At 38.7% G+C, this 72,089-nt stretch overlaps 1 non-coding gene across 1 annotated transcript; it reads left to right on the top strand.

Annotated features, from left to right (window-relative positions):
- Nucleotides 1-34,259: 34,259 nt before the first annotated feature.
- Nucleotides 34,260-34,366, top strand: LOC127812386 (small nucleolar RNA R71). The gene has a single exon (XR_008025890.1). It is a non-coding gene; the product is annotated as a small nucleolar RNA R71 (small nucleolar RNA).
- The last annotated feature ends 37,723 nt before the right edge of the window (nucleotides 34,367-72,089 follow it).

Genomic DNA, 72,089 nt, shown 5'->3' with positions numbered 1-72,089 from the left:
TGGTTAATGTTAAAGTTAAGGTTCGATTCTAGCTTCCACATTTGATATTTATGATAATTCTCTTTCGAGATAAATGTATGGAAATTTTGTGATGGATAAAAGTAATTATATGGTTTAGTTGTAGTTTTAAATAGAAAAAAAATTATTATCCCAGAATTGTCCCAATTTATAACACGCATGAGAAAGTGCGGTGTTATAGAAAAGCTCCCGAGTAACCCATGAGAATCTCTCAAAAAGGTCTCTCAAGGACACTGAGATAAGCTTTTGAGAAAGAGCACTTGGTCTTTTAAGAATTTCTTCAAAGTGATCCCCATGAGTTTTCTGAGATAAACATAAGAAATCTATGAATGCCCACCTGAGGGTCTCCTGGAGTGTCCCTGAGAGACTTAGTCATTGGGAGACGCTCAAAGGGTCTCTCGAAGACTTTCTTCCTTCCATTAGACTTTTGAGCCTCTTTATTTGGGCCACATCTTTGGACATAACAATTGTTCTCTATTTTTTCATTCTTATATCTAGGGGAAAAAGTATTCGCTTATTCATTTTGGTACTCCTCAGGAAACTTTATCTCTTGAATTTCCAAGAAACTCATCTCTTGGGCTCTCAGGAGACCACATTCTCGCAAAATGATATTATTTTTCCTCAAGTCATTAAGTTCTAGCTAGTTTAGATTGTGTTGTTTGGATCTTTCAACCTTTCACCTCTTGTAGTGATGTACAATACATATCTTCCAACCCTCCATCTCCCGCAATCCTTCTTATAAAAATGGACCTTTAGCCAACTCATTTGTACATTTTTGTTTTCAAACTTCCTTGGCAAATTTTCCCGAGAGAACAATTTAGAACTCTCCTAAAAATCTTCAAACTAGTCACTTGCAAGGTTTATAGTCATCTGTGACCTTCTTTCTCTTCCAAGCCTTCAACAGTCTCTCATAAGACTTCAGTTTGTCGAAAAGTCCCATTATACTATCCTAGTGACTCTCAAAGTAATCTTTGGGTGACTTTCACAATACTCTCTAGAAGACTTTAAGGATTAATGGCTAGGACAAAAATCTTGAGAGAGCACATTCTCCTCAAAAGGGCTAGGATCCTTTTGGGAAGGAGCTCGAGGCTTGAGAAGAGGGATTTAGTTAAGATCCAAGCAACATTTCCTTTCTCACCTTTACCATTAGGTTACCTAGGTAGGAGAAGACATGTGCTGCCAAAGTTACCTAGAACTGCATAGGGATTCATGAGGGCTTTCTAAATTTTAAGCCTTCGTTTCCCAATTCTAGAGTTTGGCATGCAACTTCTGAGGGCCAACCACATCATCCCTACCCAACTTTATCCTAATGGCTGGGCACAACTGATTGATTTCTCCATCATATGCCATCAAAGGGATGTAGTTCCCTCAATCAAATTTTTTAGATGTTTTATCCAATTGAGGAGAGTGGACCAAGAGGCTAGCTTCTTTACTCTTCAAAGACTGGTTGGACTTAAAAAGTTATTTTTTAACTTACTTAACAAAGTCGATAATTTCGAGTCTAAATGTTTCATGGTTGAGCTTCTGCCAAATTGGAATGCCTCACTACAATGGTGTTGGGACAATGATCAAGATATCTAGGCAGATAAGCTCCCAAAACCCAAGCAAGCTCAAGTTATGTTCCATCAAGCCATTAAGATGTTGATGTCTCAAGGGGCGTGTCATCCACACAATCTGTTGACCCTTGAGAACATCTTCTCCAGGGGATGGTGTGTCCCTCTTAAGAGCGCACCTAGACCATCACATCCCCCTCTATTGTTAGGATTGAAGAGCACAGTTAACTTAAGAGGGGAGGGGTGAATTAAGTTTCACCTTTGTTGTGCCATAGATTTTTCAAAAGCGTCCACCTAGAGGTGTTTTAAATGAATAAATATAAGTGGTCATTTTTTTTTTCAAGAATAAATCATGAATAAATAGCAAAGGAATAATTAATAATGTTAATAATAATGATGTTTGAGGGTAATATAGTCCAAGGAAAAAATGGCAAGTCTCCCAATAAATCTCGCTCTAATATGAGCAGTAAGGGGACTTTTAGGGCAGTAGGAGAAGGCTAAGAAGTTATAGTAATGTTATTCCCAAAAGATGGGATTTCCTTCAACGTCTCCCAAAGACACCACCACGAGACGTCTCCGGGCCTTATGTCTCTTTGGAATCCTCCCTGAGATGCCTCCCGAGAAAGCTTATTCCCTAGAGCTTCTTCTCTCTGGAGAAAACTGCTCAAGATGCCTTCTCTTGAGAAATTCTTTCCAAACCCTCCTAAGACGTCTTCCCGAGAGCTTTTTCCTTGGCTGCTGCCTCTCCCTAGAAAGCCACATGCCCATCTTGGTTCTTCCTGGATGGCTCGCAAGGCTGCAAGCTCGCGCACCAACGTGCTCGCATGGTCCCACACCTCCAGCCGTATGTTGAGCATGTGCGCCCCGCATGCCACGTGGCACCCCCAAAATAGACATGTGGCAGCGTTAGAAAATTAATCACAAGGCAACCTTGCCTATGACTTAAACCTAAGACCTACCAGATCACTTGCGCGTATGAACACCCATCTACCAACATCCTCACTTACATATGCACATATATTAATTTTATACTAATCCAACTCTTAATTTTTTAAATTACACTTATACCCCAAAAATTCCCAAAAACTCTCAATCGCCTCCCCACTTGCACATTGCTACCCGCAAACATGCAATTCTATGTGGGCCCTCTTGGTTAAGCCACGTGGTTTCCCCTAAGCTCTCATATATTTCAATTAGGCTGCACGTGAAAGCTCTTAACGGAAAACCTGTGTATGGTTGTATGGAGAGTTTTAAAATTTTTATGCACATCAAATTCACGCAGCGGAATAAATACATATATGCCATACACATAACTTGGGTATTTAAGCAATACATATATTCATCTTATGAATATAAATACACACATACTTGTTGTCCGATGTAGATAGGTACAAAAATAATTTATGTACTAAGACCAATCCTCATCGTGATGTGGTGGTCCTAGTCAGTCCATACCTAGTATGTTGTTTAGTACCGTTCTGGTTTCCCCTTCTCAAGCTAGACACAAGGTTTCTATATCACCCATACTCGCGTCTCAAATTTATCCTTGCATGACCTTCACGTTTGTTAATTTTCTACGACCACAAAATTTATAGAAGCAGAAAACATGCAAGCAATAAGTCTTTGCTTCTCCAATTTATTTCCTCCAAATTAAGCCACCTCCTTAACCCCCAGCCTCTCCCAATTTCACACCACGTGGCATTCCAAGTTGGGCGACAGTTGGGGCTGAAAGTCGACTTCCACCACAGGAAAGTTGACTTTCCAAGCTAGCAAGTCAACATTTGACCCCACCAATTCTTAAGACACTTTGGGTACTAAATGTGGTTATCAGACGCGACACTATATGGTGTATGACTTTTTAGGTTCACTATCTGCTAGTAATCAAATAGCATTGAAACCCTTTTTGGTACCGGCCAACCCTTTGACCCATCGCCAGAATCTCTCCATATTCCGATGACGATCCGAGAGTTCTTGAATAACACTGAGCTATGGTTCAAGACAGTACAGGTGGCAGTGAAGTCTCACTTCAAGTGAACCTATTATGGGCTACAATTACCGTGTGCTATAATCTTTCCACCACCTAACGTCCCCATTGAGAGAGGGCCATAGAGTGATAAACTCACAAACTTAGTGACTATATGTCTGACCTCGTCAATGTGACTAGATGACACCTCAGAAAACTTATTTCTTGATATTCAATCTATCATGACTAAGGATTGTCCTGTCACACTAATAGTAGATTACATAGAATGATCACCCCATAAATTACTGACGAGGGCGACGATCTTATTCCCAACACCTGTCTCCATATACCGATAATACATAATGTGACGCCCTGACCCCACTACTGGGTGCCACTATAATAGACATTACAACCCCGGCCTGCTACGAATGACGGTTATGCCCCTGCTAATATAAAGCATTAAAATAATATGGGCGCCTTGGGTGGGGTCCAGGCTTTACCACCTTCGACTGGTCGAGAACTCAGGAGTAAAATGCGTAGGTAGCGAAAACTCACCCGAGTCCCGTACCTAATTAGACCCTTGGAGTATAAATCCAATTCCAAATAAACAAATACCAACTTGCACAATAAATTATCCCAACCACCAAACATATTTAAACATATCTTAGATTCTGGCCGTAGCTAACAGGTACAAGTTCCCTACACCTACTGGGTTTACTCATAGTGGGAACCTTAACTTGATTCCAGTTTACTTTTGGTTAAACCATAATCGTGACTCATGATTAACACACAGTAAATATATTACATGATTAACATAGGAGTTAACCCACACCCTCACTATCAACGGTCACTGCCAACTGGCGGCTTATCTATCAGCACCGCCTTTCCCTTCTCGGATCCCGAGCTACCTGTTGGATTTGTGAGAAAAATATAGGGGTGAGTCTCGGGGACTCAGTCAGGGTAATATGAGTTGTAGTAAATTAAAATGCATGACAATTATAGAATAATGTGAAGTGTATCATGTATGCAGGAATGTCCACCTCACCTTGAACCAGATTTTGGTGGCCCCATTGATTCCATTTAGGACCCCATCTCGAGACTCACACGGCCCAAATCTATAGCCCCATGCCTAGTCAGTTCTCTCATAGTCTAATACAAGCCATTCCAAAATAAATTCACACAAACCATATTGAACCTTACCACGCGTTAACCACTTACTTTGCGTCGGTTTCACGTCCCAATTTCCTATACAATGTATAAAATAAAATAATTTAATTAAATACACAATTAATTTTAATTACCGCCATTACATTGCTAAATAATATAGCTAAGCATGTCATTAATTTATAATTAGCACTATTAAATAAATTAAAAATATTTTTATACCTTGCGTATATCCACGAGCAGAGTTTCTGTGAGTTAAAAATTACAGCGTTTAACAGCGGTGAAAACACTGCTATTTATAAGCGAGGGGAAAGGAGAATTCGATAAGGGGGAAGTGCTGGGGCCTAAGGAAGGCCCCAGATAATGCCATGTGGCAGCAAGAGGGTGAGGGAGAGTGGCTGGGTGAGGGGACATGGCCGCGCCATGTGGCGCGGCCTAGGTACGCAGCTAGCGTGCATGGGTGCCACCTGGTGCCCCAAAATGGCGCCGTTTTGCACCTGCCTTGCTGGAAAAATTAATCCAGCTTTCCCACCGCGCGCGCAGCCAGGCAGAATCGAACTCGCGCCTCGCCCCTGGCCTCTCTCGCGCACGACCGCCCGCGCTGCCACTTACCCTCAACCATTATACTTCCTTGATTAATTTTAAGGTGATCCAAGGCTATTTTCGAAAATTGCTCCACAACCCCCAAACTTTCAGAATTCACACACACACCCCCACACCTCATTTTCTTTATTTCACCTACACCCTAAAATTTCCAAAAACTCATTAATTTTATTTATTCCTTTTTTCCACTATTTCCATAAATATCCCCATAATCACAATTCTTTAATAAACCATAATTAATTCATCTCAACCCCACGATTAATCAATAATCATACACAAATCATCGTAAACTCACTAATTAATTATTTTTCAAAGTCTAGGGTGTTACACATAACCACATAGATGAATCTCTCTACTTCCCAATTGGATGGTCCGGCTCATTAACAAATCTCGCAAACCAATATACAAAATAACCGTGCTAGTTCAAGTCCATGGATCAACACACAATCATAGCCTAATGACAATGTAACGCCCCGCTTTCTCGGGCACGTTATAACTTGGGACAATTCTGGGATAATTCTGGGATAACTTGGGCCCCATCTCTTTCGAAGCCGGGGTGTCTGGGGGCACAATTGGTAAAGTAGCGACGCCAGTTCGTACTCCCTATGGCCTCAATGCGCATGATCAATGATATCAACGTGTACATATGTATTTCATAGCATGTCATGTATGCAGTTTACATGATGGATTCATATCCGAGCATGTCAACATGATGAAAACATTTTCGAGGAACATAAATCACTTACAAACCAAACATTTTTCATAAAACTAAATTCAGCTGGGAAGTACCACTTACCTTTTCAAGCTTATCGATCTACCTCGATATTTGTGCCTTGCCTCGAAATGCGTGCATCGCCTCGATTTGTGTGCCAACCTCAAAATTTCCACAAGTCACTTCAACTTAATCCTTAAAGTATCCTAATCATCATATTTATTTAAATAAGCATTAAAACTATTTTTTCATAATTTCTTGCATTTTCTTTATTTTTCTTTCTATTTCTTCCTATTTTTCATCAATAAATCCAAACTAAATATTTCTAAAATATTTTTTCAAATATTTCACTATGAAAATTCATAAAATAATATTTCTAAATTTCTAGAATTTTCTAGAAAATTTTACTCACCTTGATTTAGCTCCTCAGGCTTCCTCAGTATGTGTGTCATATCCGTGAAACGCGTGCCCGAACTATTTTCTCACCCAAAATATCCGAACTATTACTTAATCTCCAAATCCTATTTTTCAGGAATTTTCTAAGATTTTTCTCCATTTTTTCTATTTCTTTTCCTTTTTTTTTTTTCCTTTTTTCTTTTCTTTTTCTTTTTTTTTCTTCCCTTCTTCTTCCTCCATTCTTCTTCCTTTCGCACGACCTACAACTCCTCTACTTCTTCTTTTTTTCTTTCTTCTTCTTTCTTTTCTTTCTTCTTTCTTTTCTTCTTCCTTCTCTTCTCTTCTTCTTCTTCTTCTTCTTCTTCTTCTTCTTCCACTGCAATGCATTTGCGCGCACAGTGTGCTGCGCGCATGGCTGCCTCGCGGCCCTCGCCACCTGCCGGCCTCGTCTCCGCTTGCCCGCGCGCCTCCGCTGGCTGCCCCTTGCTGCCTCGACCCTCCCCTACTCGCGTTGCCTAGCTCGCTGCTGCGGTGGTTGCTGCTCGCTTTGCCGGCTGCCTCTCTACGCCCTCTGCTGGCCTCGCCGATTGCTTAAATGACTGCTGCCACCCGCTTGCGTCGCCACCAGCAAGCTGCCTCTTGTCGCGAACCACCCCGCCAGCTTCCCCTGCCTCCCTCGGACATGCGCCCATGGCCGCTTGAGGCTTGCGGCTATGGCCGCTTGCTGTTTTGGCCGCCACTGATCGTCCTCTCCCTCTCGTAATCTCATTCTCTCTCTCTCTCTCTCTCTTGCAAACCTTCGACCTCCCTCAAGCTCTTTGCCCTAGCTCTCTCTCTCGGCTGCGCTTGTTGCCATTTCCTTCAATTCTCCACCCTATTTATAGCCGAATTCCACCCCTCACCTCACTGCTTTTGCCCATACTTCATTGCATGTAACTTTCTCCAAACTTGCAGGGCATGGTGTGGCGTTTGCCGGGCATGGGCTAAGTTGCAGAATATGGATGGATTTGCAGAGCTTCACACGCACACTGATACGCGCGTGCACACACACACATATATATATAATTATATATTACACTAATAAATTACATATTTAAACTAAAGAAAATTACATATAAATCTTAGTTTTCTTCTTAATTTCACTTGAGCAATTTCTTTATTGCAACAATACCCCTAAACATCAAATTAATTTGCATCTCAATACTGAAAACGCAAAATTAATAACTTCAAAATTACTCAATAATGACGATTTTGCCCCAGTGTCCTCACCGGGCCATCGTTTCATCTCGAAACTACTGAAGGGTTGCTCACTACGCAAAACCAGAGCCCTCCTAGGGTTTTGTTGACTTTTCGGGAGTCTCCTACAACAATTCGATTTTACAGCCTAAATGACAGCTGTATTTTAGTTGTACTGAAAACCGTTTCCGATCCGATTTCTTTCGATACCATAAATCCTATCTCGAAACGCTCAACAAGACAATGTCATTTTTCTTAGACAATTTCACTCCAAGGCATTCCCTACAGTTGATTCGGTACGTATAACTACTATCAAACCAATTTTTCAGTATTCTAAACTTATCGAAATTATGTGGCAGCCTCATACAAACATGGGGTATTACATTCTCCCCTTCTTACAAAAATTTCGTTCTCGAAATTTGCCACATGTCCTAAATCTCAAAATTTCATCCTCAAAAGTAACACCTGACTGATCAAATAACTAGAGAGGATCTTACTCGAAACTTGCTATGCCTCACCTTAAGTCATCTCAAACTTAATCATTGCTTGATCTTTACTCGAGCCAACCTATTCAAGGTTTCTTATAAACTGTTGTTTCCTCATTCTCGTAGGTATTCATCACCTGATATAACCTCAAGTTTCTAACAATTGACCACAATCATTTTTTTTAATCATGTCATGTAACTATTTTCTCATGAAATCTTTAATAGATTCTATCTGTCTCCAAAACTTCCTTCCGTAACTTACCATTTAATATCGATCGAAATCTAATGTTGTCTTCCAAGTCTAGTAATACTAATATCTTTGCATCGCTTGCTCCTTTGTTACTTAGTCCCCAAACTAATACTCATTCATCCATAACTCCTCGTACTTTTCGAAGTGATCCTCAAATAACATTTTATATCATTAGATCAATCATTTGATCCTCAAATTTGTTTGAATTAATTCTCGGGTAATAACATCTCATCTCAACTAACTCTAGTCCTGCTCGATCCTTGAGGCACCATCTCATGCCAATCATACTTTATCATACGGAAATCACCTAATTTCTTTTCTCGAGTTTGACCATCGGCTCTTTTGACTTCCAATCAATCGTAGCACAGGTTCACTTACCAACTCGCAATCTCTAGACTTGCTCATCGATTCTATTGTCTACTTATCTTGGTAGTAGCGCTATTACTTTATTCGTACTATTTTAGCCTCTTAGTCTACCCAATTGTGACATCATTATCATCCAATCAAAATCTTTAGACCATTTACCCTCAAGCATCACAATGAAGAGCGTCACACGTAACCTTAATATTACATCAAGGGTCTACTTTACTCCTCGATCATCATTAAGAAATAATCGATAAATCTTCCAAGAATATATCCTAGTATTTCCCATTTTTCTTACAGCTTTTCACTGACCGCAAGTGCCTGTACCATATCTTAGCAGGCTCCTTATTTCCATCACTTTAATGATTACCCAGCTATACATCTCCCAATTTGCCTACCAGGCTACCTAGACTAACCGTCTAGCCATACGAGGGTTTCATTATCCAAAATCGAAAATCTCGAGTTTCTAATCAATCTAGGTCTGTAGCTTTTCCTACTGCGACCTGTTATCTTGGCACATCTGCCATTACTTGATTCTCTCAATCACACCAAAGATTTGCACAATCTTCAAAATGGCAATCCATAACTATACTATCAGCTAGAGTGGGTAGGTACTTTCGTCACCTACGGTACTCCAATCATTAGGGGAATTCCTCGAAAATCCCAAATCGATTCATCTTTGAATATCGCTATTCAGATCACGCTACCTGGTTCCAATTATTTTCTAAAAATAACCGAACCTCAAACTCCCAAGGACTCTTTACCGAATGATACTTTAAACCTCAAATAACGATTCAAGTCCCCATACCAATGCACAAGGCATAACTTATTCACGAGTATTCTCTTATAGATTTTCGAATCCTCAAGTCCACTTGGCATACTGAACCGTAGTCACAACCTCTGTTAACTAGGTTTCTCATCATCATTTCTTAGGGTCAATACGACTTACAAGCAACTCTTTCTCGAACTGAGATTGCCATCTCACAACTCATCATCAAGGTTTTGGACTAGCCATGCTCCACTACCTGAAATCTCATTTACCGAGAATCCACTGACTCTCGCTTTTCATTCTTTAGATCCAGCTGACTATTAACACACGACCATTCATGATCCCATTGCAATACTAGATACCGAGGTATTCTACCCCTCGAGCCTCATAGTGCTTGTCGTGTCACCAACTCCCAAGATGATCATGAACCTATATACAATTCTTTAAATAAGACACTCAGTCCATATACAATCCATTTCACTTCGGGTTGATTCCCTAGACTTCCGACCTCGATCAATCATAGCTAGTGGCACACCTCGCATCCTAGACCATTGGGACTTAGACCTATACAAGGTATAAACTCTATTGGGTTGTCCTTGATCTTTAGCATCTGATCGTCTCCCATGTAGTCTGCTATGATGCTTCGATCGACGGGCTTCCCGTACCTTATCGTAAGCCATTCATCAGCCCTATGCACGTGGGTCCCTAGATCCAGATCTGTCACTGCGAACACCGAGTCAGTAGTGTTGTCAAGCTGCTAGGGTTTCTTATCCCCTCTCTGTGAGTCACAGCGGTTACACCACCGTCACCTCATCAATTGGCGTAACTCATATGCCACAATTTGGCTATCTTTATCCTTTTGCTTGACCTAATCCGTTGGATCCTGATCTTTACATCTCATTACCGAGACACTAAATGATCCTCTAAAATACTTATCATTTGATCCTAACTCTTTAACTAAGCCATGTCACATCAGACTAATCATCCATGATTCGATCATCCTTGATAACCACAGTTATCCTATCATTTCTCGTGATGATTTCGACTAATGACCTCAAATCAACAGTCTCTAAATCTCTCGGATCCATAATCATGGTTACCGAGTCAACGTTACACCCGAATCATATCATCGGTTCCTAACTTCAATAGCTAGATCATTGTACTAGCTTCCATTAAACTTTTACTATTCACCAAGAATAGTAATCGTATACTGGAATAGTGTCTGAACGTGAATAGTACACCAGGTAAGTTCCCAGGAAAGAGAGGTGGGTCACAAATGGACACACTTAAATACCAAGTCTTTCCTTAGCCAGAACTTTCCTAGACATGCACTTCCACTACACAACACTTAAATCCAGTAACCTTTAAGCCTTCAATCGACAATCCCCGAATCTTCCAAATAGGGATTTCATTTTACAAACTATTACTTTATTTCACCTAAACCTCCACTTGGGCATCCTACTAACTGGTTCTATCAATATCGGATCCTCTTAAGTCTCCATTTTGCTCTTCCCTAATTTCCAAATAGGGTTTAACTCTGATATCAACTACATCACAGTCACTTAAGTCTTCCATTAAACTTAAGCTCTGATACCAACTGTAACGCCCCGCTTTCTCGGGCGCGTTATAACTTGGGACAATTCTGGGATAATATTTTTTTTTCTTTTCAAATTTAATTCTAAATCACATCATTCCTCGAATCCGTCCTAGAATTCCCATTCATTTTCTTGAAAGAGAATCATTATTCACATCAAATGCAGAAGCAATGATCGAAACCTGATATCTTAACATTGATCATAAATCAATTCTTACATCTTCATTAACCATAAGGATATACATCAACATTCCTCAAAACGTTCAGAATTCAAAGTAGCAGAATTTAAATACATGGGCTACATAACATAAATTTCATTCTTCATGCACTCTGCTAAGTGCCATTTCATGCCTCATTTATCCTCGTATCTGCTACAATCTCCATCTGGAACGTTTGAATATTCTAGGGGCAAATCCCAAGTTAGATAATGAATCATCTAAGTAAGAGTACATAATACTATATCATGTGTGTATGCAATGTCTTACTCATTATAGGTGTCAACTGTACCCCTCATGCTATCTACCATTCTTACGACCACCTTTTTTGAAGCCGGAGTGTCTGGGAGCACCCTTGGTAAAGTAGTGGTGCCAGTTCGTACTCCTTACAGCCTCAATGCGCGTGATCAATGATATCAACGTATACATATGCATTTCATAGCATGTCATGTATGCAGTCTACGTGATGGATACATATCCGAGCATGTCAACATGATGAAAACATTTTCGAGGAACATAAATCACTTACAAACCAAGTATTTTCCATAAAACTAAATTCAGTTGGGAAGTACCACTAACCTTTTCAAGCTTATCGGGCTACCTTGATATTCGTGCCTTGCCTCGAAATGCGTGCATCACCTCAATTTATGTGCCAACCTCAAAATTCGTACAAGTCACTTCAACTTAATTCTCAAAGCATCCTAATCACCATATTTATTTAAATAAGTATTAAAACTATTTTTCCATAATTTCTTGCATTTTCTTTATTTTTCTTTCTATTTCTTCCTATTTTTCCTCAATAAATCCAAACTAAATATTTCTAAAATATTTTCTCAAATATTTCACTATGAAAATTCATAAAATAATATTTCTAAATTTCTAGGAAATTTTACTCACCTTGATTTAGCTCCTCAGGCTTTCTCGATATGTGTGTCATATCCTCGAAACGCATGCCTAAACTATTTTCTCACCCAAAATATCCAAATCCTATTTTTCATGAATTTTCTAAGATTTTTATCCATTTTTTCTATTTATTTTCCTTTTTTTCCTTTTTTTCAATTTTTTTCTTTTTTTTTTCTTTTCTTCCCTTCTTCTTCCTTCCGTGCGACTTGCAACTCCTCTGCTTCTTCTTTTTTTCTTTCTTCTACTTTCTTTTCTTTCTTTCTTTTCTTCTTCATTTTCTTTTCTTCTTATTCTTTTTCCTTTCCTTTCTTCTTCTTCCACTGCAACGCACCAGCGCACATAGTGCACCTGTGCGCATGGCTGCCTCGCGGCCCCCGCCACCTACCAGCCTCGTTGCCGCTTGCCCGTGCCACCGCGCATCTTCGCTGGCCGCCCCTTGCTGCCTCGACCCTCCCATACTCTCATCGCCTAGCTCGTTGTTACGGTGGTTGCTGCTCGGCTGCCATGGCTACTCGCTTCGCCAGCTGTCTCTCTACGGCCTCCGCTAGCCTCGCCGATTGCTTAAACGGCCGCTGCCACCCACTCGTGTCGCCACCAGCAAGCTACCTCTTGCCGCAAACCACCTCGCTAGCTTCTCCTACATCTCTCGGACTTGCGGCCATGGTCTCTTGAGGCTTGCGACTATGGCCGCCACTGATCGGCCTCTACCTCTCGTAATCTCCTTCCCTCTCTCTTTCTCTCTTGCGAACCTTGGCCTTCCTCAAGCTCTCTGCCCCAACTCTCTTTCTCGGCTACGCTTGCTGCCATTTCCTTTAATTCTCCACCTTATTTATAACCGAATTCCACCCCTCACCTCACCGCTTTTGCTCATTCTTCCCTGCGTGTAACTTTCTCCAAACTTGCAGGGCATGGCGTGGCGTTTGCAGGGCATGGGCTAAGTTGCAGAATATGGTTGGATTTGCAGAGCTTCACACGTGCATTGATACGCGCGGGCACACACAGATATATATATATATATGTAATTATATATTACACTAATAAATTACATATTTAGACTAAAGAAAATTACATATAAATCTTAATTTTCTTCTTAATTTCACTCGAGCAATTTCTTTATTGCAACAATGCCCCTAAACATCAAATTAATTTGCATCTCAATATTGAAAACGCAAAATTAATAAATTCAAAGTTACTCGATAATGACGATTTCGCCCCAGTGTCCTCATCGGGCCATCGTTTCATCCCAAAACTACTGAAGGGTTGCTCACTACGTAAAATCGGAGCCCCCTAGGGTTCCGTTGACTTTTCGGGAGTCTCTTACAACGATTCGATTTTGCAGCCTAAATGACAGTTGTATTTTAGCTATACTGAAAATTGTTCCCGATCCAATTTCTTTCGATACCATAAATCCTATCTCGAAACGCTCAATGAGACAATATCATTTTTCTTATACAATTTCACTCCGAGGCATTCCTTACAGTCGATTCGGTACGTATAACTGCTATCAAACCAATTTTTTGGTATTCTAAACTTATCGAAATTGTGTGGCAGCCTCATACAAACATGGGGTATTACAAACAAGACCGTTATCCACCATTCCATGTGGTATGGGTGTTCACAAAAACCGGTGCACTGTGAAAATTGGCCAGACTGAACCAAACCAGACTGAACCAAACCAGACTGAATCGGTCTATTTTTTTTTTACGATCCAAAACTATTTGAAAGCTGTACAAACCGTGCAATTTGTGATTTGAACAGTTGGCAGTTCGGTTTTAAACCAAACCGCCCAAGAAAATATAAAAAAAAATATTATTATAAAAATCACTCCAACAGCCCCTACAACCTTTATTATTATAAAAACCACCATATATTTTTATAATAATATATAACAAATTTATAATAATATATAACTAATATAATTGCCAACAGATTATAATAGTTTATAATAATATATAATTATTCTAACCAATATTTTTATAATAGATTATAAATTATAACAAGTTATAATAATATATTATATGTTACCAACAGTTAATTTCAAACCGTGGTAAACCGCACCAAGCCAGACCTCAAATGCAGTGCAGTTTGTTGCAGTTTGGCCGCACCCAAACCAGACTGCGGTTTGGTTTGGTTGGAAAACTGCACCAGCTATTTGGCATGCTGAAAATGGTTCAGACCAGCCAAACCGCACCATAACACCCTTACCATGTGGTTTGTCATCGACGTCACATTCGTTTATTGTTCCCAAACAACCACTCACAGGTCTACTAGCGACATCTCATGTCACGTGGCATGTGACACACCACCCTTCTATTAGTATCTCATACTAAACGAGGCAATAACCCCAGTGTTAGTCCATACTCGACTAATCGGAGTCTCCATCTAAAGAATCTAAGGATTAGGAATAGTTTAAGACATCTTGTTATTAGAGAATCCTGTCATACAGTGTCAACACCTTGAGAATAAGATTCCCAAACATAAAATTTAGGGACTCATAAGGGCATCATTAACTCTTAATGATTAAACCGATGCCCTCGTTAACTCTCAAAAGCATGCTTGTCAACTCTTGACAATTGCGCCGATTATTGAACTTGATCCGTTAACTCTTAACGGTGACATCATTAACTCTTAATGATGATTACAATTTTCATGGCTCAGTCAACCACTACACCTGGATATGCATGTAACCTTCTAGGCTTACTACTAAGCAGCAATCAAGACATGTTAAACTCTTTGACGTCGACCAAACACTTTAGTCTACAACGAGGATCTCTCCATCTTCTCAATGTATCCCAAAAGATCTTAAGTGACAACTAGCATTGTTTCAGGGCAATCTACCAGTAATGAAGTCTAACTTCTTTGAGAACCTATTCAGACTTTCGATTCCCATGTACCATAATTCCTCCATCGACTAACATCCTGATCTAGTGGACTGATCAAACTCACTAACTCGATAACTATGCCAAGAATCAGTGTGGTGCAATTGAGATGACATATCGAAAACCTTAGTTGTACTGTCGAATTCCACATCTCTTTTCTTATGCTAGCAACTCTTAAAGTAGGAAAATATTTCTCTAAAAAGAATCGCTTCATCTCATTCAAGGTGTTGATTGAACCTGAAGGAAGGTCATACAACCAATCCTTAGCCAAGGAAAAAAGAAAGGCTCGTAGCTTCACTTGCTCTTCTAAAATGCTTTGTGGCCTCATGCTTGAACATACCACGTGGAATTCTTTCAAATGTTCATAGGATCCTCTCCTGTAAGACCACGAAAAGTAGGCAACAAATGTATGAGTCCTGATTTTAATTCAAAAGTAACACCTAAATTAGGGTACTCAATACATAAGGGTTGTTGGTTCAAATCAGGAGCAACCAACTCCTTTAATGTCCTGTTATTTACGGCCATGACTTCCTCTTCTTCTGAATTACTACAAGGATAGGAAGAACTGATTGAAGCTAATTCAGAAGCCTGTTCTATTGAAACTTGCCTAGCTTCTCTCCTCAATCTATGGACAATTCTGTCAATTTTTGAGTCAAATCTCAATTTACCTTGATGAGAAAATCTGGTTATAAACCTGAAAACACACCAAACTCACAAACAAAGGTAAAAACACAATGGACTACTATTAAAATTCACTAAACAATATATATATATATATTAAATACCAAATTTGATGATAACTAGTCCCCGGCAATAGTGCAAAAAATTTGATGCATGCCAAATGCACCAAATAATAAAATTACTCTACTTACAATTAATAGTAATGACAAGAAAAGGTCGATCCACATAAACTAATCAATCAAATTTAATATCACAATAAATCAATGAAAATAAAAGGAAAAATGGGGGGCGGGGGGTTAATGCTATAAATTAATTGACAAAAGAATAATTTAAAAGAAATAGAATTGAGTAACAAAATTTAATTGGAGATAATATCGATTCAAGGAAAATTACTCACGGTTGCACATTAATCATTAATTTCTAATAGATATATTTTTTTATAGTAAAATATTTAACCAAAGATTGTTAACAAGGTGAGACAAGTTGTACCTTCTCTAATTTAATTAATCTGGACCCAACACTCAAATTAATCTTTATCAATAAACCAATTGGTATTAAGCAATCCTCATGAATTTACTGATAGCATTATGAACAAAAAAGGATTTAAAGATGAATAATAATTGATAAGCGTCAGATTATTTAATTCATTATATGTTTCTCTTAAGCAAGCAACAAAAACTAATATCATAATTATGCTACTTAATTGCTACTTCAATTGAATATCATAAGAATTACGAATTATGGATTTAGTTTAGTTATAGACCACATAATTCAATTAACTAATAGGCATTTTTAATTAATCAAATCATGCAGTCATTAACATATAAAACAAAAAAACACAAATATTTGAAGAGAAAAATAAATAAAGTTAAAAACAAGATTTCACAATTTTACTATCCGTTTCAAAATTTCTTGAATCGACTAAAAATTTTAGCTAAACATAATAAAAGAAAAATAATAAGAAAATCTAAAACCCTCGTCTTTAAGTTATTCAATTTTGCCACTAGTCTCTCAATTTCTCTAGTGGTGTGTTTGATAGGGGTAGAAAATGAGGGTGAAATTCGAATTCCATCTAAATTTCAAGAAATTCTATCAAACAACTTTTCAATTCCATGGAATTCAAATTCCATCTTAATTCAAAAAGTGAAGATTTTCTTTAAAATTAAGAAATTATAATTCCTAAAAATTGGGGTGATAATTAAAATTCTATAAAATTGAAATTCCACTCTCATTTTTTACTTCTATCAAACGCGCCTTAATTTTCTATCCCTTCTAATATATATATAACATCTGGCTGCACTCGAGCACTCCAATTTCTCCATAGCCCAATTGAAGTGGGCCATTCCAATTAGCTCCCCATTATTTATTATATGCACGTGGCTCATGGGCTTTCAGTTTCTTCCTTCCGGTTAGTCTTTCCACTTTATATTATAATATATAAATGGGTCTCCAATTTGGTCTTCACGACTGTTTTCCTTTGCTTTAATATATATTATAATATTATATATATAAAGCAAGCATGTCCATTAATTTCCTTTCAATTTAATAATAAGCGAACCACATCCTTTAGCCTTCAAATTTCATTTTACAATTGCAACTCCCAACTCATCTCAAATTGTGTCAATTAATTTCCTTTGTCTTTTTTATAAAAAAAAAAGATATTTAATATATAAAATCCATATAAACAGATATTTTAAATAAGAAAAATAATATAAAAAAATTAGATAAATATATATATATATATAATTTAAGCACCCTCACCCGGATATCCCAACCACCCGAACTACTTGAATTGAAGCATTTATGGAAAGAGAAAGAATGAAACGCAAGACAAGAACTACCCTGACATGCATATACAAAAATTAATACATCGAAAGTTAAGTTATACACATGCATGCACTACGGATACTCCGTTATCACAACGATCACATGACAAATAAATGAATATAGACTAATAAGAACTGAAATTAATTTAAAAGCAACTTAATTTGGATAAAATGGAGGCAATTAGGGTGTTTCGAATCCACTTAATAATCCATCTTAATTTTTAATCAATTGAGTTTCTATCAATTCAATGGGGGTGAATATCTAAATTGGTTACCTTTTTCCCCAAGATTTACTAACATAATTAAATCTCAATTTGTTAACAATCAACCTATTTTCCAATAGTTATAATAAACCGAAATTCATTGTTAAGTTTCAATTCATTATCCCTCATAAGATTCAAGTATCAAATCTTTTATCAACTATCTATCTTATGAAATTTATTACTTCAACACCTGTTACGAAAATTACCTCTCGATCTCAAATCATAATACAAGATCAATTAAATGATAGTTAAATCACTCAATTGTATTAAGAATAAGTAATAAATAATTAAAATCACAATAGAGAACCCAATAAATAAAAATCAAGAATTCATAACAACTTTCATCTCAAGCACTAGTTAAATAAAATTAATTCATAATAAAATTAATAAAATACAAACAAAACTGAACGAAGAATGGCAAAGATGAAGGTCTCTGCGCCGCTGCAATTGGTCGTGCGGCCTTCACTGTGTGTGAGGCTTGGCTTCCCATGCGCCACTCCTGCTACGTCCAAATCCCTTCTTCAATTTCCTTCACTGCCGTGCCGCCAGCCCCTGTTCCCTTCTCTTATATATATATATATATATATATATATCTATGATGCACAGCGACTCTCCCCTTCCTCCTTCTCTGATTCCTTATAATATTCCTTATATATACATAATGAAGTCCACGCTCTCCACACCCTAATCCATCTCCCCTTTGAACTTATATTATTATATTTAAAATGTAACTCAACTCCACATTCACGCTGGTTCACTTTGTAAGTAATATAATATATATATAATATGTAATATATGATATAATAAAATATAATATTTAATATACTATTAATTATATTATAATATTAATTTAAAATATTAATTTTAAAATATCTTTTTTTTTCTTTTTATGCCTGAATCTTCGAAATAACATCATTTGTTGGGTTCCTACAAAAAGAGATTAAAATGATGTAAAATCTATGTAAACACACTTTTTTTATAAGAAAAATAGCATAACCTTAAGATAAAAAGTAGATAAAAATATGCATACAATTAAACCCTATCAAATTCCCCCACACTTAACCTTTTGCTTGTCTTCTAACAAAGTAGAGAAACTTCATACTCAAGAAAACAAAATATGCATTTGGAATCATTCATCACATTCAAAGACTTTGTTATGTCCACATCTAAATTCTCAATCGAGAATGCAACAATAGCGAATAAAGAGAAATTAAGCATACTCACATTTCCTAGCTCAAGAATTCCTACAAAATTCTAGACTCAGTAATGTTTTGCCATGTACCGAGCACAATCGAATAATGCAACACTCATTCTTGTAATCATCTCTTCTCACTACTACAAACAAATGTAGCAAATTAGGGTTTTTTTTTAATATATATATATATTTAACGAGTGCATTTTAGGCTCTATCTCATTTTTTTTAACTATTGAACGAGTGCATTTTATACTCCATCTTGCTTTTCATTTTTTTTTTTGAATTGTCGAACGAGTGCATTTTATGCTTCATCTCGTTCAACATTATTCTCCCTACTTACTTAAACCCTGTTTAGGCTTAGCTCAAAGGGAACAATCACAAGAAAAGCATTGCATTTATCTTTCATGCCTAGTCACACAACTTACACGACTTCGCAAAGAACATGTATTTCAACGATCATAAAAACCCAAGTATGCTTAATCTTGCTTTATAAGATATTGTTCATTCCAAATCAAAGACTCAATGTTAAACACAATAAAGAACCCAAATGCAAATCATGATTCCAAATAACAAGTTTTGTTTATTTTATCTTTTATTTTTTTATTTTTAGGCTTGGGGTTGGCCAAATATGCACTTCCACCAAAATTTTCACATCAAAACACACATATGCAACAAAAACAGGACATAACAATCAATAATTTTAACCCCCCCAAACTTATTTAACACACTGTCCTCAATGTGAAGTAAAAGAACATAAAAGAAATACTCTCTTGAAATGCGAAAAAGAATGCCCGCAAAAATTCTTCTTGTCTCCTACTTTCAAACCTACAAAAGGAAAAAAAAAAAAAATTCAATGAGAAAAGAAATAATAACAAGAAGACAAAATCAAGAGACAAAACAAACAAACAAATAAACAAAAACAAAACATGCTTAATTTATAGTCTAAAGCTAGACTTTTGGAGCTTTGGTCTTCAAGTGAGCTAGGTGGAGGTCTTTTATGGAATTAGATTTCCATTGATGTATGGCTTCAAACGCTGCCCATTAACTTTGAAAACTTTATCACTACGTTGAACTTCAATTGCACCATGAGGAAAAATTCGAGTGACAGTAAAAGGGCCTGACCATCGTGATTTTAATTTTCCTGGAAACAATCTCAAACGAGAATTATATAATAATACCATTGACCAATTTGAAAATCACGCTTTACAATATGCTTATCATGCCATTGCTTAGTTCTCTCCTTATAAATCCTAGCATTCTCATAAGCATTCAATCTGAACTCATCCATCTCATTCAGTTGCAACAATATTTTTTTACCACAAGCATTCATATCAAAATTCAAGAATTTAATAGCCCAATATGCTTTATGCTCTAATTCTACAAGCAAGTGACATGTTTTTCCATAAACTAGACGATAAGGAGACATACCAATAGGTGTTTTAAATGCAGTCCTATATGCCCATAATGCATTATCCAATTTATGAGACCAATCTTTTCTAGAGGTATTCATTGTTTTCTCCAATATGCTCTTAATTTCTCTGTTAGAAATCTCTACCTGGCCACTAGTTTGAGGATGGTACGGTGTAGCAACCTTGTGGGTAACCCTATATTTGGTTAGTAAAGAATCTAATAAGCAATTACAAAAATGTTTACGTTCATCGCTTATAATTTCCCTAGGAACTCCAAAACGAGAGAAGATATTCTTCTTAAAAAACTTAATCACACTTTTAGAATCATTTTAAGGAAGTGCAACTACTTCTACCCATTTAGAAACATAATCAACAACGACAATAATGTATTGGTATTTAAATGATGAAAGGAAAGGTCCCATAAAGTCAATACACCAAACATCAAATAACTCAACTTCTAAAATGTTAGTTAAAGGCATTTCATTCCTACGAGACACATTACCTGTTCTTTGGCACCTATCACATGAATGAACAAATGCATATGCATCTTTAAATATGGTGGGCCAATAAAAACCCTTTGAAGCACATTACTCGCAGTTTTGGAGGGTCCAAAGTGACCTTCTGTTTCTAAAGAATGATAATGAGTAAGCACACTAACAATCTCATCTTCATTCACACATCTTCTAATAAGTTGATCAGAGCAATATTTAAACAAGTATGAATCGTCCCAAAAATAATTTTTCACTTCAGAAAAGAATTTCTTTTTCTGTTGATAAGTTAGATCATGAGGAACAATACCACTTACTAAATAATTCACATAATCAGCATACCAGGGCGATGATGAAATCAGAAGTGCATACAATTGTTTATTAGGGAAGGATTCGTTGATGGGTAGACTTTCCTCTTCATGAGCGTTCTCCCTTTCAAGTCTTGACAAATGGTCAGCTACCAAATTTTCAGCTCCCTTTTTATCTTTACTTTTCAAGTCAAATTCCTGTAATAATAAAATCCATCTAATTAACCTTGGTTTAGCATCTTTCTTTGCTAACAAATATTTAATTGCAGAATGATCAGTGTATACTATTGTTTTAGCTCCTATAAGATATGATCTAAATTTATCAAAAACGAAAACAATAGCTAAAGCTCCTTTTCAATGGTGGCATAATTCAATTGCGCATAATTTAAGGTCCTGCTGGCATAATATATGACATAAAATTTTTGGTATTTTCTCTGCCCCAATACGGCTCCAACTGCATAGTCACTAGCATCGCACATCAATTTAAAAGGAAGAGTACAATTAGGTGAAGTCATGATAGGCGCTGAAGTCAATTCTTCCTTTATCCTGTTAAAAGCAAATAAGCACTCATTAGTAAATTCAAATGGTATATCTTTAATCAGCAAATTACAAAGAGGCTTAGTGATTTTAGAGAAATCTCTATAAATCTTCTGTAGAACCCTGAATGCCCCAAGAAACTTCTCACTCCTTTAACTATGGTCGGAGGTGGTAATTTTTTCATTGCTTCAACTTTTGCTCTATCCACCTCAATTCCTCTATCGGAAACCTTATGACCCAATACAATTCCTTCTTACACCATAAAATGACACTTTTCCCAATTTAACACTAAATCAGTGTCTTCACATCACTGTAAAATTCGGGAGAGATTAGCTAAACAATTATCAAAAGAAGCACCAAAGACTGAAAAATCATCCATAAAGACTTCAATAAAATTTCCAATCATATCATGGAAAATTGCCATCATACACCGCTGAAAAGTAGCAGGTGCATTACACAAACCAAACGACATTCTCCTAAAAGCAAAAGTGCCATATGGACATGTAAAAGTAGTCCTTTCTTGGTCTTCAGGTGCAATAGGAATTTGTGTATAACCAGAATATCCATCTAAGAAGCAATAAAATTTATTTCCAGCAAGTCTTTCAAGCATTTGATCAATAAAAGGTAGAGGAAAGTGATCTTTTCTAGTGACGTTATTTAATTTTCTATAATCAATGCAAACACGCCACCTTGTGACTGTCTTAGTAGGAATTAATTCATTGTTTTCATTTTTAACCACAGTCATACCTCCATTCTTCGGTACTACTTGAATTGGACTCACCCAATTGCTATTAGAAATATGATAGATAATTCCAGCATCAAGCCATTTAATAATTTCAGCCCTAACAACTTCTTGCATGTTTGGATTTAATCTTCTTTGATGTTCAATAGATGGCCTAAAATTATCTTCCATTAAGATCTTATGCATGCAAAATAAAGGACTAATACCTTTGATATCCGCAATAGACCACCCTAAAGCTCTAATATGCCTTCTTAATACACTCAAAATTTCTTCTTCCTCTTCTTTTTTCAAATGTGCAGAAATAATAACAGGAAGAGTAGAAGACTTATCTAGGAATACATACCTCCAATTGTGATGGTAACAATTTTAATTCAAGCTTAGGAGGTACCTCAATAGAAGGTCGAGATTCTTTCTTTTACTGCTCAAAAGCCTTCTTTTCATCTTCACTGAATCGATCAGTTCCATTGGGCTTTATAACAGTGTTTTGTGCATGTTCCAGTTCCTGCATGTCACCACTTTCAATACTTAGTAATTCTTCATCTAATGGCTCATGCAAACTATCAACATATTCATCCGCACAATAATCAAGAACATCAATTCTTAAACAAGAGTCATCATCATTCAATCCTTTAGAAGCCTGAAAAACATTAAAGTTCACCTCTTCAGACCCTATTCTCAAAGTTAACTTACCTTGTTCAAGATCAATTAACGCTTTACCTCTTACAAGGAATGGTCTTTGTAACGACCCATTAGAGGGCCTAGTATTTATTTAGAATTAGTTAATTAATTATTGAAGTAACTAATTAAGAGAATTTTCCATTTAATTTTTAATGTGGCAATTTAGATTTTTAATAGTAAGAATAGTATTTAAATAGCATTTATTTCTTTTTTTTATATATATTATGGGAAATTAAATGCAAAGACTTAAGGGTCATTTAAGAATTTATTTTCCTTCATAATTAATGTGAATTAATATGATTAAGGGATTTGATGAAACTGAGCGTGAGAAGGTTTTGGATTTGTAGGCTCCTAGTTGCGTTAGGAGAAGAAGAGGTGGGCTTTAGGGTTGCTTCTCTCGCGAGTATATATATATATATAGTCATAGTCTTAGTTTCTTCACGTCGTGAAGAAGTAAGAAGCGAAGAACAGTGGAGTATTCAAGTTGCAGCAGTGTCTAGATCTTTCGTTGCAATCGGTTGAATCGATCAGAGAGACTAAGGCAAGTTCTTCTCCTTGTAATCATTTCTTAAGGGAGTATATTAGCACTACCTCAGTTATTCCAGATTGTTTATGCAGTTGTATCGTTCCAATTTTAGATACGTTATATATATATGCGTATATAGTATGTGTATATCAGTTCATGCATGTTTCCCTTACAGCGATTCCATTAAATATGACCATTAAATCATTCCTAAAGTTCTTTCATGTGGATTGGGATTTGTTTTCCCAAGATTTTGTTCTGAATGGTGTAGTTTTATTTAAATTTGAATCAAGTTTCAGTCTCTGTGAGCGTTCGTCTTTGGGTTTAAAAGTTGCAGACATCTAGATAGGTTCCCCCATATCTGGATGAGTTTTCCAGAGTATGTGAGTGACATTCGGATAGGCTAGAGGCTATCCGGACATGTCAAAAAGATTTATGTGAGTGACATTTGGATAGCCATTGTTCACATCCGGATGGTCTCAGTGATATCCGGATGCTTTGTTCTCGTATCCAGATGTGCCAGTGTTTATTCTGTGAGTGATATCCGGATACATCGAGCCGTATCCAGATGTGTCTAATATAAGTGATATCCGGATACCTTGTGTTGTATCTGGATGTGTCCAGAGTTATATCCGGATGTTTTTCTAATACATCCAGATGAGTCAAGTTGATATCCGGATATCTTGTTTCATATCCGGATGCCCTCTCAGAAGTTGGAATTTTTATATCCGAATAAGCTCTAGTAATATTAGAATGCCTTAGTGAGATATCCGGATGTCCAGAATCCTATCCGGATGTCCTAGTTTATATCCGAATACTTTTTAGCATATTCGAATAGCTCGTTCTTTGTGCCTCCAGTGTATCTGGATGACTTGTTTCATATCCGGATGTCTCCACTCATATCTGAATATCCTTATCCATATTCGGATGGCCTTCCCAGAAATTTCAAATAGGCTTACAGTGAGTCCTAATTCAAGTTTAATTCAATTAATGTATTCAATACCTTCCAAGCATTGAATTCATAAGCCAGAATATGACAAGTTAAACATGCCTATACCCTAATTCAAAATTCATAGAATCTTCGTATTCCAATATGTTAGATTAGATTGCATGATTAGTATTTGATATGACATGATCAACATGATTTCGTGAGATTATGTGCATACATCTTGGTATGAGCATTGAGCATGACTTTCTATTGAGCACTACATATTGTGTGCTAGCATGTATGTGAGCATTGTATTATGCGCGCCAGGCGGCTAGTCCGCGGGGATCCCATTAGTTTCAGTTCATTTTGTGTGTCGCTCGCCTGATGTCGACCAGGGAGCTAGGGGCATATTGCCGAAAGTATGTGCTTACAGTTTTTATGTATGCAGGATTCAGATCAGCCAGGTATGTTTTATCAGATTATGTGGGCCTATGAGCCAAAGTTGCATACCTGCATTTAGTTTACAGTTTATGTGCATTACATCTTGTAAATGCAATCCAGTAATTATTATATCTCTCAGTACAAGTTCAACAAGTATTTATCAGTATCGATATTCTTCGATTCAGCTTCAGTTATTCTTTCTAGCTTATTGCTTGCTGAGTTTTGTAGTTCACCTTGTACTCTTCACCATTCTAGGTCTTAGCAGGGGAGTACCAAATGTGGGGCTTAACAGCAGTGTCCAGTAGTGTGTGTACGTGGAGCCGCTCAAGACTAAAGATGTCTGGGAGTTGTTAGTTTTATAGTGTTTGTTAGTTTAGGTTTACATTATGTTTCAGTTTAGGGATTTTCCCTTAGATGTAGTTTATGGTTTCCAGTTTATGTTGACTCGGAGTTTTATTTCAGTTGATTGAGATATTCATTATGGTATCAGATTTTAGTTTATCAGTTAGTTTATTTTATTTTCCCCGTAGCAGCTCTTCTAGGGCAGTTCTAGGTGAGTGAGTGTTACAGTATTGGTATCAAAGCGGTGTTTTGAGAAGTCTCTAGTACACACATAGGATGTTGGGCAGAGTTAGGACTTGTGTCTGTCAGTTAGAAAAGTTAGCCCAATTTATAGTATTCTAACCCTAAGTGGTGATGCAGGAAGATGAGTGATAGAAGAGGACGATCCGTACTCGCAGTCAGGCTACTTCTATGCCAGATGAGGTTCTAGTACCCACACCAGGCTCACCAGGGGAGTCTGGTAGTGACTTGCGACAGGGTATGGCTGAGATGCGAGGCATGTTGGCAGGTTTGATGAGGGTAGTCGATACCCTAGTTACAAATCAGGCGAGGCAACCACAAGTACATAAAGAAGCAGGAGGCAATGGAGGCGATCCACCAGTTACTCCAACAATTCTAGTTGTAGAGACAGATACTGGGAGCCAATTACTGAAGGATTTCATGGCTTTTCGACCACCAGCATTTCATGGAGGTACAGATGCAATAGCAACGGAGAATTTCAACAAGTGTTCAATGACACTTATTTCCCAGCATGGGTCAAGGAATAGAAAGTCTATGAGTTCGTGGAGTTGGTACAAGGTACTAATACGATGGCCTAATACGAGGCAGAGTTTACAGCCTTGTCTTGATATGCTTCGGAGTTGGTGTCCACTGAAGCAAAGAAGGCTACCAAGTTCCAAAGAGGATTGTGTGCAGATATACGACATGCTTTTGGAGGAGCTATGAGCGTGGATTATGCCACGGTGGTCCAACGAGCATATGCTATCGAATGGGACCGCAACTAGTGGAGAGCAACACAAGCAGCTAAGAAGGGAACAGGTACATCTCAGGGTTCATCCAATAATAAGAAGAGGAAGTGGATAGCTGGACAAGGAAATAAGACAAAGAATAATCCATAGTGTGGGAGGAAGCACGGGGGACCGTGCCTAGCTGGGAAGAACGTATGTTACAAGTGTGGACAAGAAGGGCATAGGAAGAAAGATTGCTCGAGGAATCAAGCAGCACTCCCCGCACTAAAGGTGACTTGTTTCAGGTGCAGACAAAAAGGACACACAGCTAACCGGTGTACACAACTGCCCCAGAATAGAGGCCAACAGGCGAATTAGAGGCCACCAGCAGCTAGAGGGCCAGCAACACCTATACCCGCAGTACCAGTAGCTCAACATCCACCGCCCGTAGATAGACAGGTGCAGGGTAGAGTTTATGGCCTTACCACAGCTGAGGCAGAACAGGGTGACAGAACTATCTAAGGTATTTTATCCCTAAATGGTTATGATGTGCATGCATTATTTGATACTGGTTCTACACATTCTTTTATTGCACTGCGCATAGTATGTTATGTTCCTCATTCCTGGATTTTTTTGCCGTATCACTTGATTGTGTCTACGCCGGGAGATAAGATTATGGTAGCTAGGGAAATGTTTGAGAATTGTGAGATCGAGGTGCATGATAAGAAGTTATTGGCAGATTTGGTAATTCTCGACGTTAAGGATTTTGATTTGATCCTTGGCATGGATTGGTTGTCACGATATTATGCAAGAGTCGACTATCGGCGAAAGATTATTGACTTCGAACTACCTCAATAGCCAGTTCTTATATACAGAGGAGTCAAGCCTATGTCTACGATTCCTATGATCTCGGTGATGAAAGTCGAGAAGCTGATACGTGACGGATGTGAAACTTATATAGCTTTTGTGACCATTGACGAAGGAAGCAAGAAGAAGTTATCCGAGGTACCAGCAGTATGTGATTTCCCAGATGTGTTCCTTGATGAGTTACTAGGATTACCTCCTCGGAGAAGAGTGAAGTTTACTATTGAGTTATTACCCGGTACACAGCCTATTTCTAAGGCTCCATATCGGATGGCACTTAATGAGCTAAAGAAATTGAAGGCCTAGCTAGAAGAATTAATAGAGAAGGGTTTTATCCAACCCAGTTCATCCCCGTGGAGCGCACCAGTATTATTTGTGAGGAAGAAAGATGGATCTTTGAGATTATGTATTGACCATCGCCAATTGAACCAGGTGATAGTGAAGAATAACTATCCCTTACCTAGAGTGGATGACTTGTTAGATCAGTTGAAGGGAGCTAAGGTGTTCTCAAAGATAGATTTGAGATCGGGATACCATCAAGTGTGAGTTAGAGATGAGGATATTCAGAAGACTACTTTCAGGACTCGCTATGGACACTATGAGTTCGTGGTGATGCCATTTGGGTTGACAAATGCCCTAGTCGTTTTCATGGATTTGATGAATCGAGTTCTGCGTGAGTACCTAGATCGATTCATTATTGTCTTCATCGACGATATTCTGGTCTACTCACCTAATGTGGAGGAGCATATGGAACATCTTACACTAATATTGCGGAGGCTTAAAGAGGAGCAACTATACGCCAAGTTCAGCAAATGTGAGTTTTGGCTTACTCATATTGGATTTCTAGGCCATGTGATTTCTGGAGACGGTATTTCAGTGGATCCAGATAAGACCAAAGCAGTTATGGATTGGCCGAGGCCGACAACAGTGACAGAGATACGTAGTTTTCTGGGACTTGCAGGCTATTATAGGCGATTCATTGAGGGATTTGCTCGTTTATCTTCCCCTATGACTAAGTTAACAAGAAAATGAGAGAAATTTGAATGGAATGGTGTGTGTGAACGTGCCTTCCAAGAGTTAAAGATGAAGTTGACTACTGCACCAGTTTTAGCCATTCCAAGAAGTGGAGAGAAATATTCCATTTACAGTGATGCATCCCATTCAGGTTTAGGTTGCGTATTGATGCAAGAAGGTCGAGTTAATGCTTATGCTTCTAGACAATTGAAGAAACATGAAGTGAACTACCCTACTCATGATTTGGAGTTGGCAGCGGTAATATTTGCATTAAAGATATGGCGACATTATTTATATGGTGAGAAAGTTGAAATTTATATAGATCATAAGAGTTTGCATTATCTCTTATCTCAGAAAGAATTAAACATGAGACAAAGATATTGGGTCGAGTTATTTAAAGACTTTGACTGTGAGATTCTATACCATCCAGGAAAGGCTAATGTTGTAGCCGATGCTTTGAGTCAGCGAGGAGCTTCTATGGCTACGATGATGGTTCAAGAATGGAAGTTATTGGAGCAATTGAGTGCTCTATCCATTTCAGCCCCAGAGGATAGTATAGTGATGAGTTGCGCTTATATGAGGGTGCAACCCGAGTTATTTGATTTAATCAAGGACCAGCAAACAAAAGATGAAAAGTTGGCGCAGATTTTGGCAGATATTGAGAAATTTTCCCCTTTGGGATATACTCTACGGAGTGATGGTATACTCTTATTTCAGGGACGATTTGTATACCCGATGATGAAAATCTTAAGCAAGGGATTTTGAATGAAGCACACAAGAGTCGTTACACTATTCATCCAGGTCTTACGAAAATGTACCACGACCTAAAGCGGCAGTATTGGTGGAGTGGTATGAAGAAAGATGTAGCCAAATATATTTCACAATGTTCAGTATGCCAGTAAGTTAAAGTGGAACATTAGAAACCCGCAGGTTTATTAGTTCCATTACCTATTCCGGAGTGGAAGTGGGATAATATTGCTATGAATTTTTTGATGGGTTTACCCAGGACTACTAGAGGCTATGATGCTATATGGGTGATTATTGATCATTTGACTAAATCAGCCAATTTTCTGCCTATTAAGAAGACTTATCCATTGAACAGATTTTCCAGAATTTATATTAAGGAGATCATGAAGTTACACGGTGTTCCATTCGTCATTGTATCAGATCGAGATCCTCGTTTTACTTCTCATTTTTGGGGAGCTTTGCATGAGGCATTAGGATCTCAGTTGAAGTTCAGTACGACATTTCATCCGTAGACAGATGGTCAGTCAGAGAGGACTATTAGGACTCTTGAAGACATGTTGAGAGCTTGTGTTTTAGATTTCCAAGGTAGTTGGGATGAGCATCTACCTTTGGTGGAATTTGCCTACAATAATAGTTTTCATTCAATTATTGGAATGTCACCATATGAGGCTTTGTATGGGCGACCATGTTGATCGCCGATATGTTGGGAAGAGATTAGAGATAGGGCTTTATTGGGTCCTAAAATCGTGGAGTAGACGACAGAAAAGATTCGAGTTATCAAAGTAAGAATGAAAACAACCCAAGATAGATAGAAAAGCTATGTAAACAAGCGAATACGAGACCTCGAGTTTGAGGTAGGCGACCGTGTTTGGTTGAGAGTCATGCCTATTAAAGGTGTGAGAAGATTTGGCGTAACAAGGAAGCTTAGTCCCCGTTACATTGGTCCATTTGAAATTTTGAGGCGAATAGGGACTTTGGCATATGAGTTAGCTTTGCCACCTCAGTTGTCCCATGTTCATAACGTGTTTCACGTTTCGATGTTAAGAAAGTATGTGCCAAATCCTTAGCATGTGATTGATTTTCAAAATCTTGAAGTCAGAGAAGATGTGTCTTATGAAGAGATGCTTACAAGTATTTTAGAGCGGAAATAGAAGACTTTGAGGAATCGATCAATTCCTCTTGTGAAAGTGCAATGGTAGCGACACTCGTCAAAAGAGGTGACGTGGGAGCTAGAAGAAGAGATGAGGCGTCTTTACCCCTCATTGTTCGAGTAACCAGTTGCGAATTTGGAGGACCAAATTTTTTTAAGGAGAGGAGAAATTGTAACGACCCGTTAGAGGGCCTAGTATTTATTTAGAATTAGTTAATTAATTATTGAAGTAATTAATTAAGAGAATTTGCCATTTAATTTTTAATGTGGAAATTTAGATTTTTAATAGTAAGAATAGTATTTAAATAGCATTTATTTATTTTTTATATATTATGGGAAATTAAATGCAAGGACTTAAGGGTCATTTAAGAATTTATTTTCCTTCATAATTAATGTGAATTAATATGATTAAGGGATTTGATGAAACCGAGCGTGAGAAGGTTTTGGATTTGTAGGATCTTAGTTGCGTTAGGAGAAGAAGAAGTTGGGCTTTAGGGCTGCTTCTCTCATGAGTATATATATATATATAGTCATAGTCTTAGTTTCTTCACGCTGTGAAAAAGTAAGAAGCCAAAAATAGTGGAGACTTCAAGTTGCAATAGTGTCTAGATCTTCCGTTGTAATCGGTTGAATCGATCAGAGAGATTAAGGCAAGTTCTTCTCCTTATAATCCTTTCTTACGGGAGTATATTAGCACTACCTCAGTTATTCCAAATTGTTTATCCAATTGTATCGTTCCAGTTTTAGATACCTTATATATATATGCGTATACAGTATGTGTATATCAGTTCATGCATGTTTCCCCTACAACGATTTCATTAAATATGACCATTAAATCATTCCTAAAGTTCTTTCATGTGGATTGGGATTTGTTTTCCCAAGATTTTGTTCGGAATGGTGTAGTTTTATTTATGTTTGAATCAAGTTTCAGTCTCTGTGAGCGTTCGTCTCTGGGTTTAAAAGTTGCAGACATCCGAATAGGTTCCCCCATATGTGGATGAGTTTTCCAGAGTATGTGAGTGACATCCGGATGGGCTAGAGGCTATCCGAACATGTCAAAAAGATTTATGTGAGTGACATCCGGATGGCCATTGTTCACATCCGGATGGTCTCAGTGAAATCCGAATGCTTTGTTCTCGTATCTGGATATGCCAATGTTTATTCTGTGAGTGATAACTGGATGTGTCTAATATAAGTGATATTCAGATACCTTCTGTCATATCCGGATGTGTCCAGAGTTATATCCAGATGTTTTTCTAATACATCCGCATGAGTTAAGTTGATATCCGGATATCTTGTTTCATATCCGGATGCCCTCTCAGAAGTTGGAATTTTTATATCTGAATAAGCTCCAGTAATATCAGAATGCCTTAGTGAGATATCTGGATGTCCAGAATCCTATCTGGATGCCCTAGTTTATATCTGAATACTTTTCAGCATATCTGAATAGCTCATTCTTTGTGCCTCCAGTGTATCTGGATGACTTGTTTCATATACGGATGTCTCCACTCATATCCGGATATCCTTATCCATATTCGGATGGCCTTCCCAGAAATTTCAAATAGGCTTACAGTGAGTCCTAATCCAAGTTTAATTCAATTAATGTATTCAATACCTTCCAAGCATTGAATTCATAAGCCAGAATATGACAAGTTAAACATCCCTATACCCTAATTCATATTTCATAGAATCTTCGTATTCCAATATGTTAGATCAGATTGCATGATTAGTATTTGATATGACATGATCAGCATTATTTTGTGAGATTATGTGCATACATCTTGGTATGAGTATTGAGCATGACTTTCTATGGAGCATTACATATTGTGTGCTAGCATGTATGTGAGCATTGCATTATGCGCGCTAGGCGGCTAGTTCGCGGGGATCCCATTAGTTTCAGTTCAGTTTGTGTGTCGCTCGCCTAATGTCGACCAGGAAGCTAGGGGCATATTGCCGAAAGTATGTGCTTACAGTTTTTATGTATGCATGATTCAGATCAGCCAGGTATGTTTTATCAGATTATGTGGGCCTATGAGCCAAAGTTGCATACCTGCATTTAGTTTACAGTTTATGTGCATTACATCTTGTAAATGCAATCCAGTAATTATTATATCTCTCAGTACAAGTTCAGTAAGTATTTATCAGTATCGATATTCTTCGATTCAGCTTCAGTTATTCTTTCCAGTTTATTGCTTGCTGAGATTTGTAGTTCACATTGTACTCTTCACCATTCCAGGTCCTAGCGGGGGAGTACCAGATGTGGGACCTAACAGCAGTGTCCAGTAATGTGTGTACGTGGAGCCGCTTAAGACTAAAGATGTCTGGGAGTTGTTAGTTTTATAGTGTTTATCAGTTTAGGTTTACTTTATATTTCAGTTTAGGGATTTTCCCTTAGATGTAGTTTATGGTTTCCAGTTTATGTTGACTTAGAGTTTTATTTCAGTTGATTGAGATATTTATTATAGTGTCAGATTTCAGTTTATTAGTTAGTTTATTTTATTTTCCCTGTAGCACCTCTTCTCGGGCAGTTCTAGGTGAGGGGGTGTTACAGTCTTCCTAAAATCAATGGTATTTCCCTATCTTCTTCTATTTCAAGCACAATAAAATCCACAGGAAAAATAGATTTAGCAACTTTAACAAGGACATCTTTTATCATTCCTATGGGATGTTTAATGGACCTATCAGCAAGTTGCAAGGAAACAGAAGTATGCTTAATTTCACCAAGCCCTAGCTTTTTAAACAAAGAATATGGCATCAAATTTATGCTAGCACCTAGATCACAAAGAGATTTATTAAATTCACGATTTCCAATAATGCATGGTATGGTAAAACTCCCTAAATCTTTCAATTTTTAAGGCATCTTGTTTTGGATAATGGCGTTGCACTCCTCAGTAAGCATCACTGTTTCATTCTCATCTAGTCGCATTTTCTTTGATAGAATTTCCTTCAAGAACTTTGCATAACTTGGCATTTGAGCCAATGCATCTGCAAAAGGAATGTTAATATGCAATTTTTTAAACACATTAAGAAATTTGAGAAAATTCTTATCTTCATTTTGCTTTTGCAATCTCTGAGGGAAGGGAACATATTTCTTCATATTTTCAACCTGCCTTGCATCTTCCTCTTCTTTTTGCTTATTTTCTTCCTGCACTGTTTTCCACTTTGGTATCCACTTTGTAGTTTCAGTCGACCGCTGATCTTCAAATTTTAACTTTTCTGATTCAGTCGCATTTCGATCGCCATCACTGATGGCCCAATCGACTGTTTCTGGAAAATTCTATCCAGCTTCTTCTGGTTTAGCCTTTTCTTCTTCATCTTGCCCCACTTGCTTTCCACTCCTCAACTTTATTGCTTTGCACTGCTATTTTGTATTATTTTCTGTTGTGCTTGGTAGCATTCCTTGAGCTCTATTGTTCACCATATTGGCTATGTGGCCAATTTGCATTTCTAGATTTCTGATGGCAGTTTGTTGATTTTGATACATAGTGTTTGTCCTAGCCATATAATTTGAAGTCGTCTTAGCCATGGTAGCCACTAAATCTTCCAATGAAGGCTTCTTTTTCTTGCTGTTGGAATCCTATTGGAGGCTTCAACACATTCTGATTATTGGACCCTGAAAAATTGGGGTGATTCCTCCATCCTGGATTATAAGTGTTTGCATTGGGATTGAATTGTTTTCCTTCTTGATTAGCCACATAATTGACTTGCTCAAATGGTTGAGGTACAAAAGATATCCCAGCTTGACACTCATGGGTAACATGAGGACCTACACAAATCTCACATACCTGCATACAAGATTAAATAGACTTAATATTCAACTGATCAATTTTCTTAAAAAGATTATCTACCTTTGCATTCAATGCTGTCATCGCATCAATCTCATGTACTCCAGCTATTCTTCTTGGCATAGATCTTTCAGATGACCATTGATAGCTGTTGTTGGCCATCTTTTCAAGAAGGTTATAAGCTTCATTAGTCTCTTTTCCCATTAAAGCTCCTCTTGCAGTTGCATCAATAGTAATCCTGGTGTTATGATTTAAACCATTATAAAATGTTCCACTAACCACTTTGGAAGCCCATGAAGAGGACATTTTCTTAACAACTCTTTAAACCGCTCTCATGCTTCATATAAATTCTCCACGCCTGCCTGCATGAAATTGGTTATATCATTCCTTATTTTTGTAGTTTTCGCAGGTGGAAAGAATTTATTAAGTAATTTCTGTGCCAAATCATCCCATGTTGTAATGGACCCTGCAGGCAAAGAGTTCAACCAATACTTAGCTTTATCTCTTAATGAAAAAGGATATAGCCTAAGTTTAACTACATCATTAGAGACACCATTTTGCTTAAAAGTATTACAAATCTCCAAAAAATTAGCCATGTGAGCATTGGGGTCATCGTTCGATAACCCACTAAACTAAATAGAGATTTGAATCATTTGAATAATAGTTGGCTTGATCTCAAAATTATTTGCCCCTATGGTTGGTCTGGTGATGCTGGAAGGCATAGCTTACTTCCTTAAAGCTCTAGCTTGCCCATTTTTTTGCTCCACAATTTCGTCTCCCATGTTTTGTTGAGATTCCAATGTGACCTACAAAGAAGAAATAGAATATCACAACGGTTAAAAATTTGATTTTTTTATATTTATTATTATTATTATTGAACACTCAAAAATTCAAATAAAAATGCAATAAAAGAGAACACAAAAATGAAAACAAACAACTAAAAACAATTAATGTCTAAACTAATATTCAAGTTAATTAGTATTGATATTAATACCAATCCCTGACAACGACGCCAAAAACTTGTTAGGCTAATTTACAAGCGTACGAATCGCGCAAGTGATATAATGAATGAGTAGAGTGTCGATCCCATGAGGATTGGATTAAATACCCAAATTAGATTAACTTTAATATTATTTAGACTATAAAAAAAGATGAATTTGAATAGATTAAACTAATAAGAATTGAAATTAATTTAAAAACAACTTAACTTGGATAAAATGGAGGCAACTAAGGTGTTTCGAATCCACTTATTAATCCATCTTAATTTTTAATCAATTGGGTTTCTATCAATTCAATAGGGGTGAATATCTAAATTGGTTAGCTTCTTTCCCAAGATTTACTAACTTAATTAAATCTCAATTTGTTAACAATAAACATATTTTTCAATAGTTATAACAAATCGAAATTCATTGTTAAGTTCCAATTCATTATCCCTCATAAGATTTAAGTATCAAATCTCTTATCAATTATTTATCTTATGAAATTTATTACTTCAACCTGTTATGAAAATTACCTTTTAGTTTCAAATCATAATACAAGATCAATTAAATGATAGTTAAATCACTCAATTATATTAAGAATAAGTAATAAATAATTAAAATCACAATAAAAAACTCAATCAATAAAAATCAAGAATTCATAACAAGTTTCATCACAAGCCCTAGTTAAATAAAATTAATAAAATACAAACAAAACTGAATGAAGAATGGCAAAGACGAAGGTCCCTGCACCGCTGTAATTGATCATGCGGCCTTCACTGTGTGTGAGGCTTGGCTTCCCGTGCGCCACTCCAGTTGCGTCCAAATCCATTCTTCAATTTCCTTCACTGCCGTGCCGCCAGCCCTTGTTCCCTTCTCTTATTATATGTATATATATCTATGATGCACGGCCACTCTCCCCTTCCTCCTCCTCTGATTCCTTATATATACATAATGAACTCCAACCTCTCCACACCCTAATCTATCTCCCCTTCGAACTTATATTATTATATTTAAAATGCAACTCCCTTAACTCCACATTCACGCTGGTTCACTTCGTAAGTAATATAATATATAGACATGGCCACGGTTCATGAACCGTCGGTTCCGGTTCATGAACCGCCGGTTCCGGTTCAAGAAATCTTTGAACCTGAATCGAACCGCCCAAGGGCGGTTTGGGACGGTTCGGTTCCGGTTCCGGTTCGTGCCGGTTCGGTCAACGGTTTGGACCGGTTCGGTCAACGGTTTGAGCCGGTTCGGTCAACGGTTCCGGTTCCGGTTCAAACCGAATTTTTTTAATTTTTTTTAAATATTGTTGTATTCAATTTTGGTCCTTGTTCCGTTGTTCGGTTCGGTTTGGTTTTGATTTTTAATTGTTAAATGTAATTGTAAATATAAATATTCTCAACCATATTTTTAATAAAAAAACACTACTAAAAATTGAAGAAATATAAGTAATAATTTCATTAAAAATAATTAAAACAACTAAACAAGTATGTAATACAAGTAATTAATTTTTACAAATGTGAAAAATAAAAAATAAAAAATAGAATTAGACTTAATTTCATTAAAAAATAATTACAACAAAAATGTAATACAAGTAATTAATTTTTACAAATGTGAAAAAAAATAAAATATGGACTTGGATCCTACGCATCTTCATTGGAGTCGGAAGTCGCCGTTGTTGAACCATCATTAACCCATTCGTCAGATGATGATGAATGGATAAGTTCTTCTTGACGTCGCATGTTAGCTCTTTCCCAATCATCGAGGCAAACTTGAGCTTCTAATGATTCTGGAGCCAATCTTGATCTTCTTTCGTCCAAAATGTTGCCTCCACTACTGAATGTTTGTTCAACGGCTACAGTTGAAGCTGGAACTGCAAGAAGTTGACTTGCAATAATTGCAAGAGTTGGAAATGTCTCCTTGTGCCTTTTCCACCACTCCAAAATTTTAAAATTTAAACCTGTATCATCACCAAACTCAAAAACTGTGGTTAGATAAGTTTCGAGCTCCGAATGTGAGCTCGATCTAGGTTTTTTCCTCCTTTGATCTAAAAATTTATGACCCCATTTCATTGGTTGGGAGGAAGAGGAATGCGGAGCCATGGATGAAAATGATTCTTCACTACTAGGAGCAATAACATATGCTTCATATAATTGAAATGAATATTAAAAATATCAGAAGTAGAAATTTTTCCACCTCCCTTTTGTTGAGTTTCACTCTCTTGTGTTTGAAAATTTTGAGCTTCAAACTCAACATTTTCAACATTTCTACCTTCACTTGCCATTTTTTTGAAAAAAGTATGATAATAAAAAAATATAATAATGATAAAATAATATAGTAACAAGTAATAAATAATTAACAATATAATTGAATAAATTGATAAATAACAAAATGAGAAGATTGAAGAAATTGAAATTAAAATATTAAATGAGAGACAAAATTGAGAGAATAATAGCTTGAGACTTGAGAGAGAGAGAGAGAGAGAGAGAGAGAGAGAGAGAAAGTGTGAAAAATGAGTGGGGGAGGGAGGGGTATATATAGATAGGAATTATAAAATTTTAAAAAAAAAAAATAAAATTGGCTGGGGGTGGCAGCCAACGGTCCAATTTTGGACCGTTGGGGGGGGGCCAACGGTCCAATTTTGGACCGTTGGGGGAGGGGGGGCACGGCCGCACGGGGGGGGGGGGGGGGCACGGGGGAGGGGAGGGGGGGGGCAACGGTCCGGTTCCGCGGAACCGGCGGTTCTGGTTCTCCGGAACCTTGAACCGGAACCGGACCGAATTTCGCCCGTTCGTCGTTCGGTCCGGTTCCGGTTCGAACCGCCGGTCCGGTTCAATTTTGGCCATGTCTAATAATATAACATATATATAATACAATATATAATATGTAATATATGATATAATAAAATATAATATTTAATATACTATTAATTATATAACTTTAATTATATTATAATATTAATTATTTATAATACATATTTTTTATTTTTATTATAATATTAATTTAAAATATTAATTTTGAAATTACTTTTATAATATCCTTTTTTTTTCTTTTTATGCCCAAATCTTCGAAATAACATCCTTTTTTGGGTTAATATAAAAAGAGATTAAAATGATGTAAAATCTATGTAAACACACATTTTTTGTGGGAAAAATAGTACAAGATTAAAATGAAAAGTAGACAAAAATATGCATACAATTAAATCCTATCACTTGCCGTTGCCCTGAAAGGCAACACATATACCTCCAACAAACTTGTGTGCGCCGTCCCGGGTCAGTGCTCCTGTCAGCCAAATGCTCGTGCTGGTCCTCCAGACACCCGAGTTGTAGAATAGCTGAGCCGTAGGCTTCCTGGAAACGGTCCTCCCGTTTGAGAACTATGAACTGTCGGTAACCATGCAATACACATAAAAATGCATTGGTGTAGTGAGCATCAACGTGATACACTGGTACCCATACATTCAGGCATCAAGCCATGCTCCGCCCACATAGTAAACCATATGCGATGCATATGCTCGTGCCAGATGCAATCTAACCATGCTAGAATGTCCGTGTCCAAGCATACTCAATAAATGAATAACCGAACATGCATCCTGTACCCATGTGCATATCAAATCATGAATAGTAATACAACATATCGAATCATGCAGTAAATTACATAATGACAGAGCTAGTCAGCAGTGCCCGGCACCGGTCAACGGTCAGTGACTAGGAGTGTCCGCCTGACGATCTACTTTAGGTCCGTATAATAGTCTACTCCAATGTCACCAAACAGCCAACCCCTGCCCCACTACTCGATAGGCTCTAGTTTACTCACACCTAAGAAATCTATAATCAAAATCGCACATCTAGGAACCTAGTCCCTAAGTTGGGTTTAGCATTATTTCGAAAGGAATGGGGGCGGTACAAATCCCCGTAGGCACACAACAAATAAAACCCCAACGAGTCTCATATTTAATTTAAATAATTCATGCTAATAAAATCCTTGATTTGTATAATTAATATGCGAAACCGAAACGAATTAAGGGAAGGGTTTACAAAATGGAAGGAGTTCACAAAGGTAGAAGAGAGTTTGCCTCGTTTTAGCAGATTACAGCGTTTCCACACTTGTATGCCACCAAATTAATACAAGCTGCAAATTAACATAAACTCCCATAATTAATAGAATTGGACCCAAAATTAAATTCCAACCATACAGAATGTTTAACACATATTTCTCTACTTACATGGGTAATTAAACCTCAATTACACTTTGATTAACCCTGAATTTCTCCCAACTTTCCCATTTCCACTTACCATCTTCTTCCCTTTATTTCCTCTCTATTTTCTGCTTCAAAAATGGCCTAAATCGGCCTTAAAAACAAAGTAGAACGGAGGCTTCTCATGCAAGAAAATAGGCGGCTGAGAGCGCGCCACGTGGCTGCAAATTGGCTAGCACTGACGCCTCGAAACTGTACCGTTTTGGCTGCCCCTTGCTGTCCAAAATAATTTCTTCTTCCCCCAACACATGGAGCCCCCAGCGAATCGAACCCGTGACCTGGCCCAAGCTTCCGTCGCACGTGACCACCAGGCTAGCCACCATCCTCAACATATAAATGCACTAAGTTAATTTTAAAGTAACTCTCAACCACTTCCGGAATTTACATTTTAGCACCCATAATGTTCATTAATTACACACACCCTAACTTCCATTTTCACTTATTCCACTAACACCCCAAATTTCCATAAATTTACCCAATTATTTCCATCATTATTTTCATAATTATTTTCCAATAATTTAATTAATTACCCTTAATTTCCTATTTCCACAAAACAACATAAAGTATTATTTTTCCTTAAATATTCAAATACCCACTAATGACCTTAACATTGATATTTATAATTATTATTTATCTCCAATTTTTGGGATGTTACAGTCGCCCCCCCTTAATGGAATTTTGTCCTCGAAATTCTCGTTGGTTAGCTCAAGCCAATCAAGGAGACACACCTATTCCAAAGAATTAGACTTATTAAACTCGCATTTAACTCTATTTCAACAAAATAAATCCGTAATTCCCATGACAACATTCCACACTCTCCAAAACATTCCATATCATCATTTTTCAGTATTCCCACAAGTCCGAGTCTACTACGTATCGTACTTGACTTAATACATTAGCACATCTCCCCAATCCATCACCTCAATTGGACCACGTTATGACCACTAATACCTCAATCAGCTTAAGGAACATCATCAACCGTATTACATACAACAACAAGGTTCTCCTATTATAATATAATAATCCAACCGTTCCCCAAAGCTATCTCTCATTCTCATCACACTTCCGTTTAATACTATCTCGACCATATATCAACCTAAAGGCAAACTCAAAATTCAGAGGTATTCAATCCCAATGATAATCTGATCCGTAGCACAAACTCAATGCAAATGCAATTAACTTCAAATACAATCGGTAGTGACAGGAGTGGAGCCATCCTCTTGCATGACAAGAGGCTATTACTCGGTAATGTGACCGGGACTTGCCATGTACCTATGAAGCATAAGAACATGGAAACGATACCGCATACTCAATCAAGAATTTAACAACAATATCCTTTAGTCTGACTTTTTCCAACTGATGCTTAACCAGGTACATAGCATTTTCTTGGCAGTACTTTCTCCCACAATTTGCCGCGTATGCTCAAGGTCCCGTCAATAAATATGGGTAGTCATTTAATCAGGAATATCAAGGAATAAATGTTCTCCACTTAATACATCTTGATATCTAAAATGTCACCAAATCTCCCCCCTAAAGGAATCGACAAACCCAATTGTTAGTTCCTCTTATGACTTATTCAGTGACCACCAACCCTCAGTCTTGTCCTGCTGCTGATCTTAACTCCAAATAGCTAATTTGAAAAACCTCATCTTGATCGCTAAATACTAGCCCTAACCTCCTCGAAAATTTTGTAAGTTAGCTGAAACACGATCTTTAGAACTAGTGTTATTTGCTCTGTAGCCTGCTCGACTGAAAGCACCACACTGTATCAATAATTGTTCTAATCCCCAAGGCATCTCATAGGTCTCCCCAAAAGTGAAAAGTACCTTAAAGATGTGGGTTAAGCATTCTTTTAACTGGCATACCAGGCCATCTCATGTTTTCATCGATGTACCACTTGACCAACACCTGGAGGAGTCTCATCTCCTCAATCGGTTAACAACCGACCTTAGGGTGAGTGGACCGCAATTAATACCGAGCCTACTCATAGCAACCACTATCCTTACAGAAGAATCTATATGGTCCTAGTTTCCATTACGACGTACTTAATGTTACCCTAGGTTACCCTCTATTTCTGTAACCCCATAGTTACTTAGACATACAACTAACTTCGGTCCTTGCCATACGCCCAGGTATCTCCCGCAACAACAATCTTAGAGGGGTTTCCTTATTTCTAATTCACTTTATCACAGATGCTCCACGGAGGCTTAAAACGTTTACTATCACATTTGTTTTATTATAGAATCTCACAGCCTTAGTCCTTCGTCACTCCAACCGCGGCGTCGCTTGTACTCCGCTCCACCTGTGAGAACTAAACACCTATACCTTATCTAGGTAGTGATGCCAAATCTCCTAGCAGCATAACCATTGTAAACTCTAAGTCCACAATTCTATAGTAGTCCTTCAGTCAATTCCCATCATAGATCTCTTTTGGGGTCAAACTTATCATAAATACATTTGGTTTAGAGCTTTATCTGTTAAGCTCCATCTAGAACTTGGGACTTCGTATTGGTGTTCCGAGTTATCCACCCAGATTCGATTAAACCTAGGGTTGATGCCCTAACCTTCAAGGAATGCAAACCCCTTAGAACCTCAATTTGCCTTCACACCCCATCACATTACGTATCTCTCATCCGAATATGTATAGACAGTTTAACTGTTAACTACACCCAAGCTACCGCATTATCCAACCTTCAGTTTTCCATCTTAGTACGCCATGCACACATCTCGGTACCTACATATCTTCCATTTACCATCGGACTCCTATAGCACATTCCCACCATGTGGGACCTTTCCGTACCACTCCTGGCAAAATCAAATCATGGATCTCCCGCTCATATTCTATCACGACCTCATCTCTCATGAAATTAACGCATGCCTTTTATAGGGTGTCAGCAACACTTGGTGAGACCAAGGGAGCTCTAGACCTCTATCTCTGTCGCTGGTCCCGACTAATCCATAAATAGTGCGAAGGCGTCGATTAGCCCAAATGGCATGGCCACAAACTTATAGCGGTCGTACGAGTACGACAAACAATCGTTAGAAGACACCTCAGAGTTAGCCCAGAAAATCATCTGCTCGGGAGGAAGAACATTTATGCCTCAAGGTTGCCCGATTCAATTGCAGGGTCAATCCCTTACTAAGGCAACCTCTCGGGTAAATCTTCAAGGAAGTCAGGAGTATCCCTCGCTCATTCACAACCAGGGAAAGAATCTAACCATACACGCCCTTCTCATGAACAACGTGCGCCCTAAATGTAGCTTTAAAAGTTCCCTTAATCACTTCCCTCAAACGAGGTATGTGTTATCCCTAATCCGCATCACCAATAGACAATGGTTAGGGACCCAATAAATCCACCACAAGTCAGGTGTTCGGTCCACTCGATCTTAGCAAAAACGGTTCGCAACCAAATGTCCATCGCAGGCTAAATCTGTGACTTTTCAGGTTCATACTATTCATCACATCAGGTCACTAGGATACTCTTTGCTAATAGCAACCTAAGGATCCCAAGGCTCATAAATTTACTAAATACATCTCATTACATAATACCTTCAAACATTGTACATGGTGTTTCTCACACAATTCCCATCCTCACAAAACTCATAATTTACAACCATACATTTACATTACAGCCCCCTAATAATCACACTAACTAGAACTCCACTCATCACCCCTAGCAACCAAGATAACTTCATCTACCAGGTAAGCTAAGTCTTCATTGCTAGCTACGCTAGAGCTGGGTTCAACAGGTCCCTCCAGTGGCTGTGATGGTCCTCTCACGGTGGCTTGGATTGACTGGGTGCCAGATAATGCTCCAATCCTAGGCACGTCCTGTACCGGTCCCTAGTAAGGCTCCCAAATGGCAGCTTGTTGCCTCACAGCCCTGGCAAAAGTATCATAATGGGAACGAAGGCTTATATCATTCATCATTACTTCAGTCAGCTGCCTCCACATGTCATTCATGTGCTCACTGGCAAACATAACTTGTCTCTTTGACAATCCTCAAAGGGTCTCGTGGATCGTCTCTTGAAACAACTCGTCAAGCCGATACATATAACTCACTAGGTATTCCTCTTCGTCTTACCCGCCTCCCCATGCAGAAGCAAACTCCTGTTCCTACCGACACTATAAATGATCCAATGTTGGGAGGTCATCCTGATTGGGTAGGGGAACATCGGGATCTGGTCCTCCAGGTTCCATTAGGATACTCAAAATCTGCATACAGCACCAAGTATCAGGAAAATATATTAAGGTTAGACCAACCTCTTACCCAAACAGCTAGGGTAGGCACAAGTCCTAAATAAATCCCATTCATACCACTTGCGGTCCCATCCTAACGTGCACTGATCACCATTACACGAATATAAATTGGGACACAGTCTCTCACACGAACCAGTAAAACTCAACTTGACGCAGCTTAACCCTACTCGATTCACCTAGACCTCCCTAAAGCTAACTGACAACCTTGGTGTATAAGAACTCGTCCCCCAAAACAAACTCAAACTATGCTCAGATACCAACAATGTAAGCACCCCCATCGGGATATCCCAACCACCCGGACTACCTGAATGAGAGCACTTACGGAAGGAGAAAGAACGAAACACAAGATAAGAACTACCCTGGCATGCATATAAAAGAATTAATGCAGTGGAATCTAAGTTATACACATGCATGCACTACGGGTACTCCTCTAACACAACGGTCACATGATAAATAAATGAATGCAGACTCCTGTGCCGACATACATGATACACGAGGAAAGACCTGACATAGTAAAAAATAAGAGAGTTAATCCCTCTCAAATATCAGAGTCAACTAGGGCTGACGGGGGAATGATGAAGATTGACCGAACTGCCTATACACTATACCGACTCTGTCGCTAAAGGTTGTCTCTCTTGCCCTTGACCCACACTACCACTACTTGGAATGATGGAAAGCAAAGTGAGTTGAGAGACTCAGCAAGCATAAAGAAAGGAAGGTTGTAGGTTGAACATATCCAATAAACCCTCCCTAGAACACCAACCCCTAAGCACACACAAACCATGAGATGCCCAATGTAATACCCCAGAACTTGATATAAAGCTTGGATGTTGTAATGGAAATTATAGTAGCAAAATGAATGGTATTTTGATTCAGAGCATTAACGTAATAAGGGAATGATTATAATAATGAACTTTTCCCCAAAAGTCTTAAGGTGGCATGACTGGGAAGAATAATATTGGCCTTGGAAAAGAGAGAAAATTGTTATAATAGATTCTTATCCTAAAAGTCACGTGGAGGTGTAATTTGGAGGCTTGGGATTGGAAGGAAATGGAAATTAAAGGTAATCCAAAGGGATAATTCAAGGGCTGTAATGACGACTTGGGAAGAAAAAAGGGGGTAACTTAAATGCTAAGGGATAATGTAGTAATGATAGCTTGAGGAGAAAAATGTGTAACTTAAGAGGAAAGTAATATCTAGAGATATGGATGCTTTGAAAGCTTATATAAAGGGGGGGAGACCTACGTGGGAGTGAAGTATAACAAGTGTGGTGAGTACACTAAGCAAAACAAGAGGAGAAAGAATCAAAGAAAGTAAGGAAGAGGAAGGGTGGAGACATCTCATCCGAAATAAGCCGAAACAGCAAGAAAATCGAAGAGGTACGTTGATTCTATTTCCATGGGGTCGTAGAGAACGAAAAGGGGAGTCCGTAGGTTCAAATGGAGAGTGAATCGAATAACAAATGAGCAAGTTATAGCATTTTTAATTTTTAGTTGCAGAATCCGTAACAAGGAGGAAGACGGCGCGTGGCCACTCTTCTAGAGGAGCGTGAGGGCGCATCCGACCTCCGTTTGACTTAAAATTTTCACCATAATTCTTATATTTTAATTATTTACAACCCCATGTAAAAATATTTAAGGTTTGGTTCATTGAAATGCGTGATTTCTGTAGAAACAACCTTTAGTGCTTGAAATCGGGCTGTGAATAGTGCTATCGAAGGGGAAACGATCAAGGTGAGTGATTCTTGCATGTTTTGTGACACTTTGAGCATTTGTTGCTTCACTTGTGTGTGGATGTTGGCTTGCATAACATGCCTTTGTGGCTTACACGTCATATTTTCCCTTTGCTATACATATTCTTTCTACTTTGTCACATATCATGTTTGTCTTGGTGACTGTGGCTAGTTGTTGGGCCATCATGGAAGAACTCGTGCTCTTACAATGAGCCAAGGGGTGACTATGATGACTGCGGGGGTGATTGTAACACCCTGACATTGCTACCACAGGGGTGGATTTCATAATAGCATTATTGCATTTGCACGTACATACCTTTCCTTTTCTGATTCACTCACTTAGATGTAATTATCTAACTTGGGTATTTTATATCCCTGGGACATTCAACGTCCTAGCTTTATCAAAAGTATCAAATGTTTCAGGTTCTAGATCAAAGCGTGGGCAAGGAGGTGCAGCTTTGCTAGCTTTGGGATTTTGGTTTCATTATATGCCCTTGTAACCTAAGTAATGTATTGTGAATAACAGCTACGGTACTCAGGGTTGTAAGAGGTGTGTGTATGTGGGTGTCTTACATCTGTACCTATAATGATGTGTTGAGTCATTTTTGGAATGTTGGAAGTCATGAGCATTTCTTATACTTGGAAATGAAATCTAGTGGAAACCCCCTTATCTAGCTTTGGTTAAGCTTTCAGGTTCGATCCAATGCTTCCGTTGGTAAGGGTTTCCAATAACGCCCGAGGTCATTATTAACATAAAATTAATATTTTAATGCTTCTTTGTGTAATTGGAAAGTGGGGCGTTACACCCAACACAGTATAAAAGCATAAATAAAAGCACGTATCAGTTTTTGGGGCCCACATAAGACACACGGCACCCAAGTCCCATACCAACCTGCCGCTGCCCTGAAAGGAAACACATATACCTCCAACAAACCTGTGCGTGCCGTCCTGGGTCAGTGCTCCCATCACCCTAATGCTCGCGTCGGTCCTCTTGACACTCTGAGTTGCATAATAGCCGAGCCATAGGCTCCCTCGGAATAGTCCTCCCGTCTGAGGACTGTGAACTGTCGGTAACCATGCAATGCATATAAAAATGCATTAGCGTAGTGAACATCAACGTGATACACCAACGCCCATACATCCAGGCATCAGGCCATGCTCCGCCCACATAATAAACCACACGTGATGCATTTGCCCTTACCAGATGCAATCTAACCATGCTAGAATGTCTGTGTCCAAGCATACTCAATAAATGAATAACCCAACATGCATCCCGTACCCATATGTATATCAAATCATGAATGGTAGTATAACATATCGAATCATGCAGTAAATCACATAATGGCAGAGCTAGTCAGGAATGCCCGACATCGGTCAACAGTTAGTAACTAGGAGTGTTCGCCCGACGGTCCACTTCAGGGCCGTACAATAGTATACTCCAACGTTACCAAACAGTCGACCCCTTCCCTACTACTCAATAGGCTCTACCCTACTCACACCCAAGAAATCCATAATCAAACCCGCACATCTAGGAACCTAGTCTCGAAGTTGGGTTCAACATTATTTCGAAAGGAATGGGGGCGGTACAAACCCCCGTAGGCACACAACAAATAAAACCCCAACGAGTCTCATATTTAATTTAAATTAATTCATGCTAATAAAATCCTCGATTCGTATAATTAATATGTGAAACTGAAATGAATTAAGGGAATGCGTGGGGTTCATAAAATGAAGGAGTTCACAAAGGTAGAAGGGAGTTTGCCTCGTTTTAGCAGATTACAGTGTTTCCACGCTCGTATGCCATCAAATTAATACACGCTGCAAATTAACATAAACTCCCATAATTAATAAAATCGGACCCAAAATTAAATTCCAACCGTACAGAATGTTTAACACATATTTCTCTACTTACCTGGCTAATTAAACCTCAATTACACCTTAATTAATCTTGAATTTCTCCCAACTTTCCCATTTCCGCTTGCCATCTTCTTCCTTTTATTTCCTCTCTGCTTTCAGCTTAAAAAATGACCGAAATAAGCCTTAAAAATGAAGCAGAACGAAGGCTTCTCGTGAAAGAAAATTGGAGGCTGAAAGCGCGCCATGTGGTCGCGAATTGGCTAGCACTAACGCCCCGAAACGACGCCATTTTGGCTGCCCCTTGCTGCCCAAAATAATTTCTTCTTCCCCCAACCCACGGAGCCCCTAGTGAATCGAATTCATGACCTAGCCCAAGCCTACCTCATGCGCGACCACCAGGCTAGCCACCATCCTCAACATATAAATATACTAAGTTAATTTTAAAATAACTCTCAACCACTTCTAGAATTTACATTTTAGCACCCAAAATTTTCATTAATTACACACTCACCCTAACTTCCACTTTCACTTATTCCACTAACACCCCAAATTTTTAGAAATTTACCCAATTAATTCCATAATTATTTCTAAATAATTTAATTAATTACCCTTAATTTTCTATTTCCACAAAACAACATAAATTATTATTTTTTCTTAAATCTTCAAATACCCACTAATGACCTCAACACCGATATTTATAATTATTATTTATCTCAAATTTTCAGGATGTTACATGATTTTATTTTTTATTTTTAAACATAATTTATTATACTTTGCCACTATTATCTTATACATAAAAAATCTCACAAATGAGTACGATACAACATAAAACATGTTAAATAGATTAAATGTCAAGAAAATAAAAAAATAAAATTATGAGCTTATCAAATTCCCTCACACTTAGCTTTTGCACGTCCCCGGGCAAAACTAAAAAACATAATACACCCATACTAATTATCCTAATGACACTAAAAACATGGCTTAATGCAGTTTTTAGTCCCTAGACTAATAAAAAAAATGGCTTTAAGGATATCAACTAAATTGTGCTCACTATTCATCCTTGGACAAAATAATTTTATACACTTTTAGTCCCTAACTTAACTGATGTTAACTGAGACGTTAACTTTGCCTCGTCACGCTGCCACGTCACTACCACATCAATCATAATATCCACGTCTACTGTGTAACGTCCCTATTTTCCGAGAGTTAAATAACTTAGGAATTTTGGGGATATTTTTTTTTTATAAATCATTTTCCAACAATCTCATTTTACCTTCTCAGCATACCAAAATAAGAATAATAAGCTAAGATAGGTAATCATCACAAATGAGGAAACTTAAAATTGAAACCTGATATGGTACATAACCGAATTTGCTTTAATCATAACAGAAAAATCTGTACCATTGTATCATCAAATACTTAAATACATTGAGACTTATCATCAAGAGATAACAATTGAGCACCTTAGATACAATCTGACAATTCCTCAGAAAAACATTTAATTGTAACAATTATACATGATCTCCAGTAAAGTATAATATTTTAAACATGACTAAAAACATATTCTGAATCATCACGAAGGAGCATATACCGGAACAACTCACTGAATCCATTGACCACGCCATGAATCATCCCCTTGCCATAGTTGCAAATCCTAACTGGAACGTTTGAATGTTCCAAGGGCATAACCCAATTAGAAGATGAATCTTCTAGTGAGGGTTTAGAAACATGATACATGAATACATGATGCAATAACATAAGCAATCATATGCCCTAGTGTCTCTTCCCTGGCCTACCAGCCCGGCACGGAACCCTAGGCAGAATCCTGACCTACTTTCAGGATAATCCTAACGTTGTTCCATCGTTTGCCCTTGGGGAATTATGGCTACGCTATCAGGGTGACATCCCAATCCCATGCATGAGCATCAATATGCCAATAATATCGTGCCATGCAAAAATCACGTCTCTCCATGCAATATGAAAAAATGTTCATAACTTCAATAAATATCATACATAATGAAGCAACCATCTCATATATAGGTTCTCGAGACAAAACCACACACCTTTAGCATGAAGTTTGGAGTACCTCAAAAAATCCGCACTGCCTCGATTTGCTTGCCCGGCCTCGATTTTGGTGCCAACCCTCAAAAGTTTCACTAATCACTTTATCTCGAGCAAAACAATCCCATAAATCATATTTAATCACTAATAATCTCAAAACATCAATTTCCTCATTTTCTATGCATTTTCTTCCATTTTCCTTTCTAAAAATCCAAATAAATACCTTCGAAACTATTTTGTCCAATATTTTTCCACAACAATTCATTAAAGTCTAAGAACATCAAAGGAAAATTACTTGACTTACCTTAAACCCTTGTTTGCATGAAAAAAGAGGCTGGTCGGTGCAAAAATCTAGACATTGAAAAGCTAAACACCAAATCTTTTTGTACAAGCACCTAGATCACATTTTTCTAGGATTTGTGGTATTTTTTCCAAAATTTTTGAAGTTCGGACGCGCTGGTGCGTGGGCTGCGAGTGAGATCCGCTCGTGCAGCTCACGCGCGTCTTCTTCTTAAGCGATTCCTTCATCGCCGACCAGCTGCAACAAGCCTTGATGCTCGTTTTGACTCCATCATCTTGAAGCACTCACTGATTCGATTACTATGGCACCATTTGGTGGCCGAAATACATGCCGGAATCTGCCCAAATGGCAGATAAACAGATTGCCTCCGACAACTTTCGAGTTTTCTGGCTAGCATTCAAAACCCATTCAAATGGCCACCAAAACTCACCAAATTTTCTAGAAATCATCTACTCTTCATGGGCAATAAAAACCCTTATTTTGGTCGCTCAATTCATTCAAAAACAACCTCGATCTGAAGCCAAAATCTCCTCCCAATTCGGCCATTGCGGAACCCAAGTCTCCTAAAGCCTCTACCTCCCTCAAATCGCCCTAAAACCCACTGAAAGCAACTCCATCTTTGCTATATCAGTGGCCAAACTTTTGGCCGAAAGTTAGCCCAATTTTGATGCGATTTTGGCCACTTCTTGGCCAAGAAACTTGTCTTGGCCTTCCCCCAAGGCCCCCCAGCCACTTCCTCGAGTCTTCCGTGGCCGAATTCAGCGACGGGATTGGCTGGTCGCCGTGGTTGTTTGGGGTTTTCTTGAAATTATACTTTGACCCATTTTCACGAAGCTTCTTAACTTTGCATAATTGCATTTAAGTTCCTCAAGTCCTAAAACTTTCATTTGACCCCTGAAGATTCCGAAAAAACATCGTTTCAACTTCCCTCTGAAAATTTCAGAAAACTGCACTTAGGCCTGAATTTTCGTTTTGGTGGTAAACCCTTTCATTTCTTCCTGAAACCATTGAAGGGTTGTTTCTTATGAAAAATTGAAGCCCCCTTAAGCTTCCGTTGACTTCCCGAACATCCCCTACGACAATTCGATTTTGCAGCTCATATAGCATCTGCATTTTAGCTGTACCGAGATTCGTTCCTGATTTAATTTCTCTCGATGCTAAAAATATTTCTCGAGATGATCGTCAATGTCGAATCTTTTTCCTTAGATATCTTGGCTCTAAGGCACTCCTTGCAATTGATTTGGTCAATTTTTCGGGCTATTTAGATACCAATCTTCCCCGAAATTTTATTTTTCTAATAAAACACTTATTCTCAAATAATTCCAATTTCATGGGTATTACATTCACCCTTCCTTAAAGAAATTTCGTCCTTGAAATTTTCGTCTGGTCGATCAAGTAATTAAGATAAAAGTCACCTTTTTATCTGAACACCTTGATCACACATCGATTCGATCCTTAGCAAACACCCTGAGTTTGTATTCATCACACATCCCATGCCTACGAGCATGCCATGTCTTTCATAGGATTTCTATTGTGGTTTTACAGACAATCACATGTCACCCAAACTTTCAGGCATGCATGTTCTACCTGACACTTGAGAATGCCAACTCGCATCTTAACAATCAGATCCCTTGGGTTGGCCATGATCATCAATCTATAGACAAATTCATTTTTTAATCACACATGCCTTCCGTATCTTGCTCACCAAATACAGCTAAACCGTCAAACCAGCGATAAAAATAGATGATCCCTTCGGCATTACACTCACAGTCAGTAGGCTAAAAGCCTCCAACAACTGACACTCACAACTATCCATCCAGTCACAGTAGACATACTCTTACTCAAAATGTCTGACATCTCTCTACCACGCCCTGGGTGATATGAGGTAGTGTAGTCGTAGCCCTCAAGGAACTCCATCTATCATTGTTGCGTCATGTCCAGCTCCTTTTGTGAGAACACATACTTCAGGCTCCTCATGGTTCGTGAGCACATCAAATGTCCCACCGTGTCGGTAGTGCCTCTATAACCTCAAGAGCACATACCTTAGTTGCCAGCTTCAAGTCATACATTGGGTAGTTGTCTTTGTGCCTTAGTGTAATCTACACGTAATCATTCGCTCATGTTGCACTATTATGCAACCCGATCCTTTGAGCTGTCACAAACTCTCATTTTATATGGTAGATCGTTCTCATTAGACTCTTTTCACGAGTCTTATTATAAGCATAACTATTCCAAAGTGTCCCATCACGACCTTCTGACAACAGCTTGCCAAAACATCTTATTTCGGAACATCTTAACATTCTATTTCGAAACCTGATTCCCAAAAATTTTATTTTGAACCCTATGTTGCTCCATGTTTCGAAACATTGGGTCAGGATTATAAATACTCGGAAAGTCCCGAACACAACTTTCGCTGCCCGGATAATTTTTTCTTCTTGCCAAAATCTTTAGAATAATAAAACACGTTTTTCCATAAAAATTCTTCTTTTTTTTTCTTTTCTTTTTTTTTCCTTTTTCTTTTCTTCCATTCTTCTTCTTCTTCTTCTTCTTCTTCTTCTTCTTCTTCTTCTTCTTTCTTCTTCTTCCTTCTTCATCTAGTTTTCTCTTAAGCAAAAGCCCACTGCTCGCACACAGCCCGGCCATTCCTTGGCCTCCACTACGTCTTCCTCCGGCTAACTCCATCAACCCCGCGAACGCACCACTGACCGACTCCCCTACGACCTCGATCTCCTGTGCACAGTGTCCCCAACCGCTGCAATCGGCTGCCATCACCTCCAGTCGTTGCCTTCTGCAGGCCAGATCTGGTCACACCGCTGCCGTCACCTGCTCCATCGCGCTACCACCAGCCACCACCTAGCTTCCCCCGGCCGCCACCGCGACCATCGTTGCTTCTGCCATTACTGCCGATCCGAGTCGATCCGACCCAACCCGATTTAGGTTTGACCCATCCAATTAGATCTGACCCATACCTGATTTGTTCAATTCTAAGCCAGAATCCAGATCCAACATGCCAAAGCGCATTATCCAAAGATCCCAACCTCGATGAGGTGTCTGCATAGTCTTACATGCCCAATGCCCCCCACAGTGATTCTTTTCCCCTTACTTCAGCCATGAGGAAGGAGCTATTGACTTTTCAACCATCCATAGAGTTTTTGGTGTCAGCAATGCTTCCTTCCTTTTGTATTAGCTTCCAGTAAGGGATCAGTCAGAGGCAGCCGTTTCACTTACTATGGAAGCTTTAACTCGGCTTCAAGATCCCGTCTATGGCTGTGTATCTCACATTCTTGCTCTTCAACAACAGGTTAGTGATTTGCGTGCTTATCGAGCTCATTTGCAGGATTTACTCCTTGCAACCTATCTTGCACATTCCCAACCTGTGCCAGATTGGTCTCTCCTACAACCTGGTTAAAACCCAAACTGGAGCTTCGATCTTCCCATCATCCCAGAGGATGTCCCTATCTTAGTTTCCTAGAGGCTACTCTTCTACCGTACCTTGATGAAACTAGAAGTACCAGATGCCACTCCCAGACGACATCGATGAGCTAGAACCTGTCGTGTTTGGCAACCGTTGTCGTCACTGAGCATTAGCAATTATTATCAGTTTTATGGTTTGACCTTTTTTTCTTTTGAGTAATTGTATGGCTTGATCTCCTGTAATTGTTTTGAACATATGGAATTAATATTATGTTTTGGGATACTTTAACATTTTATTCCCTTGTCTTATCCTCGATTGCATATTGATCATAAAATATCTTAGCCTCTTGCAGCTATTTAATAATTCATCAAATCGAGGTAAAAATATCAGCTCTTAATTATCACTTGATAATTCACGTCCTCAATCAAGTCACACATAGCTAAGCATCCAAGCTATCATTAGCAATTTTATCATTAAGAAATAATCCCATTAAATCTTCCTAGAATATATCTTGGTATTTTCCATTTTTCTTACGACTTTTCACTGACCGTAAGTGCCTATACTTTATATCAATAGGCTCCTTATTTTCATAACTTGTTGACATCATTTTAAAGATTGTCCAGCTATACATCTCCCAATTTTCCTACCAGGCTACCTAGATTAACCGTTTAGCCATACAAGAGTTTCATTCTCCAAAATCGAAAATCTCAGATCTCCAATTGATCTAGGTCTGCAGCTTCCCCTATTGCGACTTGTTATCTTGGCACATCTGCCATTACTTGATTTTCTCAATCACGCTAAAGATTTGCACAATCTTCAAGACAATAATCCATAACTTTACTTCCAGCTAGAGTAAGTAGGTACTCACGTCACCTACGGTACTCCAATCCTCGTTGGATTTGTTTTGAAAATTTTAAAGTTTCATTTTAGATCCTCAATGGCCTTTGAAATCATCTTTAGGAAATTCCTCAGGAATCCTAACCCGATTTATCTCTGAAGATCCAAAATCAGATCGCGATATCTGGTTCCAACCATCTTCTTGAAACTCATGAATAATTGAACCTAAAAAACTCCTAGGAACTCTTTGCCTAAGGATACCTCAATCCTCAAATAATAATTTTGGTCCCCATGCGGTTGCTCAAGACACAACCCATTCACTTGTCCCTTTTCATAGAGTTTTGAATCCTCAAACCCACTTGACATACTGAACCGTAGTCACAATCTCTATTGACTCGGTCTTCTTATCATTCATTTTTGTGTTGCTATGAGCAACTCTTTGCATTTTCGATACCCAAGCCCTACCTTGAACTGAGATTGTCTTCTCACAATTCATTTGTCAAGGCTTTGGACTAGCCATGTAATGACCCAGATTTATTTATTTATTTATTATTACTACTAGTATTGCTATTGCTGTTATTATTATTCTTGTTATAATTATTATTAGTATTATTATTAATATTATTACTTATTGTTATTTTACTGTTATTATAATTAGTACTATTATTATTATAGTAATATTATTATTATTCCCAATATTATTATTATTATTATTATAACTATTCTTATTATTATCATTAGCTAATATTTATAGTTATTATAATATTATATGTATTATATGTAATAGCTTTAAGCAAAGAGGCAGTGCGTGAGTTCGTGTGTGTATCTCAAAGCATGGCTGGGTGAATTTCCAGGCCACATTATTAGATTTATCGGGAAGATAGCGGTGGTGGAGCGCCCACTAAGTAGTGTCTCAACCTTCATATCAGTGAGAGTTAGACAGAGAGTGGGAGAGAGAGACTTGAGCGCCCAACAGCAAGCGAAGAAGGAATAGAGGATTTGCAGGGAAGTTCGAGAGAGTGGTCGTGCCTTTGTTTCGGTTCAAGCTGTTCAGGCAAGCCTCCATTTTCCCCCTTCTTTCCTTTCTTTCCCTTGTAGTGTGTGTGTTGTGCAGTGAAATAGCCATATATATATATATATATCCGTGTGAGAGCAGGGGGCTAGCCGAGGGCATGCAGGTTCTTCTCCCCTTTCTTGTTGTCTCTCCGATGTCCTCCTTAGTTGTAGACTTCTCGGTGATGGAGTGAGGGTAGCAGTTGCTGCAAGTATATATATATATGGGATTGCGTATATACAGAAGCAGTGCACGCTTGAGACACTATTCGGTCTCTCTTCTCGGTTTTATTCTTTAAAACAGTGGTTTTGGTGCCTTCTCAACCTATATAAACTCAAGACCTTGGTTGTTGTGCACGTCTAAATATGTAAAAAAAAAATATGTATACATTCGGTAAGGTTAGGATGAATTGTTGCTCGAGGTTTAAGTGTCCAAGGCTGTTATATATATATAAATAATATAATGTGTATAGGTGCTGTGTAATTATAAGTATGTTTAGATAGAAATTATATTATTAAATAATAATTGAAGGTTGGGGATCATCCGTGTGTCCATGTAGGTGCTGTGTAATAATATGTATGTTTAGATATATAATTACACATATATATATGTTTAACTAATGTATAGGTGCTGTGTAATTATGTGTAATTATATATATGTTTAGATAGAAGTTATACTATTAAATAATAATTGAAGGTTGGGAATTAATATTAATTTTGTAAAAGTAAGTAAGTAATACTAGTAATAGACAATATTAATAAATAATATGTGGTGTTATTATTAGTATTATCCTACTTTCTTAATAATAATAATAACGGTAATAATATTAGTACTCAATATGTAATATATGTCATAATTCATTAAATTACATATTATAATATAAGGGTGTAACTTAGGAAGGCAATAGAAGTTGTAAATATACTCAGCGTCTTGATTATGTTTCTAGAGAGTTTGTTCACCCTCTACCTCTTAAATGGAATGAAGCTAGGTTATCCTCGGGGTAGTATCCAACCTAGGGCCGAGTTTGGTTTCAGGGATAGCCAAGTCTCTAGGTGTGGTCATGTTCTCCCTTCGAGAGGGCAGTCTATTATGGTGACCAGTGTTAAGCTACTGGTTGTCGACCGTTGCGTCCTGGTAAATGATGGTTGGTGATATGGGCCCAACTATCGACTATCATGACTGGCCACAGACGAGCCAGGGCAGCTAATACTGTCAGTTACCCAACTTTTTGACATCTTGCATATCAGGGTATTGTGTGCCGGGATTTGGGCTGCATTCACTGGGGGACTCATGTGACTGAATGTTTGGCCACGTGCATACATTGCTGATTATTTTATCCAATAGTTAGCTAGTCATGAGCACTGCATTGAGTGTATTTGCCTATGTGGGCGGGCGTGACTTGATGCTTGGTTTTATGGGGGCCTTGTATCAGGTTTCTGCCCATGTGCCACTATATTTTATATGTGTGCATTTACTTGTTGTTTGATGCCGGCTTTTGATTGAGACTGAGACCACAGCTGTGATAGTGTCGGGTACACCGCGTTGGTTATATTTCCACACACGCGAGTTCTTTTGGGTTAGCGTGTTGTGACTCAGTGAGGTCGCTCCCACTTGAGGTTTTCTTTACAGGTTGCAGGTTCAGTCTGCACTGGCTTACTCAAGTATATATCATGGGTTTGGGCGCCATTTTTTTTCTTTTGTGGGCCCCAAGACCCTGTATGTGCGCATTTCTTTTATGCACGGAATACCTGGCATTTGTTTGTTGACATGGACATGCTTTGCATGGATACTGCATGTTAGGTGCAGGGTACTCTATAGTGCTTATTCTTGTTGTCCGATCCTTTTGTATGAGCTTGCTGAGTCTTGTGACTCACTCCTTTGCTTCTCTTCATTCCAGGTAAGGGCAAGGGCAAGATTGGGGATGGTCCCAATGAAGTCTGACTTCTCCGTAGATGGTGTACAGGGCTGGTCGAGTTAGCTTTATCTTATGGCTTTTTGTACTTTGAGACTTTGGGGATTACGACGTTTTTGTGGCAGGTTGTGGTTTGTTTTGTGGTTTGGATTTGTCTTTGGCCAAGGATTGTAAATGTAACCTTGTTGGGCCTGTGGTGTTTTGTTATGCATGCGGTGTTTTGGATTTTGTTTCAGATTTTTCAGATTCATGATCAAGTATATTTGAATGTGAGATGCATGTATGATAGGTTTTGTATTCGTTATTCGGGGCACCTGCTCGGGTTCTATGGCTAGTCTGGGGGACCTGGGTCGGGGTCCTACAAGCCATGCTCTACTACCCGAAATCTCATTTACCGAGAATCCACTGACTATCACATTTTGTTCTTCAGATCCAGCTGACTATTGGCACGCGACCATCAAATTAGTTCTTTCTAGGCATTACACTTACCATCAGTCAGCACACGAGCTGTCATCATCACCCCGATCTCATAGTAGGCTTACTCCTACACCATATGTCGACCCTCACACGGTTACGTCCTGGGTGAAAACTGTTCGGTCTCGTAGTAGTCCTTCAAGAACCATCATTAATTGTCCCTTCCATGAGTTTTCTTCTGCAAGAACATTCACTTTAGGTCCTCATCCCTGCCGATGATTTCCTCACCTCATAGGTAGTGTCTAAACGACTCACGAGCATGCATCTTTCCTGTCCATTTCATACGTCGGGTAGCTTTTCCTTTGCAACCCAACTCTTTCTTTGAGGCAATTGCAAACACGACCATCTCATGATCCCATTGCCATACTAGACACCGAGGTATTCTACTCCTTGTGCGTTGCATTGTTTGTCGTGTCACCAACTCCCAAGATGACCACGAATCCTCGATGCAATTCTTTAAATAGGACACATAGTCCATATTCAATCCATCTTATCTTAGGTTGATTCCCTAGGCTGCAAGTCTTTTTTAACCTCAGCTAGTGGCACACCTTGCATCCGAGACCATTGGAACTTGGACCCCATACAAAGTACAGACACTATTGGGTTGTCCCAAATCTTCAGCATCTGATCATCTCCCTGGCAGTCCATTATAATGCTTTGGTCGACGAGTCTTCCATACCTTACCACAAGCCATCCCTCAGCCTTCTACTCACGGGTCCCTAGATCCAGATCTATCACCGTGAACACCGAACCAGTAGTGCCATTACGCTGCTGGGTTCCTTTTCCCGTCTCTACAAGTCATATCGGTTGCACCACTATCGTCTCATCAATTTACGTAACTCACACGCTATCACTTGGCCATCATTGGCTTCTCGTTTGACCCAATCCGTTGGATCCCTAATCTATACATCTTATTTTCGAGACCCTAATTGATCCCTGAAATACTTTATCATTCGATCCTAACTTATTAGCTAGGCCATGTCACATCAAACTAGTCATTCTGTTTGTACTATCTTTCATCAGGCTTCCACTATTCATTTAGAATAGTAATCATATACTGGAATAGTGTATGTACGTGAATAGTACACTAGGTAAGTTCCCAGGAAAGAGAGGTGGGTCACAAACGGACACACTTAAATACCAAGTCTTTCCTTAGCCAGAATTTTCCTAGACATGTACTTCCACTACACAACACTTAAATCCAGAAACCTTTAAGACTTCAACTGACAATCCCCAATCTCTAAGTAGGGATTCCGTCATACGAACCATTAGTCTATTTTACCTTAAGCCACCACTTGGGGTTTCTACTAATTGGCTCTAACAATATCGGATTCTCTTAAGTCTCCAAGTTGCTTTTCCCTAAATCTCTAAATAGGGTTAAGCTCTGATATCAACTGTAACGACCCACTTTTTCGAGCATTAAATAACTTAGGAATTTCGGGGATATATTTTGTTTTTTATAAATCATTTCTCGACAATCCCATTTTACCTTCTCAGCATACCAAAATAAGAATCAATAAGCTAAGACAGGTAATCATCACAAATGCAGAAACTTAAAATCGAAACCTGATATGATACATAACCGAATTTGCTTTAATCATAACCAAAAAATCTGTACCATCGTATCATCAAATACTTAAATATATGCAGACTTATCATTAAGAGATAACAACTAAGCACCTTAGATACAATCTGACAGTTCCTTAAAAATACATTTAATCATAACAATTATTCATGATCTCCAATAAAGTATAATCTTCTAAACATGACTAAAAACATATTTTGAATCATCACGAAGGAGCATATATCGGAACAACTCACCGAATCCATTGACCACGTCATCAATCATCCCCTTGCCATATCTGCAAATCCTAACTGGAACGTTTGAATGTTCTAGGGGTATAGCCCAATTAGAAGATGAATCTTCTAGTGAGGGTTTAGAAACATGATACATGAATACATGATGTAATAACATAAGCAATCATATGCCCTAGTGTATCTTCCTTGACCCACCAGCCCGGCACGGAACCCTAGGTAGAATCACGACCTACTTTCAGGATAATTCTAACGTTGTTCCATCATTTGCCCTCGGGGAATTACGGCTACACTATCAGGGCAACATCCCAATCCCATGCACGAATATCAATATGTCAATAATATCATGCCATGCAAAAAATCACATCTCTCCATGCAATATAACAAAATGTTAATAACTTCAATAAATATCATACATAATGAAGCAACCATGTCATATATAGGTTCTCGGGACAAAACCACTCACCTTTAGCATGAAGTTTGGAGTACCTCAAAAAATGCGCACCGCCTCGATTTGTGTGCCCGACCTCGATTTTGGTGCCAACCCTCAAAAGTTGCACTAATCACTTTATCTCGAGCACAATAATCCTATAAATCACATTTAATCACTAATAATCTCAAAACATCAATTTCCTCATTTTCTATGCATTTTCTTCTATTTTCCCTTCTAAAAATTTAAATAAATACCTTCAGAACTATTTTCTCCAATATTTTTCTACAAGAATTCATTAAAGTCTAAGAACATCAAAGGAAAATTACTGGAGTTACCTCAAACCCTCGTTTGCACGCATAACGAGGCTGGTCGATGCAAAAATCAAGACATTGAAAGGCCAAACACCAAATTTTTTTGTACAATCACCTAGATCACATTTTTCTAGGATTTGTGGTATTTTTTCCAAAATTTTTGAAGTTCGAACATGCCTTCACACACTGGCGTGTGGGCTGCGTGTGAGATCTGTGCGTGCAACTCACGCGCGTCTTTTTCTCAGGCGAGTCCTTAGCCACTGGCCACCTGCAACAAGCCCTGATGCTCGTTTTAACTCCACTATCTTGAAGCACTCATTGATTTAATCACCATGACCCCATTTGGTGGCCGAAATACATGCTAGAACCGGCCCAAATGGCTGATAAACAGGCCTTCGGCGGCCTTCGTGTTTTTCGAGTAGCATTCAAAACCCATTCAAATGGCCACCAAAACTCACCAAATTTTCCAGAAATCATCTACTCTTCATGGGCAACAAAAACCCGTATTTTAGTCGCTCAATTCATTCAAAAACAGCCTCAATTTGAAGCGAAAATCTTCTCCCAATTCGGCCATCGCGGAACCCCTATTTATAGTTGTTTTCGAGCCTTTAAAAGCTTGAGCTCGATCAACCCAAGTATCCTAAAGCCTCTATCTCTATCAGATCGCCCCAAAACCCACCGAAAGCAACTCCATCTTTGCACTACAAAAAAATCAACATTTAGCGGCGATTCTTAACCAAAACCCATGTGGTCGCAAATGTTAATTTAATTTTAATTTTAAATTATTTATTTATTTTTTTAAATTTAGCGGTGGTTTTTTAAAAACCGCTGCTAAATTTAATTTTTTTTGAATTTTGCGGCAGTTTTTGAAAACTGCCGCAAATGTTAATTTAATTTTAATGTTAAATTATTATTATTTTTTAATTTAGCAACGGTTTCTAAGAAACCGCCGCGAAAAAGAATTTATTTTTTTTATTATTTAATTATTTTTTAAATTTAGCGACGATTTTTTGAAAATCGCGCCGCAAAAAAACATGTTTTATTGAATTTTGCGGCAGTTTTCAAAAACTGCCGCAAAATTTTAAGGAAACCGCTGCAAAATACCATGTTTTGCTGCTGTTTTTAGAATCGCTGCAAAAGAATCGCCGCAAAAAATCAATTTTTTTGTAGTGTTGCTATTTTAGTGGCCAAACTTTCGGCCACTTTCAGCAAAAAGTTTGCCCTATTTTGATGCGATTTTGGCCACTTCTTGGATAAGAAACTTGTCTTGGCCTTGCCTCGAGGCCCCCTAGCGACTTCCTCGGGTCTCTCATGGACGAATTCAGCGACGGATGGGCTGGTCGGCCATGGCTTTTTGGGTTTTCTTGAAATTATACTTTGGCCCCTCAAACTTTGGCTTTCTTACTTTGACCCTTTTTCACGAAGCTTCTTAACTTTGGGTAATTGCATTTAAGTTCCTCAAGTCCTAAAACTTTCATTTGACCCTTGAAGATTCTGAAAAAACATCGTTTTGACCTCCCTCTGAAAATTTCAGAAAACTGAATTTAGGCTCAAATCTTCGTTTTGGCCGTAAACCCTTTCGTTTATTCCTGAAACCGCTGAAGGGTTGTTTCTTATGAAAAACTGAAGCCCCCTTAAGCTTCCGTTGACTTCCCGAAAGTCCCCTACGACAATTCGATTTTGCAGCCCATATAGTTGCTGCATTTTAGCTGTATTGAGATTCGTTCTTGATTCAATTTCTCTCGATGTTAAAAATATTTCTCGAGATGATCGTCAATGCCGAATCTTTTTCCTTAGATATCTCAGCTCCAAGACACTCCCTACAGTTGATTCGATCAATTTTTCGGGCTATTTAGATACCAATCTTCCCCGAAATTTCATTTTTCTAATAAAACACTTATTCTCAAATAATTCCAATTTCATGGGTATTACATGTTGCCCATATTTTTATATAAAAAAAAATGTCTACAACTGCCATTGCTTTTTATCTCCGTCGACATCCATCGTCGGCCGATCTACTCCCTGCATCGACTGTCGAATCTCCTTCTTATCCTCCCTCATTCTCTCTCTTTGTCTCCACAACTGGCCACTACGACCACCGACTGAGCTTCATCTCTACCAGATCTGGGAGATTGCTGACCAAGCTTCGTCTCCATCAAATCGGGTCTTCGACCAAACTAGTAAGTTTGACCAAACCCACACACAAACACACAGATGCCTCTCTCTCTCTCTCTCTCGCTTGCCCATATTTGTTCCCTGACCGTTGGGGGTCGGGGAAACATGGGCTCCCAGACCCCCAGCGGTCGGGGAAGGGCTGGGGGTTTGAGACCAAGGTTCTGGGGTTTCCCAACGCCCAATAGCCAATGGCCATGGCGGCTAGCCACCCTACCGCTAGGTTCCCGATCCCAGCCACGGCTGGGTTGAGGAACCCAACCTCCCCATAGCCGTGGTCGGGGAGCCTAACTGTGGAGGTGTTGTTGTTGTTGTTTTTTTTTTTTTTTTTTTTTTTTTTAAATATGGACAACAGACATGGATATTATGAGTGACGTGACAGCGTGACGAGGTAAAGTTATCATCTCAATTAACTTTGGTTAAACTAAGGACTAAAAGTGTATAAAATTATTTTGTCCAGGGATGAATAGTGAGCATAATTTAGTTGATATCCTTAAAACCATTTTTTTGATTAGTTTAGGGACTAAAAAATGCATTAAGCCATGTGTGTATATGTGGTGACGTGACAGTGCTGAGGAGTGACGTGTTAATGACGTGGCAGCATAACGAGGCAAAATTAACATCTCAGTTAACGTCGGTTAAATCAGGGACTAAAAGTGTATAAAATTATTTTGTCCAGAGATGAATAGTGAGCACAATTTAGTTGATATCCTTAAAGCCATTTTTTTTATTAGTCCAAGGACTAAAAAATGCATTAAGCCCCCAAAACATCACATATTATAATCAAAGACAAGCCAAAGAATCAAACAAGTATGATAGACCCTCACACGTCACTCATAATTTACTCAAGTGTTTAAAGGTCGAAAAAATTCACTCAAAATTCAGTTCATGCTCAATTACTACCATAAACTTGTTTACCCAATCTTTGTTGCCAATATCACGCACCATACACAAATAAAATGGTCTTTAATAAGGTTGTAATGGGGCTAAGGTAATGGTAGGATATAAAAGGAAAAAAAAAGCTTAAGATCTAAGAAACTAATAAAGCATTTAGAAATAACTTGGATTAATTAAGCATTAAGAACCTAAAACCACAACCAATAACCAAACACTCTTTGTTTCTTCCTTCCTTATTCCTTCTTTTATTCAATTCAAAAGTTATATGTTACGTCTTTACACTTTTTTTTTCCTTTCTCTTTTTTTTTTCCAACACATTTTTTTTATATATATTTTCCTTTTTTTTCAACTTTTTTTTTCACAATGACATAACGTCATAATCATTCCCCAAATACATTCCACTTCATCAATAACACAACCATAACAAATCAATAATAACATCTCCACACTCATTTAATTCACCATCATTTTCAAAACCCATCAAATAATTCCAAATGATTTACTAGCTCAAAGGTGAGTAAAACAAAATAAGGATAACAAATAAAAATGGTTTACGACTCATAAATAAGGGTTGTTGAACAAAGAAAAGGACAATAGACTCAAAATAGGTATACTAAAGTCAATTATGTAAGGTTGACTTTTTAAGTTAAGTGGCTATCAATCCTATATGACATTTTCATCTTTATGCATGCCCATGAACCTGCAACCTTGATTAGTATTAGAAGCAAGTTTTATAGTAATCTTACATGAATAAACATCACTCCAAAATAAAACATGAGATTATTGTGTATGTTTCAATCTCAAAGGCTATAAATGTAACGACCCGCTCCCACTTACGGGCACCATCGGTAAATAATCGACCGGATTACTCACCTGACGAACCACAACTAAAGGGTTGGACTATGTTTCAACAGGAAACGCCCTAGGTGGGAACTAAGATTCGTCATTCCCTTTGCTCCACTCAGGAATCGGTTCCAACTCAAACAAGAAAAACTCAACGAACCGAGACCCGAAACCCGAGTGAGCTTCACCTCTCTTCAGCTTGCCTCATAGCAAGCCAGAGGTGACCCAGGTACAAAGCTAGCATAACAACCATTTCGCTGAGTATTGGGGATTTATGAGAACATACCTCGCTGATCTTTACTCGGCCCGAACTTGGCTTCAACAACTAAAACCATATATACTTTACGCAAACGCACAATCAGCTATCACACCATTATGATTATAACAACTAGATACCTCCAGTGCTCAGTATCGCTTACATTCAATTACATGAATACATATAAAAATATAGGAGAATACACAACAACACATCTCAGGCAACAAAGCTAGTTACCACAACAGCCTCCCATTAATTTGGAGGCTTAAATACTCATTTATTTATTTATTTAAACATAATTTTTATTTCAGAAATTTACAAAATATCAGAAATAATTAATTAAACCGAAAAAAGAAATAAAATAAAAAAGAAAAAAACATCACAGCAGCAAGGGGGGGCGGGCAGCGGCAGCCAGCCGTGCCCAGTGTGCGGGCCACGCGTGCACGAGCCTCGTGGGCCGCGCGCGTGCACGCTGCGCGCGGCCGCGCCCAGGCGCGCGCCCCTGGCACCAGCACACTGCCACCCCTTTTTTTTTTTCAAGAAAAATATTTTTTTTTCTTTTTAATCCCAAATTTTCTAAAATGCTTTTACACTTCAAATGGCTTCCAAAACATTCAAGTTTGCCACAATACAACCATATTAAGCATTCATTACATATTTAACTAAAATAAATACAACATTCATCCACTAAACCACAAAATACATATACTTCACATGCATTTCTCCTTTCTTCATTACCTTCAACCTTCCAAAACTCTTTTTCCTTTAGATGATTCTGTACCTACATAGAGGTCAAAGGACCTTATGAGCCAATGCTCAATAAGGGTGCTATGCCAATGTAAATGTAACATGAGAATATAGACATGTAATGCAAATGCAATGCATATTATGGGTAGTCCTCCATGACCTCATAATCACTTAGGTTAAGACACCAACCAACCCCTCTTTCATCACTAGTCCTCCTTATTGCCATAGGTCCACTAGAACACAAAACATGCAAAAAGACCATTACATGTAACTCATTCAAAACATGTACAAATGCAAGCAAAACCCCCACCACTTGGGGTTATCCCTTACCTCTTTCCTTGAAGCTTCAATACTTCCACTTGCCAAGACTCTCTCTTTGGCTTTTAATCACCTTAAGAAAATATCCTTAAAGCATTAGAGATCTTTAAGACTAAAGAATGAATGGAGAATGAAAACTTTCCTACACACTTGAAGAAATTTAAACTAAGGCTTACCTCTTGCTTGCCTTTCTTCTTCCTTCTCCTAAACTTCTTCTTACTCTCTTTCTCTTAATATGTGGAAAAACCTTGCACAAAAATCTCAACTCCCTATTTATAGAGATTTCCTACTCAATCCATGCCAAAACTCAAGATTACATCTTAGCCATTGGTTTTTCTTTAATTCAAGAGACTCAATCTCAACCCTCCAATACAAGCACAATCCTTGTGCTTCTCCTAATCCTTAATCTTAGCCATTAATTTTAAGAGAACTCATCTCTAGTCTCTAAAGAAACACAATCCAAGAGGCTTAGTCTTTTTAAATCTCATCCTTTGATTTTCTTTGGAGATTAAATCCTCAACCATTAGATCAATCTCTAATTCCCATAATTCTCCAATTTTTAAAATTAATAAATAATGACTAATTTTAAGATTGACTAATTTCTTCATTTTCCATTTAATTTAAATTCCATAACTTTTCAAGCAATTAATGGAGACTATTATCTTTTCTTTTTGATTTAATTTAAATTGCTCTTGAAAGACATAATTTCTTTTCTTTGGCATTTAATTTAATCCACCAATTTCCCACATAAATGCATGACTAATTTCCATTTAATATGGAATTTCTTTAATTCTCACCATAATGGCTCTCATTTAATGCTTGAGAGACTAATTTCTTTTCTTTTTGCATTTCTTTAAATCTCACTCTTGCTTCACAAGATCATGCCAAGTGTCCCATTACACTTAATCAAATTATTTCTTATTCCCAAATTTAATTAAATCCCATTCCATGAGATTTTTCCAAGTGTCACAAATCTAACCCTACTTGGCTTCCATTTTAATTTCCTAATTATCCATACACTTAATCAAGAATTAAATTCTCCAATATAAATAAATTCTTCATAAATAATTTACTCTTTTATGGGACGAAACTCCAAATTACCGTTTTGCCCCTCCTAAGGCATCCTATATATTATGGCCTTCTCTTTAATTCAAGGGCAATTATGAAATTTTTCATATACTAATATTCTCGTAATTGATAAAATCTATCATGACTCATCAAGGCTATTACATTTCACCCCTTTTAAAAGAATTTCGTCCTCGAAATTTCATTTCCATTAATATAATTGATCAATACATCAAAGCTATTCTTCCATTACATCAACAAATAATTTGGGAAATTGGCGCTTTAAATCTTCTTCTAGCTCCCATGTTGCTTCCGGATTAGAGTGATGGTTCCACTGAACCTTAACTAATGGAATTGATTTGCTTCTCAACCTCTTTTCCTTGCGGTCTAAGATTTTCACTAGCCTCTCAATATAGGTTAGGTTCTGACGAACCTCAACCTCTTCCTTTGGAACTTCCATTCTTGGATCCGGTATGAACTTCCGCAATTGAGACACATGGAACATGTCATGAAATCCGGCTAATTCGTTGGACAAGGTCAACCGATAGGCCAAAGGACCTACTCGCTCAATGATCTTGTACGGTCCCATAAAACTCGGACTAAGCTTCCCTTGCTTTCGATTCCTCCTTGATGGTCTTTGTGGTGAGATTCGAAGAAATACTCTATCCCCTTCTCGAAACTCCAAATCCCGAGTGCGGTAATCCGCATAGTACTTTTGGCGATCTTGAGCAATCTTCATACACTTTCTCGCCACATCAATATTTTCAGAGGCTTGCTGCACCAATTCAGTCCTAGCCAACTGCCTTTCACCCACCTCAAGCCAGCATGAAGGCGATCTGCATCGCCTGCCATACAATGCTTCATACAGTGCCATGTCAATGCTACTCTGATAGCTGTTATTATATGAGAACTCCACCAACGGCAAGTACTCATCCCAACTTCCTCCAAATTCTAGGACACATGCCCGCAACATGTCTTCCAAAACCTGGTTCACCCTCTTTGTCTGACTGTCAGTCTGGGGGTGATATGTAGTACTGAAATTCAATCTTGTTCCCAATTCCTCTTGCAAACACGTCCTAAATCTCGACAAAAATTTTGAATCTCTATCAGACACAATGCTGACTGGGGTCCCGTGTAGCCGCACAATTTCCTGAACATAAATTCGTGACAGCTCTTCCGCACCATGACCAGTTCGAACAGGTATAAAATGAGCCGACTTTGTTAACCTGTCGACCACAACCCATATCGAGTCTTTCTTCCTTGCTGTCCTAGGCAATCCCATGATGAAATCCATAGAAATGTGCTCCCACTTCCATTCTGGAATTTCTAACGGTTGCAACAATCCTGCTGGTTGCTGATGCTCAATCTTAATGCGCTGGCATGCGTCACACTTGACTACATATTGAGCCACATTCCGCTTCATTCCAGGCCACCAATAAACTTCTCTCAAGTCTTTATACATCTTGGTTGCCCCTGGATGAACAGTGTACTTTGATCGATGCGCTTCATCTAGAATCCTTTGCCTTAATTCTTCATTATTAGGAATAGAAATTCGCCCGTTCATCCTCAAGATTCCATCTCTGAACTCAAAACCTATCTTCATTGGCTGACCCTTCTCATCCACCCATTGGCGAAGCCTTTGATCCTTCCCGGTAACCTGACGTATCTCCTCCCACCAACCTGGTTGGATTTACAGACTAGCCACCATGGACATACCGTTCCCAGGCACTACACCCACCTTTAGGCTACTGAACACCTCTATCTGCTGCCATTCCCGCATCATCATCCCGGCCGCGACTGCAAGATCCCTACGACTAAAGGCATCCGCCACAACATTCACCCGCCCTGGATGATAATGGATGGTGCAATCCTAGTCCTTCAAGAACTCCATCCATCGACGTTGTCTCATGTTCAGCTCTTTTTGGGAGAAAATATATTTTAGGCTTTTATGATCGGTATAGATCTTAAATTTCTCATCGTACAGATAATGCCGCCAAATCTTCAGGGCGTGGATAAATGCAGCCAATTCCAAATCATGGACCGGGTAGTTCTTCTCATGAGGTCGTAATTGACGCGACCCATAAGTAATCACTTTACCATGCTGCATCAACACGTAGCCTAATCCCGATCCTGAAGCATCACTGTAGACCACGAACCTTCAGAACCCTCAGGTAGGGTCAAAATTGGCGCTGTGGTTAACCGCTTCTTAAGTTCCTCAAAACTTTGTTCACACTTGTCATCCCATATGAACCTCACATTCTTTTGAGTCAAACGTGTCAGAGGCAAAGCAATTTTTGAAAATCCTTCAACGAATTGTCGATAGTATCCAGCTAACCCCAGAAAACTTCTCACCTCGAACACTGACCTCGGTCGGTGCCAGTTCTTAACGGCCTCTATCTTGGATGGATCCACTGATACACCGTCACTCGAAATTACATGGCCAAGAAATGCCACTTCCCTTAACTAGAAGCTACATTTGGAAAATTTGGCATATAGCTTTTCGTTACGCAACTTTTCTAGCACCAACCTCAAATGCTCACAGTGCTCCGCCTCACTAGCTGAGTACACCAAGATATCATTAATAAAGACAATCACAAACTGGTCTAGAAATGGTTTAAACATTCTATTCATGAGATCCATAAAAGTTGCAAGTGCATTGGTCAACCCGAACGGCATCACCAAAAATTCAAATGTCCATATCGACACCGAAATACCGTCTTGGGTATATCCTCACTTCTAACTTTCAGTTGGTAGTACCCCGAGCGCAGATCAATTTTGGAAAATATTCTGGCACCTTTCAATTGATCAAATAACTCTCCAATTCTGGGCAATGGGTACTTATTTTTCACTGTCACTTTATTGAGTGCTCGAAAATCGATACACAATCGCAAACTGCTATCTTTCTTCTTTACAAACAAAACTGGAGCTCCCCATGGGGAAATTCTTGGTCGAATAAATCCCTTATCCACCAAATCTTGAAGTTGTACTTTAAGCTCCCTCAACTCAGCCGGGGCCATGCGATAAGTGGGTATAGAAATTGGTGTTGTTCCTGGAAACAATTCAATGGAAAACTCCACTTCTTGATCTGGAGGTAGCTCTGTTAAGTCTTTTGGAAAAACATCCAAGAATTCCCTCACTACTTCTACATCCTCCAGCTTCTTTTCTAACTTATCGTCGACCACCATAACATGAGCTATAAATCCATATGCTCTATTTTCAAACCATTTGCAAGCCTTCAAGGCTGATACAAATTTTAACGGCCTACCAAAACGTGGTCCCTTAAACTTCACCACTTTTCCCCCCCGGACATCCCAATTCCACTATCTTTCCCAAACAGTCCAAACTAGCACAATATCGAGAAAGAAAATCCATACCTAGGATGACATCGAAATCATGCATCTCCATAAGTATCAGATCTATCTTAAATTTCTCGTCCTCAATATCCACATCACAATCTTGGACTATTAAATTAGTCTCCATAATCTCCCCAATTGGAGATTGAATCCTAACTCCATGCCCCATTATTGAGGGTTCAAGACCCAAACTCCTAGCAGACTCATTTGCTATGAATGAATGAGTGGCACCAGGGTCCACCAATGCATGCACAAGAGTAGTGTGGATGAAGAACGTACCTTCCACCACGCTCGGCTCAGCATCCCCCTCCGCCTTTGTCAGCTAAAACACTCATGCTAGTTGTGGGCTGATTTTCCTTCTGGCTTCTTTCCTTGGTCAGACTTGCCTCGCTGGGGGCAGTTCCATGCATAATGTCCCCGTTGTTTGCAAGCATAGAATTTACCTCCTTTTTGGCCGCTTCCTCAATCTTCAACGTTTTCCTCAAAGGGCAATCTCTTGCAAAATGTCCAGTTTCTCCACAAATAAAGCAACCTACTCCCTTGCTTTTGGTCCCACACTTATTACCAGCATGTCTCTTCTGACACTTCTTACAATACCTTTCCTTTTTAAATTTGGCTCCATCCGGCTTCTTGAATTAGGCTACTGGAGGGTTTGTTGACTTGTCCTTGCTCTCCACTTCCTTTTTCGAATCACTGTGGAGCTTCAGTTCTCCTTAAGCCATCATGTTTCGCTCAACAGTAATGGCCTTCTCCACTGCATCTTCAAAAGTGCGAATGTTCCACGTGTACAGAACTTGCTTGACTTCCTTTCTGAGTCCTTGGAAAAACTTCTGAGCCTTCTCAAAATCGTCAGTGGTGTACATGGGTACATACTTTATCAGCTTGGAAAACTTGGCCTCGTACCGCACCACAGACATATCATCTGATTGGGTCAGCTTCAAGAACTCTTGCTTCTTCACCTCTCTCCAGTACTCGGGAAAGTACTTATCATTAAATGCAGTCTTAAACTGCTCCCAAGTAATAGGTGTCACCTGCACCTCCCTGTTTTCTTGGACAGTATTTCGAGTCCTTAAGACTCCTGACATAAACTCCCACCAAATAGCTGCTTCTTCTTCTAACATAAATGTGGCACATCTTACCCAGTGTTCTTCAGGGTACTCTAAGTGTTCCAGCAGCTTTTCAGTTTGCTCCATCCAATATTCTGCTACACTTGGATCAACTTTCGGGTCACTTTTAAAACTTGGCGGGTGCAAATCCCGAAACATCTTCAGCCAATTAATGGTTGAGGTTTCTGATATGTTCATTGAACTCATCATCATTTCAACAAACCTTTCAAATGACCTGTCCCCACTTGGCATCCCTGAGCCACTTCCTTCCGGGATGTCTCGAGAGGACGACTGGGCCTGACCCCTTATTCTGTGAAGTCGCTCTTCACGGTTCATCTGCACAATGGCACAAGCGACATTCATTTTCTACTACACCATAGCCACACATACATACATAACACAAGTTTTGAGCAATGCCATACAAGATGAAAGTTTTCCAACATGACTTATTTATTTACATAAACAGGATCCAGGCTTACAAAAGAGAGCTTTTCCCTTTACAAAATGATTTCAAAGAGAGGAAAAGCCTATAATCACCTTGAACCAAAGCCACACGAAGACAAAATACATCATGTCCCCCCACCAACCCCACAAAACCCAACCCTCAGAGCTCACCAGTCAACTAGCATGACTTAGCCCTACCCATGGCCTCCACATCACGACCCTCGCCACTAGGCCCACATGGCCCATTAATCACATAACTACTCTGAGGCCTACCCGGGATCACCCCGTCTCGAAGCTTCAGACTGACCGGGTCGCTGTAGTAGATTCTGATCTGGGCCTCGGACTCCTCCGAGGGGTCCTCATAAGGGGCTTCGGGAGAATCTACCTCCCTATCAAGGTCTTCCTCTGAATCATCTATGGTTTCATTGCTTCCCACACTCTCTTCATTTGGTCCCGCATACCCACGGGCGACTTCTCTAGACTGCCACACGTCCATCTCCCGAATCATCTCAATGAATAAGGTAAAGTTTTGGGACACTCTTGGACGCCTAGCAATCCTCCTCACGTACCGCCTCCATTTGCCATGGAGTAACTCCTTCACATAGTGCACCTTCACTTCTCCCAATAATCCTGGAGGTAAGGCCGTGCCCGGGGTCTCCGCGATGACGTCCTCCACCCTGCTGAGGTAGCGCTGGATGGACTCACCGGGTCTCATCATCGATAGGGCTAATGTCCATTGGGCCTTTAGCCTTCGGATGTAATCTCACACTAGCCACACTGACCTGAAATGGGGTTCGTCTCTCCATATCTACACACAAAACACCACATCATAGATATCAACCCAAAGACATCACCACCACAACAATCATATCAACATAACTATAATGCCCAACAATCATGAAATCCCATCTCAAACTAAAAACCACGCTCTGATACCAAACTGTAACGCCCTGCTCCCACCTACGGGTGTTACTCACGAATAGCCAGCTTACTATTCACACGCTAGGGCAAAGATTAAGAGACGGCTACGTTTCAATGAGAAACGACCTAGGTGGGAACTAGGTTTTTCCCTTCCTTCGCTCCACTCAAGGACCCGAAAAATATCGAAACGACCCCGCGACATTAAAACCTGAAACCTCACAAAATGCCACCCCTTCTCAAGCTCTTAATGAAGAGCTAAGGGTGACCTCCCAGGATCGAAAGAAAGAAACTAA

The sequence above is a fragment of the Diospyros lotus genome, chromosome 10, assembly GCF_014633365.1.
Source record: "Diospyros lotus cultivar Yz01 chromosome 10, ASM1463336v1, whole genome shotgun sequence".
Taxonomy (NCBI): Eukaryota; Viridiplantae; Streptophyta; class Magnoliopsida; order Ericales; family Ebenaceae; genus Diospyros; species Diospyros lotus.
This window is presented reverse-complemented; position numbering and strand designations above follow the sequence as displayed.